Raw genomic sequence first — 72,089 nt, forward strand, 5'->3', positions numbered from 1 at the left:
ACGATGGCATTTTTCTTAAGATTCCCTTTTAAAAATATGATAGAAACTATGGACCCTACTGAAGGCTAACAATAGGTACTTAATACATGTTTGTGAGATTAAATTAAATTGTTTACATAGTGTTATGTCTGGTTTCTTCCCTTCACTGAATGTCTTGGCTAGTGTTCTTAACTTTGACACAATTATAGACCCGTTTGCTAGAAAAACAAGTTCAGGTTTCCTGTTTTATGGTAGATGTACCTGATAGCAATAACTTAATTAAGCATACCCTGAGAATGACCCTGTATGGCAGACCCACCTGAATGTGTGCTTGGAGTTCGGAGCTAAAGAATATGGGAGTGGCCAATACGGAGATTGATTCCTTATCTATGAGAAACATCTAAACCCATAGCCTGTCCTGTGGATTGTGGGCCATACAGGGGATCAAGGCCTGTTGTTTTGGGTTAAATGGGGTTTGCCAGGTAAGGCTTGTTAGGGGGAGGTGGTTAAGTGAAAATGCTATATAAATATAACTGCATGCCTTTTGCAAGTGGTTGCAGTTCTCCTGATCAGCCAACCACCACTGAACTCTCTCCCCTGTATGTAATTTCCCCAGTAAAATTCCATGACTCATTTGCTGATCCTGGGTCCCTACTTGAATCTGGTGCCATCCCCATTGGAGTAAATAGGGGTTTGGCACAACACCTATTTAGGGTAAAAAGACCTATTGTACTGAACTTACCTTTCTCCCAATCTTTTACTGAATTAATAGAAAAGATGTTAAAATAAGAATTAAATCATAACAGTGCTAGAGAGAACATCAGCAGCTCAGATATTTTGAGAAATTCTTCAAAGATAAGCAGATGTGATCAAACCAATGAAGAAGTGAAAACAGAGGAGTTGAAGTCACTAGAGAGGAATGTGGTTCTTCCCAAGGGAGCCCTGGGGAAGCTAGGAACTTGGCTCATCCATACAACATTAGGGAACTATGGAATACTTGTCAGGGTAATGCATTAAAGGGTGCATTCCCTATCAGCTGGTCATCCCCCACCTTCCTCCATAGACACAGGGTGGCCTCCTTCAAGATAAAATCTGGAGGAGTGCTCTCTGTGGAAAGGGTGCTGTTTTAGGGGGAGGCCTCCTAGTATGGCTGCTGTGCCTTGAAGGGGAAGCAGAGCAGACATTGTGGGACTCATATCACAGACGTGGAAGGGAAATTTTAAAAGGTTACAATCACTCTGCCCAGGAGATATTTACACAGAAACACTCACCTCAGCCATGAGTAAATTCCTTTTATTTTTTGATATGTTCCCAGCTGCCATACCACTTCCCTGCTCACAAACGCTACAGGGCACCTGCTGCTGTAGCTCCTGCCCTTAAACGGAACCTCAAACCTGCTCTTTCCAATCAAGTGAGAGTATCCACTTCAGACAATGGTCTTGTGCCTCCTTTAGACTAACACTTCCACAGATAACTGTACACTTTGGGCAAAATATAGAATACAGCTAGTTGAAAGTTGTTGAAAGCAATTGAAAGAAGGGGCAAGGAGTCAACATTTGAAAAAAGGGAATGGCGCTAGGTGAGTATTTATTTATTTATTTATTTATTATTATTTTTTAATGGCTTTTGGCCTGATGGCAGGCTCATCTGTGTCATGCAGGGGTAAAGGGTGGGAGTGGATGGCTAAAAACCCAGGTAAAAAAAAAAAAATCCATCATCCTGCTGGCTTGAAACACCAGAGGAGAGAGTTTGGGGGCATTCATCACCTCTGAAAAATGAGAAGGAAATTCCCCAAAATTGAAAGCCAAAGAAGGGGAACCCCATACTGTGTATATAAATTCTGCCCAAATGCTGTGGCTGACCTCCACACTTTGAACTAACCATACACAGGGAAGATTTCAAGAAGCCTAAATGAAGACTAAAAGAATTGGACTGAGATTTGAGTTACTGCTCATTACAGTTTTTCAGCCAATTTAACTGCCTGCTTAAAAAAAATAGTTTTTAGAGGAACATAGTAGAACAGCATCCAGAGTCTTTACAACATGTTATTCCAATGTCTAAGACACAATCCAAAATTGGTCTACATAAAAGGAAACAGGAAAACAGAACCCATGTAGGAAAAGACAACAAAGACTGGTCCTGAAATGACTAAGATATTGCAATTGGCATGTGAGAATTTTAAAGCAGCTATTCAAGAAGAACTTTTCTTGGGGAAACACATACATGGCTAAAACGAAAACCAACGCTAACCATTTCTATTAATCCTCCAAGCTCTTCATTTGTGGATTATGACTTACAAGAATTTGAGAAAAAACCATAGCATTAAACAAGGTCTAAGATTAATAAACCCAAACGACTGAGCCCAGAGAAAACAGATAATTTAGGGAGCAGAGGAGAACTTGAAAAAATTATTAGTATCCTTAAAGATTTTCAAGAGGAGATTGCACTGATAAAATAATGAGGCTGTCAGGTGTGGTGGCATGTGCCTGTAATCTCAGCTGTTTGGCATGAGAATCCTCAGCTGAGGCATGAGGATCCCTTGAGCCCAGGAGTTTGAGGCTGCAGTGAGCTGTGATTGTGCCATTGCACTCCAGCTGGGGCAACAGAGTGAGACCCCATTTCTGAAAACAGACAAACAAAAAACAGCTACTGTGAAAAAAAGAACAATCAGTAAATACCAAAGAAAAGAATACTTGGAAGTAAAACAGGAATAATGGATTTGCTGAAGACCAAGTTGATGTTCTGGAAAACGAAATTTACTAGAATGTAGAGAAATAAAATAAATGGTGGAAAACATGAGAGAAAAGTCGAGGCACGGAGGATAGACCCAAGAAATTCAAGTTCCAGAACACAATTTTTCTTAGTTGGAGAAAGACAAATGTCTTTAGATGGAAAAAAATCGTGTCAGCCATACAGAATTAGACAGAAAACAAACAGAAACCCAAAATACCCATGCCTAAACACAACCTGGTGAAATTTCAGAACTCTAAGCTAAAGAGAATATCTTAAAAGAATTAGGAAAAGCAAAACAGATTACTTACATTGGAATGAGAATCAGACTGATAGACTTCTCATCAGCAATCCTGTATGCTGGAAGACAGCAGAATACTGCCTTCAACGTTTTGGTAGAAAATGATTTTCAACCTGAATATACCCAGCCAACTAATAGGTAAGTGTGAGGGCACACTGTAGACATGTTTAGATATGTTAGGATCAGAATGCTTACTGTTCATGCATCTTTTAAAAAAATTGCTTCAGGGAAATAAAAAAAGAATACAAGAAAGAGGACACCATGGGTTGTAAAAGAAGGGAAAGATGTGAAAATTTCAGAAAATAGAAGTATGTTTTATAAAATTAATGCCTCTCCTTAGAAGAAATAAAACCAGGTATTGTTGACAGGATTGCCACTAGTGATTGAAACTGGTTAGGAAGACCTTTCACTTTGCATTTTATACTCTTCTGAATTATTGTATTATCTGCATTTATTTTTGTTTTGAATACATATTACCTGCAGTCTTTTTTTTTTTTTTTGAGACAGAATCTCGCTGTCACCCAGGCCGGAGTGCAGCTGCGCAACTTTGGCTCACTGCAACCTCTGCCTCCCGGATTCAAGCAATTCTCATGCCTCAACCTCCCGAGTAGCTGGCGTTATAGGCGGGCGCCACCATGCCTGGATAATTTTTGTATTTTTAGTAGAGATGGGGTTTCACCATGTTGGCCAGGCTGGTCTCTAACTCCTAACCTCAAGTGATCCGCCCACCATGGCCTCCCAAAATGCTGGGATTACAGGTGTGAGCCACTGCGCCTAGTAGCAATCAAAATTGTAATTTCACTTTTAAAATCTAACCACCCCCAACCCCCAACAAATCTAGTAGTCCTTATTTTCTAAGCGTGTTAACAAATTCCTTCTGAAGACATTTCATAAGAAGAGGAGCTAGTCTGTTTAGTTTATGATAGTTTTGGAAAAGGTTTGGGCTGCTACTAAGATAAATTTAGAAATAAAAGCATTTCAGAAAAATCTTTCAATTCAACCGTACACAAAAATGGTAAGATGTAGACACATAATAAAAATGATTTTTATTTCTTCACGATAATCTGAAAGTGGATTTTATGAATTATAACAAAGAACACATTCTCTCTGCTTCAAAAAGATTGTCATCTAATGATCAAAAGCAGAACTGTCCGATATGGTAGCCACTAGCCATACATGGCTATTGAGACTTGAAATGTGGATAGTCTGCATTGAGATGTGCTGCAAGGGTAAAATGCACATGAGATTTTAAATACTTAATATAAAAAAACATAAAATATCTCATTAACACTTTTTAATTACACATTGAAGTGATACTTTGGATGCATTGGGTTAATCCAATTTTATTATTATAATTAATTTAATCTTTGCAGTTTTACCTTTTAAAAATGTGGCTAGTAGAAAATTTAAAATTACATTTGTGGCTTTTATTTGTGGCCCTCATTCTACTTCTGTTAGACAGCCCTGGTCTAAAACACCAAAATGTTGCACACATCCATTATTGCTCAAATGAGATTTTCGAAAAGAGAGTTTTTAAAAAAGAAAATGAGGGGTGGAGCCAAGATGGCCAAATAGGAACAGCTCCAGTCTACAGCTCCCAGCGTGGGCGATGCAGAAGATGGGTGATTTCTGCATTTCCAACTGGGGTACCGGGTTCGTCTCACAGGGGAGTGCTGGACAGTGGGTGCAGCGCACCGTGTGTGAACCGAAGCAGGGCGAGGCATCGCCTCACCTGGGAAGCGCAAGGGGTCAGGGAATTGCCTTTCCTAGTCAAAGAAAGAAAATGATAACACTCTGGCATTCATTTACTAAGAAACCTCCCTGGCAATGGAGAAAGAATCAATGCTAACATATTAGAACAAGATAGAAAGGAAGTTGGGAGAGTAGGAAGCATGACTGAATTCAGGGAGAAGAAATACCAGTTCTAAAATAAGAAAAGATTTGTTGGTTGAATGACTTCCAGTAAAATGTTTGCCTCTAATGCTTGTACTCTTCTAAAGGCACAAATTATTCTTTTTATGATCATATTTTCTTAATGTAATGCCATTCTAGCTGGGGATAGCCCATCTACAACTCTTCCTTAGTACTTTCCTGTGTATATATTGCTGACTGTTTTTATGCTAGGGAATGTTCCTCCATTGATGTGATAATTACTGCCTTATTCTCATCCTGTTCAAAGCATCTGTAGTGGTTCAAATGAGAAATACATTTCGAAGAAGAGGTGACCTCAGCTCTAGCGATTGTCTTTCAAGCTGCATTTATTATCAGGGCAACTGGACTGATTATCCCTGACCCATCTGAAAAAGTCACTTTTATCATCAGAAAGAATTTACATTCTCTCTTGTTGAAGTGATTCAATTCGCTTATTTCCTGAGAAAGATTACAGTACATTCGTGCTCTCTGCTTTATCACTATACAGCATTTGTCAGTTGTGATTTTTTATTCTGCTATGAAGGATGAAATACAATTACAGTGTTTATCAACAAAGTAGCTCTGTGGAAAGTAGAAAAAACAAACGGAGTTGGGATTGAGAGTTTTCTTTACAATAATCAAAAGCGATGACAGAAGGAAGAGAAATGAGGATGTCAAAAAATCCCTCAGAACCAACAGAAAATAGAGGTCCTTTTAGTCACTGGCAGTGTTACAGGACCTCACCACTTACCAGGGGTTTCTGCACTGTAGTCCCTTGTGCAATCGCCAGAAATATGTACAGGAAAGGGGTCCCGATCCAGGCCCCAAGAGAGGGTTCTTGGATCTTGCACAAGAAAGAATTCAGGGCGAGTCTGCAGTGCAAAGTAAAAGCAAGTTTATAAAGAAATTAAAGTAGTGAAAGTACAGCTACTCCATTGACAGAGTAGGACGTTCCCAAAAGTAAGAGGAGGAATGCATTTACCCTCTATAGTGCTAAATGCTCTATAGCGATAAAGCAGGTACAATGCTTGTATATATAGGGAGATGAGCTCTGCTACAAGGGTTTGTGATAAAGGATTGATTTCTTAATTACTATATTTTGCAAGAATTAATATTACTATCTTTAAAGCAAAATTAGAAATGCCTTTGTTTTCCAGATATAGGGATATCTGGACACTCCCAAGTCTGGGTCTGTTTAGTAAGCATTATTAATTTGTTCCCTTAACCATAAACATCTAGAGGCTAGGAATACCTAACTTTCTAGAAACACAGCCCAGCAAGTCCCAGCCTCATTTTGCTAGCCCTCACTCAAAATGGAGTTGCTCTGGTTCACACGTCTCTGACAGCAGGATTAAAAGATAATATGGGCCAGGTGTGGTGGCTCATGCCTGTAATCCCAACACTTTGGGAGGCTGAGGCGGGCAGATCACTTGAAGCCAGGAGTTTGAGACCAGCCTGGCCAACATGGTGAAACCTCATCTCTACTAAAAATACAAAAATTTGCTGGGCGTGGTGACGCAGGCCTGTGATCCCAGCTATTCAGGAGGCTGAGGCAGGAGAATTGCTTGAACCCAGGAGGCAGAGATCATGCCACTGCGCTCCAGCCTGGGCAACAGAGCAAGACTCTTTCTCTCAAAAAAAAAAAAAAAAGATATGGAAAAAGTGTTGTGAAAGTTCTTACTTTTACATTCTACCAACCCTGTATAAGGTCGGTGTTGGAGTCAAGCAATTAATAATCACAATTGGGATGGACAATTTAGCATCTAGGTCAGTGATTAGCAAATAATAGTTTTCTCATCCATGTTTGTTGAATTAGCATAAGATATTGTGGCTTATGTACTGATATGGCTGGCTACTTTATCAAGGCAGTAATTTGTCCTTTATTCTTGCTGCTGTAGATATTTTTCCCTTTCCCAAGCTAAGAAGGTAGCCACATCTTGTGTTTTTTGTTTTCGTTTTTATCTAGGTGGTTTTTGTATTGCATCAGGAAGCAGACATTGCCAAGCAAGAGAAGACAACTCCTTCTTAGCCTTTTGTTTGCAATAACCTTGGCTCAGTGAGAGTTATGTAGAAAGTAAGTGCATGAAACTTAACAGGTAGAAGCTGTGGGACCCAAGGGGAGAGGAAGATTCCTGAGACTAACAGATGGAGTCGGGTTCTGGGAGGTGGTGGGGGCGATTCTGTGCTGAGCAAAAGCATCACCCCAGGATTGCACAGTCTCAGGCTGGTGGACTCCAAGAATATAGGTCCTGGGAGCAATGGCACAGATATCCCCTGCCTACCATCGGAAGATCATGTGGGCAGGGATGGTGAACTTAACAGAGACCAGCATGGACAGCGGTCTAGAGGACTCTTCTCAGACTCCTCCCACCAGCTATTCTCTGGGACCTGAGTAGGTAGAGAACCCTACTGAGGAGTGAGATTCAATGTCCCACCAACTGGATGGCTGGGGGTTCAGGGCAGATTAAAATTGTTTAGCATAAATTTTCAGCTTGCCACAATACTACCGTCCTTGACAGTGCTTGCTTGGTCAATGCTCATCTAGAGCATAAAATGAAAAATGATTCACAGTATATGAGAGCTAGCTGTGACTTCTATGTTCATCTAATTCAGATTCTTCATTTTTAGGTTAGAAGACCAAGGTAAAAGATATAAAAGAACTAGGCCGGGTGTGATGGCTCATGCCTGTAATCTCAGTGTTTTGGAAGGCCAAGGTAGGAGGATTGCTTGAAGCTAGGAGTTCAAGACCATCCTGAGCAACATAGCGAGATCCTGTCTCTACAAAAAATAAAAGAATTAGCTGGGTGTGATGGTGTGCACCTGTGGTCCTGGCTACTTGGGAGACTGAGGTGGGAGGATTGCTTGAGTCCAGGAGTTAGAGGTTGCAGTGAGCTATGACCATGCCACTATATTCAAGCCTGGGTGACGCAGTGAGACCATGTGTCTGGGGAAAAAAAAAAGATATAAAAAAACTTGTTCTAAGTCATGAGCCCAAAGCCAGTGCAGGGCTGAGACAGTGGGCTGTCAATCCTCAGTTGAGCTATGACTAGCCCTTATGAAAGTAAGATCTTACAATTTTAAATGCAATAAAAATGGAAACTTAAAAAATACCCAGATCTGATACTTGGAGGTATCTGATAGTGGCTATGTGTATTTTCCAGTTAATCCCCACTATAGCAATTGTGAGCAGATGACCCGAGTCATACATAAAGTGGGGGATATTATAGTTTCTGAGAATTAAATACCTCTTCTGTAGACATTTTAAATATGGATATGTGTATATATGTGTGTTAATATACAGACACACAAACAGAAATCTTTCTGCTATCAAACACTGGGCAGAAATTTCTTTTCAGTTGTGTGTGTGTGTGTGCATGCATGTGCACGTGTGTGTGTGTGTATGTGTATTAAACCTACTTAATAGCTAAATAAAAAGTTTATTTATAATTTATGATTGGGTCTTCTTTCATAAGAATCGACCTGTATAATAATACTTCTAGTCTAACTTCCCCCAATATCCAGTATTTTTCTAATCTATGTCTTTGTCCACCTTCTCACCCTTCACTCTTTGCAGGTAAAAGGCTGATTGGAGTTTGGCTTCTTATTTCTCTCTGGACAACTGTGGCGGAGAATACAACCATCCTATGCATAACAGCCTCTTTCTAGCTGAACAAGCAGCCTGCACTACCATTCCATTATGAGAAGACCTAGGTAGCCTGAGTGTTCATCCAGCAGCAGTCTGTGGGTCACTGTGAGTTCAGACCCTGCTCTAGGCACATTCAAAAGGCAGGGTGTGAGGACGGCAATGCCCACATGGCAAAAGCCTGTCCTTTAGATGCGGCACCACTGAGAGATGCTGTGTCACAGGAGGTTGGCCTGGCTTATCCAGCTGCCTGTTCAGATGTTCCCATAGGATTCTCTCTGCCGGCAGAGTCCACGGCGAATGTGGATAAACAGCAGTACCATTAGGACAGCAGATATCAGGCAAAAGGCAACAGCAAAGATGACCTTTAGAACTGTGGGAAAATAGGAAAAGTATTAATGTAAAATTAATGCATTAGGAAAATATGAAGATCACATGTGAGTGTTGCTTTCTGCCTTAATTGCAAATTTCAGAGGAGTTGCTAAAGAGGCCTTGAACTCAGCATTGTGTGTGTGGTTAAAAAGAGCACAGGACTAGGAGTCAGGGGATGACCTAAGTTCCAGTTCCAGCATAACCTTTGACCCTTCAGATTCAGCTCCCCACTGAAAAGGGAGGGTAATTAGCTGGAGTATTTCTAAGTCTTCTTATAGCACTAACTTTATGCATTTTTTATAGTTAAATTACCAATTGTCCATGGTCTCAGGGTCAAAGGAAATTCTGAATGCTCAACTGCAATCAATTGGATCTAAAACAAATGAAATCCTTCGATTTTTAAATTTGATTTTTAGGTAAATATTTGTTAGAGAGGAGATCTTGTGCACATTTTGTCTATGGCAAACATTTCCAGCATAACTGTGTACTATTTCTAATATGTACCTTTATTTACACATATTCCTTTGATAGCTGACCAGTAAAAGCAGATATTTGGGGCCATTTCGTAATGAGATGCTAATTCATTATTTCATCTAGAAAGTTACTCTCCTACACACGCACCCTAGTCCACTATAGTATACACATCATAAATACCAGTTTGTACCATCTCTAAATGTATGTCTTTTCATTGTAAAAATATAGGGTTTCTTGTTGGCTTAGGCAATGGGAGAGCAAACATCCCTCTGATCCCATCAGCTCTTTCTACAGAACCCTAGTGCACCATAGAACACAGGTGAAAATCACTGATTTCACCTGACATTATCATTAAGAGAATGAGGAAAATAAGAAGCAGAGCAATTAGATAATCTGGTTATGGTTAAGCAGATAATCGTATTGGGGTTGGGATCTTATCAGTCTCATGATTTTAAAAACCATCTATTCAGTAATTACTTCCAAATATAAATCTCCAGCTCTGACATCTGTCTTAAGCGCAAGACTCATATATCCAATTGTATACTTGATATGTTTCTTTAGATATCTAATAGGCATTTCAATCTCAAGTTCAAAACTGAACTCTTGATCTCCCCATCCTCATTCCCCACACCAAATCTGCTCTTCCCAGAGCCTTCCCTCTTCTCAGTTGTTGGAAACTCCCTTCTTCTGTTGGCTTAGGATAAAACTCTTGGAGTCTTCTTTAACTCCTTTATTTTTCTCACAGCTTACACTATCAGGAAATCCTATTGGTCCTACTGAAAAATATATCCCAACACTGACTTCTTTTCTTCTCTGCCACCACCCTGCTTTGAACCACCATCGTCTTTTGCCAGGATCACTATAATGGCCTCTTATTTGTTCCCTTGTTTCTACCTATCCTTTCTCCTTTGTAATTTTTTTTTTTTTTTGAGACAGAGTTTCACTCTGTAACGCAAGCTAGAGTGCAGTGGCATGATCTTGGCTCATGCAGCCTCGACTGCCCAGGCTCAAGTGATCCTCTCACCTCACCCTCCCTAGTAACTGGGAATACAGGCATGCACCCCCATGCCTAGCTAATTTTTGTATTATTTGTAGAGATGGGGTTTCGTCATGTTGCCCAGGCTGGTCTTGAACTCTTAAGCTCAAATGATCCATCTGCCTCGGCTTCCTAAAGTGCTGGGATTACAGACGTGAGCCACCACACCTGGCCACAAGGCCACAATCCTTTTTTTTTTGGGAGGTGGAGTCTTGCTCTGTTGCCCAAGCTGGAGTGCAGTGGCACCATCTCGGCTCACTGCAACCTCTGCCTTCCAGGTTCAAGGTTCTCCTGCCTCAGCCTCCCAGTAGCTGGGATTACAGGTGCCTGCTACAATGCCTGGCTAATTTTTTTTTCTATTTTTAGTAGAGACGGGGTTTCACCAGGTTGGCCAGGCTGACCATGAACTCCTGACTTCAGGTGATCCACCCACCACCACCTGCACCTCCCAAAGTGCTGGGATTACAGGCATAAGCCACCGTGCCCAGACCACGATCCATTTTTAACACAGCAGTCAAATGACTTAAAGTCAAATCATGCCACTTCTCTCCTTAAAACAAAGTCTGCAATGAATGCTCATCTCAATTGGAATAAAAGCTACAGTTCTAATGATGATAGTTTATGAGGATCCACATCATCTGTCTCCTATGAGTCCCCTCACATTTCTTCTCCTATCACCTTCCCTTCACTCACTCACTTCTGGCCTCATAAACTTTATGCTGTTCTTCAGACATGCCAAGCAGGCCTGCCTTAGTGACTTTGCTATACCTGTTATCACGGCCTGAATGCTCTCCCACACATCCCTTGCTTTCTTTGCCTAAATCTCATCTCCATGGGACCTTCCCATTTAAAAGTGCATCTTGTACATCCTCCTTCACTTCACCCCAAATTGGCCATTGTGATCCTCATCTTCCAAAACACTTATTATGGTTATTATTTGTTATCTATCCCTCTCTCCCTCTAGTAGAATACAAGCTTCACAAAGGCAGGAACTTTTGTCTTTTTTGTTCATGAATGTATCTCAAGCACTGAGAACAGTATCTGGCACATAACAAGTACTAATAAATGTTTGTAGAAAAAAATTAATGACTTAGAACTTATAAGTTCCCAACTCTTAGTCCAGTATTTTCTGATGATGCCAGGATACTTCTTAGCATCATGAAAAGGTGATTTTAAGTTATACCCTGAGAGACAGTCTCATTAGAACTGCAGATAGATTTAATATAAGTTTAAGGGAACTAAATGAAATTGAAGAGGGAAAGAAAGGACTCATTGGAAATGAGGAAGGCAGATACTAGTGATCCTTAAAAATCTATTTTCATGGCTGACTCTGTATTTAGAAATTTATTTTCAGTTATTTTTATGGGCTGTGTTGTCATAGCAGTCTGATGGAACATGCTTTTCTGCTCTTTATCCTTCCTTCTTTCCTCTCTAGATATGTGGTGAGCACACATGTACCAGGTAGGCTGTACTGGATGCTGAGGTTCCATAATCTCTGCCCTTGAGGAGCTCAGTGTCTAGCAGGAGAACCAGAAAGGTAATTACAAGATACTGCGATAACTACTAAAATGGAGGTGCAAAAGAAATACTGTTGAAACAAAGAGAAAGTTGCAGTCAACAGAGTATATTCTATTTGAAAGAGAAAGAGTTTGGAAAGTCTTCTGAGAATTGAGCTGGCCTGCAAGGTGAGTAAGACTTTGCCACGAGACAGAAAGAGTTTCACAAGGGCATGTTTAGGACATAACGAGGAGTTACACGTGACTGGAATACAGGCTTCAGGGAGGTGAAACCACATGTGTAAATGGGGGGCCAGTTTTTTTTTTGTTTTTGATTTTGTTTTTTGAGATAAGGTCTCACTCTATTGCTATGGCTGGAGTCCAGTGGTGCAATCACTGCTCACTGCAGCCTCAACCTTCTAAGCCTAGGGTGATCCTCCCACCTCAGCCTCCCGGGGGAAGCTGGGACCACAGATGCGTGCCACCATGCTCGGCTAATTTTTTTTTTTGTACTTTTTGTAGAGATAGAGCCTCACTATATTAGCTGGGCAGGTCCTAAACTCTTGGGCTCAAGCGATTCTCCCACCTCAGCCTCTCAAGTTGCTGGGATTACAGGCATGAACCACTGTGCCTGGCCAGGGGCCAGTTTTTAGAGTGCTTGGTTTGACGTGGGGCAAATGGAAGTCATCAGCAATTATTACATATGGAAGAGATACAACCCACTCTGTGTTTATTTTATTTTTATTTATTTATTTATTTTTTGAGATGGAGTTTCACTTCATTGCCTAGGCTAGGGTGCAGTGGCACGATCTCGGTTCACTGCAACCTCCGCCTCCCAGGTTCAAGCAATTCTCCTGTCTCAGCCTCCTGAGTGGCTGGGACTACAGGCGCTTGCCAGCATGCCTGGCCAATTTTTGTATTTTTAATAGAGACGGGATTTCACCTTATTGGTCAGCCTGGTCTTGAACTCCTGACCTCAGGTGATTCACCCCTTTGGCCTCCCAAAGTGCTGTGATTATAGGCGTGAGCCACCATGCCTGGCCAACTACTCTGTGTTTAAGAAAAACAAAAAATGTGGAAAAGATAGGGTCGTGGAGATACATTAGGCTTGATAGAGAACTATTGAAAATACCTTTAATATGACACTCAGGGCTTAGAACCGCAATTGTGGCCCTGGGAATGAAGAGGAGGGAATTCAAGAGATGCAGTAGAATTAACAGGCTTTAGTAACAGGCTACATATACTGGTAAGGGAGGAGTTGTGGTCAAGGCAATCTCGTGGCTTCTTGTTTGAGTGACTGAGAAGATAAATTGAGATTGGGACCACAAAAAAGAATTGGTTTGGAGTAAAGAAGATAATTTATTTTGTCTCCAGTGTGGGATTGAGACAGGTTATTATCCTGATAGAGACTATCAGTAGGCAGCTTGACAAAACAGGTCAAGAATTCTACAGTTAGATGTGGAAATAAGGTTCGTAGACCTAGAAGACAGAGGCCTGGGTATACTGGCTCATACTGAATGTGGAATGAGGAACCCGAGAACAAAGAAAAGACTCAGGTGAGCGCGTGTGCCTTCTCTCCCTGTGATATTTATTTATTTATTTTTAAATGATATGCTCCTTTGTACTGTAAAATATTTCAGGAGTTTAGCAGAGCATTGTCCTAGACACTGAGAAAAGACAGCATAATCAATTATATCTTACTACAAAGAGATCTAGTACAGGTAATGACTGAAAAGAGTCTTCCTAAAGCAAGAAGCCAGTTACAGCATCTGTCCTCTGCCTAAAACCTTCCCATGAGCACAATAGCTCAACTTGACCTATGGAGCGCTTAGTGCTTGCCTCTGCAGCCTCAGCTCTCCACACATTCACTAGACTTTTTCCAGTTCCCAAAGTGCTCTATGCTGCCTTTAGCCTCTTGGCCTTTATGCATTCTCCTCTTTTGTCTGTAACATCCTCCTCTCTCCTCACCTTCATTCACCTGCTTAGTACCATTTCTCCTTCAGGTTTCAGTCTGAACATCACTCCTCCAAGAAGCCTTCTCTGACCCATTAGGCTAATTGCCTCTGCTGTGTTTTCTCCTGTATGCCCTTCATCGTAGAATTCACCATACTTTGCTGTTAGGGCTGATTTAATTATTTATTTCCTTGTCCACCCCTCCTTTCTCCATAAGGTCTGCAAGCCATATGGGGACAGTCTTCTTGTCTGCTGCTGTTTACTTAGCAAGCTTAATGCTTGATACATAGGAAAATACTGAGTACATAAGAGGTACTCAGTAAATCTATTGCTTATTAAATAATCATATATCTTGACCCCCCAATCCTATTTTTGGAAATTGGTCTAAGAAAGTAGTCTATAAGACACTGTGGAATGAAAAGTGAGTATGATATGGTAGAAATAGGATGTTGGAAAGTGTTAGGCTTGAATCCTGATCCTATTACTTGTGGCATGTTATCTTCTGAGGTTCAGTTTTCTTCTCTGTAAATTGGGGATACTAATAGCTGCTTCACAATGAAAGAAAGGCCACTGAATTAGACACTGATGGCTTTCAAAAGAGAAGTTAAAAACAAAAGAGATGACAGAAGGGTGGACATAATTTTACAGAATAGTTAAGACGTAAGATGGATGTGAGAAAATAGTACAAGAACATGTAAATCATTAGTTCACGAAAATTGAGATTGAAGAGAGTGAGGTGGAATAAGCACTTGACAGTGTTTTGATGAGAGGATATTGGGCATTTTCATAGTATAAGGGAAGGAGCCAGCGCAGAGGAAGAAAGTGAAGTTAGCCAAGAGATTCCCTGGGGTCCTGAGGAGACTGTGGAGATGGGCTCACACTCACAATGAGGTCAGCCCACGCAGGGAGGAACGTGGTTTCCTGAGGGACAGCAGCAAAGGAAGGTTAAAGCTACTGAGATATTTTTGAGATTGTGAGAGTAGAACTTAAAGGACTTATCAATAGATTATCTTGCTTATAAGAATAAAGAAAACAAAATGGAATCAGACATTTGGGACAAACAGGCCTTCCTGCAGGGAGTAGGAAAAGTGTTCAGTAGGGGTGAATACATTTACCAAGAAACATTGAGAGACTCAGTTGAGGATGGAATGGAATGTCTACATTCATCGTTTGAAATAGTGACAATAGGCTTGGACTTTTGCTTGCTTCAGCTCTACTTACAGATCAGAATGAAAAAACCATGTGACTGGCTTGATCTAGAGGCTTAGATATTGGCATGGTGAGCAGTGTATGGGACAGGTCATTGTTATAGCTGTCAGAATTGCCTAGGTTTAGGGCAGGAGTGGAGTGAGGATTGAATCGGAGCATACCAAAGCAAGTTGCCAATGTCTTTAGCAAATGATGAGATATATTCCAAGAAACTGAAGATAATGGCAACAAGAATGAGGGAACAGGTGTTTTAATCAGATATCAGAGGGAGGAGCAGTGCTGGATATCATTGAACAAGGGATATCATTGAACAAGGGATATCACTGAACAAGGGATATCATTGAACAAGGGCTTTTAATAGCAATGGAGGAACATGAGAATCGCAGAACAACTATGCTGAAAACAGAAGTCAAATACTACAGACATGTTGGCACATACAAATGTGTATATGGCCAATGATTGGGTCTCTACAGTATAGTCACTTTTGAGGCTCATTCATAGCTTCTCTCTAATTTACAAATAAACTGAGTTCCAGGTTTCTGATATCTGAGCTCAGCCACAAGGAAGTCATGCTAGGTATGCAGGGCTGGACATGTATTCAGTTAGCAAATATTGATTGAAGGCACAAGGTTCTAGGCGTTGTCTACTGGCTGAAGACTCAAAGAGGAAACATGTATGGATCCTGCCTTTAAGAAGCTCAAGGTTGAATCTTGGGCATGTGTATTTGTGCTGTAGATTCTCAGCTTTACAAAGATAACGAGAGAAAACTGGGACTTCTCACCAGCAAGTCTCCTTCTTGTGAAATAATTAGAGTTGAACATTGAGATGGGAGTGGGAGAGCACTAGTGAAGGAAGTCTGAATGTTTTAGTAAGATGTTGGAATTAAAGAAGCAGTCTGACAAATTTTATTATTTTCAAGCAATGTGCTATGGCCTTAGACTTGTGAATTTTCCAGCAAAGACTCTGGTGAATTTAATTGATACGATCTGGAATCTGGTTAAGTGAGCCTACTGGCACTAGCTAAATACACTGCTTATAGTTATGGATAGAATTTCATGGGTGGAACCCCCTACTCTAAGGAGTAGGGTTGCAAAGTATCTTGTACATATAGGACATATCCTATATTTAATGATTTTGTCCTGCTTCCTGTATCGTCTTTTTCAGAACATCCTAAGTGTCCTGTATTGTTTTTTTTTCCAATGAATTACAAAAATTTGGCAGTTACAGCCATTTGTCAAATTTGTCTAGGCATCCTGTACTTTTATTTGCTAGATTTGGTGGCCAAACTAATGAGCCACTCAACCCCTACAATCTCCCATGTTTCAGCCTTCTCTGTAGTATCTCTCTTCTAAGGTGAGTGGCCATCCAGCCTAACGGGCACTTCTTACCTCAGGAGTTTCCCAACACTGAACGAAAATCTGTCTCCCTGAAATTTTTACCTGCTGCCCCTCGCATCCCTCTTTAAGATCATACTGAATAAATCTAATCCTTTTCTTTACAGAAGTTCAAATATCAAACTCACTGTATTAGAGGCCATCTTATGTCACAGCCTCTTAACAAACTTTCTATGAGCCCAAACCAGTGGTGTGCTGATAGGATTTGTAGCATTTAATTTCTTTGGTGAAAATACTCCTGCCACACTGGAGCTGCCCAGGTGAAGTGGTTGAACTGAGAGTTGGGAACTGATGTACACATTCCACTCTTGAGATCTGTATGAGAGGGCTGCAGCACATCAACCCTTACATTTTTCTTTTATTAACATTTTTTGCTGCTTAATCATATTTCACTCTACCTGCATATTGTTATTTGTGTTTTGAGGGAAAGAATTCTGCAAACATACCACAGGTAGATTTGACAAGAGGAGGTGAGAGACTATGGAGAATGAAGGAGAAGGTAGGGTAAAAAATAACTCCTAAGTTACTGGGTATTGCTGCTCATCAAGATAGACAAGAGTAGGGTCAGGGGAAAAGGTAACAAATTTATTTATTTATTTAGACAGAGTCTCGCTCTGTCGCCCAGGCTGGAGTGCAGTGGCGTGATCTCGGCTCACTGCAAGTTCTGCCTCCCGGGTTCACGCCATTCTGCTGCCTCAGCCTCCTGAGTAGCTGGGACTACAGGTGCCCGCCACCATGCCCGGCTTTTTGTATTTTTAGTAGAGATGGGGTTTCACCGTGTTAGCCAGGATGGTCTCAATCTCCTGACCTCGTGATCCGCCCACCTCGGCCTCCCAAAGTGCTGGGATTACAGGCCTGAGCCACCACGCCCGGCCTCAAACTGATTTTACATGGTACAGTTGCTACCTTCTGCAGAAAGCCTCTCCTGACCTTCCTTACTTCCCCCACTCCAAATCTGGGTAACTCTTGTTCCCACAGTAATCTGTGTAGTCATAAGACATAGCCCTGGTTTTTCTGTGTTGTGCAGTATGTATCTCTTTACTTCCCTAGTATATTGTGCACTTCCTGAGGGTGTTTCCTCAGCAAATTCCATCTTAAATAGATGAGGCAGAGCCATCCACAGCTTCACCTTTATCTGAAGTGGTAAAGTCCAAACTATATTTTCAATGTAAAACGTTCATTTAAGCCAGTCAAATCATTTTACTTTATATCAATATTTTCCATCTTGTTACACTAAAACAAAAACCCCAAACCCAAAGGGAGCTCCTGAAATCTGCCTAGAGGAATTTTATTCTAATTAAACACACACACATACATTTTTCAAAGTTCATTATAAAAGCAATGCTTTTGAACTTCCTAATAATGACTTTATTCACTGTTATACATTTGGCTCACTGCTAGAAGACAGTTACAAGCATAGGAAATGGACCCAAGGACAAACATTTACTTGGGAAAGAAATAAGACAAAGAAGCATATCAATTGATGTCTTTGTCAGTCATTCTGTGACCAACCAGGAGCGGGGATGGCTTTGCTCTGGATTCTGGCATCCAGTAGAAACCATCTCTAGATACCATCTCATCTTTATCCATAATGGTAATAGAGCACAGTGTTCTCTAGACATGTTGATCTGCCACATGGCAAAGCTATAACATGATTTCTTCTTGCAAAGTGGGCAGTTTCAGCGGGACCTTAAGTTTGCTTAGGTTTTCTGAAGATACTGGCATTAAAGACTTACACATTCCTTTTGTCCTCCTAACGCATTTCGTAACCAGACTCTCGACATTCCAATAAGTTTTGAACTTGCAGGCACTTAGAATATAATTACATTTCTAATTTTGTTTCAGTTTGATATGTGTCACTTCCTTCCTTCCTTTTTTTGGTAGAGACAGTGTCTCACTATGTTGACCAGGCTGGTCTTGAACACACCAGGCCTAATGTGATCCTCCTGCCTCAGCCTTCCAAAATGCAGGGATTACAGGTGTGAGCCACTGTGCCTGGCCTATACTTCCTTTCTTAAATCAACTTTATTTTTATTTATTTTTATTTATTTATTTATTTATTGAGACAGGGTCTCGCTCTCTTGCCCAGGCTGGAGTACAGTAGTGCACTCTTGGCTCACTGTAGCCTTGACCTCTGGGGCTCAAGTGATCCTCCTGCCTTAGCCCCACAAGTAGTGGGACTATAGGCACACACCAGCATGCCCATCTAATTTTTTGTATTTTATGTAGAGACAAGGTTTCACCACGTTGCCCAGGCTGATCTTGACCTCCTGAGCTCAAGTGATCCGCCCACCTCGGACTCCCAAAATGCTGGGATTATAGGTGTAAACCACCATGCCTGGCCTTAAATCAACTTTAGACTCAACATCTCTTATCACTGGAGCTTCTAGAGAAACTCCATCAAGTGGTGCTCTATTTCCTGATGTGTTGTGCCCAAATAGCTTGTTCTCATCAGATGACTTATTTGCTATGATGTATATACTTCAAGAGCTGCTATATGTATTACATACATCAAATCTTTCTGTAAAGTTTGATTTTTGTTTCTTTAAAAGGAACATAAATGTCCCAGGACCAAGGGACACAAAGAGGTTTTTAATTTTTAGTTCTGTAGCTTCATATATTTTAACAGAAATATAAAAACAGATAGTAGCAGTTTTCCAGTGGAGAAAACTTTCCAGATGTCTCCACTGTATCTCCTTTCTTTACCTCTCCTTGAGAGAAGGCTGGAACTGATAGATAAATTGGTTTTTTGCCCATCAGCCTATTCACCTCTTTCCTTCCTTGTTCCCACCCTAGACTGTGGGGTTTTTTTTTTGAAATCTGTTCCATTTCAGACATTTAAAGAACAGCCTTATCTAATCCTGCTCAAGCAAAATCTCAGAATCCTTAAATACAAAAGGTCCTGTGTGGCCAGTCATATAGTTCATGGCAACTCTATGAACTTTGACCTAAGTTTTATCTCTGATTATATTTTGGCACTGCTGCCCCTTTACATTAACACTGAAAAACAAAAGAAAACTTAGCTAAGTTTTATGGCAAGTGGGGGCAGGGTCAGGTGAAGAGGTAGGAATTGCCTGAGGTCGGGGGTCCCTAAAACATACAATAATCATCCAAAGCCCATTTTCCTCAAAGCTGGGGGATAATGGCCAAAGTATGTTCTCAAAGCATCATCTGCCCTGAGAAAGGGCAGCTACTCTTTCTGCAGAGATCTCTGTGCACACTAATCTGTACTGTCCTCAGTACCTTGATGGCTGTTTGTGGTCATACACTCCGTGGACCAGTCTTGAGGGATCACAGGACCAACCAGCTCAGCAAACCTCTCCAGAGGACAGCTGGGGCTGCAGCCAGGTAGCACGAGGGGATACGGCTCGTGCTGCGTCTCATTCCGATAGTACATCTCCACAAAGTACTCCCTGGCAGACAAAGGCAGAGGAGAGAGCTCTGTTAGTTCTGTGTTGTTGAACTGCCACTGAATTTCTTTCCACCTGGACTATTACATGCCAGCTGAGGGACTAATGGAAAAACTTACGGGGAGATTTTAGCCAACTTAAGTGTGTAAATGGGGAGACTGGGGCAGGAGGGACAGATTTGCAGGGTGGAAATGGGAGGGCTGGTTTGTTAGATGAACAGGGACATAGGAGGTAGGCACCAGGATGCTAAATCAGAGGAGGTGGTAAGAAGTGATGGTTGCAGGGAGCTGGGTGGGACTTTGAGCCTTTGGATAAGAAGTGGGAGGCAGGTGGGGGTGTTGGGTTTTCCTTCTCCTCCTCCCTTCTTTTTAGGCTTCTCATTTGCTGCCCCCCCCTTTTTTTTCTGTTTTCCTACTTGAATATTTCTTTCAGTCCTCTTTCTGAATGTATCTCCCCTCTCCTTAACTAGGCCATAAACATGGAACTGAATAATATATAACATATGTGCTTGAATATACAGCAAGACTTTATCAGAAAATTATCCCTCAGAAAAAAGATGTGGGTATGTGTTCCAGTCCTTCCACTGTGTCACGTTAAGGAGAGCTCTCTCAATGCTTTATCTCAAAAAAACAATGTACTATTTGGGAAGGTCCAATGGTGTAAACTGACCTCAGTTAAACCAGCATGAGTTGCTTATGGAAGCCATTTGCTAGTCAAGGAGGCAGGAGGGGAACTCAAGTAGGATTTAGTGATCCTTCTTTTGGTGGTAACCTTACAGTGACTACTTTTGGATGTCATTATAAACAAGCCTGTGAAAACATCACTTTAAAAAGCCATATAAACATAGTAACTGCAAATATTCACTTATAAGATGTCTATAAGGCCAGGTGCGGTGACTCACGCCTGTAATCCCAGCACTTTGGGAGGCCGAGGCAGGTGGATCACGAGGTCAGGAGATGAAGACCATCCTGGCTAACGCAGTGAAATACCCCATCTCTACTAAAAATACAAAAATTAGCTGGGTGTGGTGGCGCATGCCTATAGTCCCAGCTACTCGGGAGGCTGAGGCAGGAGAATCACTTGAACCTGGGAGGTGGAGATTGCAGTTAGCTGAGATCACGCCACTACACTCTAGCCTGGGCAACAGAGCAAGACTCCATCTCAAAAATAAAATAAAATAAAATAAAATAAAATAAAATAAAATAAAATAAAATAAGATGTCTATAAAACTTACAAAAACCTCCCTAATATGTACTATGAATGGATACTTATATCTTGGAATAACCGTTTCAGTAACAGCATCTTCTGTCTTAAGACGATATGGCCTAGATGACTAATACTCCATCAAACTCCATTATTCTCTTTCCATAGAATTGAATTATGGCTCAGAAGTGACCACATTGCCAAGACTCCCTTGTACCTAGGTAGGACCAAGTCACTAATTTAGCCAGTAGAAAGTGAGAAGAAATGATATGTGTCCCTTTTAAAAGGCTGACGTGGTTGATAAGCAGGTTGCTGCCTCTACCCTTTCATTCCTTTCTACAAGCTGCCTGCAAGTGAGCACAGCACTCTTGAAACCGTAGGTCCAAAGAGGGAACCCTGGGTGCCTGAATCACCACGTGTGAATCACATCTATTAATGTACACCTGCAGTGTACTGTTAGATATTGGGTTAAGAATTCAAAAATCTGAGGTTCATCTATATAGAAGACAAAATTGTCTTTATTAGTGAATATATCTGGGAAACAATTTTAAAAGACTCAAAATTGGCTTTAGTGGTGAAGACACAAGCCAAAGATGCATACAAAGAGTTTAGATAAGATCATTTTATAAAATGTAAAAGTGAAACAAAGCAATATTAACTTAATGAATTATTTTATATAGTCTATGATTTTAAATCTCTGTATCTAACCCAAAATTAAATCTTTAAAGTATATTTTTAGCTACCTTTTCTACAACATGAACAGTTTAAGTATTTAAGATGGTTGAAAATCTAAAATATTCTCTCTTTCTGTCTCTCTCCATATCTTCTCATAAGAAAATGTGAGATCACTTCACAGTCAGGATCACCTAATAAGCAGGCTTAGACAGAATTTGTTAACTCGAAGCCTCCTTGTTCCTAATTTAAAAGCAATCACGTTTAACCTTTGATATTTCCCTGGAGTGCCAATAAACAAAAATCCTAATATAACAACAAATTGGACTTGACCTTTACGTGGCCCTTGGTTAATTTTTTCTGTATGTCACTGCCTTTCAGTTGAAAAAATACTCCATACTTGATTCGTAATATAGATTTAACTCAGGGTGGTAAAAGAAGGCAATTCAGTGGGAGAAAATGCTTCTGTGCACCAAGAAAGCAGGCTCTGGACCACTGGGGTCCAGAAACCAGAGAACAGGGAGGTACGAGTAGAGTCAGTAACTTCTCTTGTCTTATCCCAAAGGAGATGGTGCCTGTCCCTGAAACTGATCCTGGAATTTGGTTGGATTTACTAACTCTGTGCCCAGAGCTGGCCTTCTGATGGGCAGACTTGTGCCGGGCTTGTTATCAAGAGAGGGTTTTATGTCTCTAGTCCTTTCATTCCCATTTTCTGCTCTATTTGGCCAGTCTCCATTTTGTGGGTCTTATCTCTCCACTCTGACTCTAGATATTTGAGAGCAAGGTTAACTAAGACCACATTTTAGTTCTAGTTCATTGTGCCTGACACCCAGTTAGAGGTTCAATAATGAATGTATCTACCCATCCCTAACTGTGCAGAACTCACTTCTTTGTAAGCAGTGAAGATACTGGTTGAGAATGAAGTCTCTGTGCTGTTATTTTCTTACTCTACAAATTCAGAGGCCAGAAAGCTACATCCAAGACTACAAAATTTGCAAGATGAAATATAGGGCCCATTGTTTAAACATTATTACAATTTAAAGATGGCCACAGCAGATCATTAAAACAAGCATGGGCTCTTTTGAGCCAGGTCCCCATGTAACTGCACAATCAGGTTGGTGTGCAGCTATTGTGAATGCCTTGAGGGAAGGGCAAATTAGATCTCCCTGACTAATCCTGAAACAAACTCTGGGGTCACTGCCTTAACTCAGCCCTTTCCTTGCTCTTATTTCACTAATAATATCCCATGAAGTATGGTGACTTGTTCCAAACACCTCCTTCTTCTCCTCCCAATGAGAATGTCATTGTCACAGCAGATAAATATTTTGGTATGACCTTGGCTGTGATAATCAATTCTTCCCCAGTTTTTCCAGGACGTTCCTGGTTTTAACAATGAAATTCACACGTTCTGAGAACACCAGATTTCATGGGTCAATTCTAGTGAACTGGGACATTTGGCTACGCTAACTTTGACCCTTCTAATAGGTTCAAGCTAAGCCATGGTCACCTGGGGAGGGCCACACCAGGTCACAAAGAGGTAGACACCAGTTAGAAATTGTACTTTAAGAATCTTGACTTGTGGATATGAATCATCAGAAGCTGAATGAATATGTTTGAATTCTTTAATTGAAAAAATATTATTATATAACCATCAAGAAATTTTTCTCTTGACAAGTATATATACAATACATACCTACTTCTTAGAGTACCTTAATTTTTTTAAAAATGTAATTTCTGTTACATAGGCTATTTCCCAATTTTTTCATCTACTGTGTATATTATTTTCCAATAAAAGTCTTCATGAAAAAGAAAAAAGAGACATAACTAGCAAAGATCTTGTTACCACCATTCTTCCCTCTGAATATAAAACCAAATCAAAGACAAACAGGCACACAACCCTTAACCCAAAATAATAATAATGAAACCCAAGGTCCAGTGATACGGGTTTTGAAAAACAGTCACTTACCCCTTCTCAAAGTACAATTCCACCAGGTGGCAAGAAGCGTAGGGAGGAAGGAGTCCGTTGTAAACATCTAGCGCCATCTGTAGGCCACTCACAGTAGTGTCATGCTACAGAGATTGAAATCAATTTTATCGCCTGTTCAGATTCACGTTCAATAGGTATGAAGCACTTGTAGAGAACCATGATGGCTTCTGATTCAATTAAATTTCCCATGCGCCCACAATGACTTAATAAGTAGAGAAGGAAAGATTTTGGTTGAGCATTAGCGGTGTGCTAGGCAGTATGATTTAGATATGTATCATCATTTCCATTTAAAAAATGAAGAAATTGGCGTGGCTCATGCCTATAATCCCAGCACTTTGGGAGCCCGAGGCAGGCGGATCACTTGAGGTCAGGAGTTCGAGAACAGCATGACCAACATGGTGAAACCCCATCTCTACTAAAAAAAAAAAAAAAAAGCTGGGTGGGGTGGCATGGGCCTGTAAACCCAGCTACTTGGGAGGCTGAGGCAGGAGAATTGCTTGAACCCAGGAGGCAGAGGTTGCAGTGAGCCAAGATCACGCCACTGCACTCAGAAGGCGACAGAATGGGACTCCATCTCGATAAAATAAAATAATTTTAAAAATAATAATAAAAGACGAAGAAATTGAGACCCAGGGAAATTAAGCAACTTGCTTAATGTCATATAACTCCAAATGGAAGAAAGTAAATTTGAATCAAGTCTCCTTAAGTGCTGTGCCTTTTTGAAATATTTTGAAACACATTAATGCTAGATTATATTTTTCTATAGATTAGCATCATCTGTGATTTAAAGTTGTGGAAGAATATATGAGGTTTAAATGTTTAGGGAAGATAAAATGCAAGGAAGTATAGGGTGCAGTTTAAAAATAATTGTAAAGCTAAATGTTTACCCCAGAGTGGCTGGAAGGTATAGGGGAGTGGTTTTCAACCCCCTTTCTGCCACTGATTAGCTATGTAATCTTAGGCAGTCCTCAACTTCCATATCTACAAAACTGGGATAACATTTGGCTGCCTAAACTGTATGGCAGCGTGCACATATTCAAAAGGGGTTAGAAGTAATCTAATAGAGAAAAAAAAGGAGCTACGGATATGTCATGCTGGAAGTCACACCACAAGTTAAAACTAGAAATCAGATTAGACACTACAAAAATTGGCAGAAATGAGTAATTTCAGGCCTATCTCTCTCCAGGAAGCACTCTGCTCCTGCCCAGGGCTACCTCCCTAGTCTATACCATTTAGGGCTCCTGATAATAAACAAACTTCCTGGTATCTTCAGTCACCTCTTTCACCTTCTTGCATGAATGAAAACATGACTTTCTTTCTCCAGCCACAGCTGAGAACCTTTTTGTCATGGAGACGTGAGTAAAAGGAGTCAGCGTGCTATGTCCTGTTTCCCTGCTCATCCCAGACTCCATGGGCAGCTATTTGAATGTATAATACAATTGCAGAATTTTCCCCCAACACTGTGTCTCTCCCTGGCTTCTCAGACTGTTCTCTGCCTGGCTTCTCCAAGATGAAAGCCTCTTCTAAGATCTCTTGTTCTCTTTTCTTTCTACTCCCAAATGTAGCTCCAACTTTGAGTTGCAGTCCTTCTTCCCTTTCCTCCTTCTATTCTCTTTGCCGTCTGAAGTTTTCTGCTGGGATGCCCCTGTGGCATTTCAAACCCATTGTCTAATCAGTACAGTTACCTGGCCCAAGACCACCTCCTTCCTGCCACTGGGAACTGCAAACTTGACTTCATCTGGGGCTTCACCTTCCACATCATTGGCTTCCACCCACTTCCGATTCATCACTGAGAATGCACACTCAGCTATTCTTGTAACCTGGCGCACTTCTTTTCCTCTCCTGCCGCTGCCCTAATTTTAGGCCATATCCCCATTTTTCTAGACTATCACAAAAGCTTTCTACACCATATCCTGTTCCCAACATCCAGTTATTCTATAAAATAATTAATTTCCAAAATGGTGCTCCTATCCTGTCACCCCTGCCCTGCCTTCCCTGAGCAAACACTGACAGGGGGGTTCTCCCTTGCTTCCTTGCTTCTTTCTGCAATTAAACAAAGAAGCAGCAGGACAAGATGGCCCTTCAGCTGCCATCTAGCATAAACTTCTGACACTCCGTATCAGGGCTGTCTAAAAAACCTTCGGTGGTGATGGAAATGTTGTATACCTGTGCTCTCCAATTCAGTAGCCACTGGCTATATATGGCTATTGAACACCTGAAATGTGGCTAATACAACTGAGGGACTTAATTTTTCATTCTACTTAATCATAATTAATTTAAATGTGAGCAGCTACTTGTGGCTACTAGGTTCCATATTGAGCAGCACGGTTAACATCCACTAATTTGGTACCACCTTTTCCACACAACATACCTGGCCTTCCACCTTTGTCCTAATAATTTACTTTATTTGTCTTACACACTAGTGAGGAGCATTTACTAATCCCTTTCCTCTTGATGTGTTGGATGTGCTGCCTTGTCTAGGAAGCCTTTCTGCTTCTCTTCTCCACCCTCTTGGAACAGAAGGGGTGGCTAGCTTTTCTGAGGTGCCAAAGCACTTGCCTGCATGGCATTTCCATCCCATTTTGTATAGTGTTTATGTTTGTCTTCTTGTTAGTTTAGACTATAAATCCCTTAAAGGACAGAACGATGCATTTAATTCTAAAAGCTTTGTGCAAGTGCCTACCATGTATAAGGAGAAGGGGAAATGAAGATAAAAAAAGGATGAGATCCTGTGCTTCAAGAGATCACACACTTGAACAAATATGTTAAATGAAGATGAAAATACTTACCGCAGAATACATGATAAGTTTTTTGTAGCTTGGCATCTGAGTTGCTGTCTTCATGTGATTGAGGATTTCATTGACCAGGACACCTTAAAGGAGATGAATCAATAACCAAACTGAACCAAACATAAGCTTCTATTCATAGTTGCGGACTCTCCCTGCCGTGACTTAAGAAGAGGGGTGATGATCTAACTTTATTGAGCATCTGCTCTGTGCTAGGTAATGTGATTTACATACTTTTTTTGTTTTTAACTGAATCCTACATCTCAACCCTCATTTTTAGGTAAGGAATCTTAAGTCCAGAGATACTGACTCACAGAGCCAGGTAAGGAAAGCTGGATTGGCACACTAGGACTCTACCACACCGGGTTTTGTTAAAGCTCAGGTTAGGAGGCTGATAAGCTTGGAAGGAACTTCAGACAGCTTTTTCAGATCATAAAAGATAATTCTTAGCCCATGTTCTTCTCCAGAGCTGACCTGAAATGACAGCACAGCAGGTACTCCTCTGTTTTCACCCCTCTTGCTTCTACTCTCTGGCAGTCAGACTTGTGGGAGGCCATGGGAGAAAGCAGCTCTCTGGATGTCTGTACAGATCATGGACTATTCTCTGTGGACCATTTCTCCAGGTTACCCTAGGTGTCACTACTTGGGGGACAGCCAGCATCTTTAGCTTTCATCTGAGTTTCTGTCTGTCTTCAGTAGAGGAAACTTTTGCTCTTCACACTTCACATCTGAACACCTAACTGCTGTTGCTCCTGAGGTGGTAAAAGGCAGATACAGAGCTTGCAGTATTTATCCTATTTCTAGGCACTGAGGGCTGTGGGGTACCTTGTGGTGCCAAAACAAATCCTGTTTTAAGGACATGTTGCTTCAGAGATGTCTGTAACTATCTGGTGTCTCTGTTGGTCTCTTTACCCTGCATGTGCTCTCCTGGCTGAGAATGACCAGTAGGGTGTGTGTGTGTGTGTGTGTGTGTGTGTGAGTTGTAATGAGCAGAGCATTGATATTAACAGATTGACTATAATCTCAGGTTCTGTAGTCCACTCAACAAACACATACTGGGCAGCTATGATGCGCCAGACACTGTGCTAGGAGAATCAGACCTGGTCCTTGCCCTCCAAAAACTCATAAAATAGTAAGAAGACAGGTCTGTACACCAGGAAGCATAAAAAAGGGTTAATTAAGGTGGTAGGTATCTGCTCTTTTTATAAGAGGCTGGAAATTCCTTGAGGATGAACAGGATAATCTGAATGTACATGTCTAACAGGTCTAAATCCCTCCATGTCAGAGAGGGTTGCCCTGTGGAATGCATTAGGGACTTTAGCTTGATTAACATGCCATGTTGGTGCTAAAATCTGTGGCCAAGCTTTTGGGAGCCATGACAGCCACCTGAAATCAGCAACTTGCCCTTTGTCAACAAGTGCCTTTTGGTCAGGCTGCAGTTTTGGTCATGAATATATCAGTTCTTGGTTCTGGTATGATTACACCCTTATCCCAGGAGTGATTAGGGGTGACTATCATGATTATCCTCAGGCTCTGGCATATCAATATTCTGTTTTGTAGGGGAAACTGAGGCTCGGAGAGGCTCAGCAACTTAATCAGATTATACAACTTGCAAGCAGAGAAGGAGGGCTATAAATCTAGCATGTCCTGTGTCAAAACCTTTATTTGTAATCATTAGACCACGCTATAGTGGAAAGCTAGCTTCAAAGTTATCTGTTGTATCCTTTATTAAATCTTCATAAACTAGACAAAATATCATTGATCTGAAGGCATAAACTTTGCTTGCTTCATTTCTAGTCTACAGCAGAGGTTGGCAAACTTTTCTGTAAAAGTCCAGAGAGTAAATACTTAGGCTTTGTGGGTTATAAAATCTGTTGCAACTACTCAACTCTGCGGTGGTAGCATGAAAGCAGCAATAGACAATGCATAAATGAATCAGTGTGGCTGTATTTCAATAAAACTTTATTTACAAAACCAGGTAGTGGGCTGGATTAGGCATACAGGCAACCTCTGGCCTAGAGCAAGAAGAGCTCTCTTTTCACTGATATGACCAGCCATATGGTCCTAACTTTGCCCCAGGGATTTTTTTGGTTGTGTGTGTGTGTGCGCGCGCGCGTGTGTGTGTCTTACTGAACAGTGTCACCCCTGAAGTTAAATGACGAAATAAAAATTCTAGGCTGGGCACAGTAGTTCATGCCTATAATCCCAGAACTTTGGGAGGCCAAGGTGGAGGATCGCTTGAGCCCAGGAGTTCAAGACTAGCCTGGGCAACATAAGGAGACTCTGTCTTTGCAAAAAATTAAAAAAAAATTTAGCTGGGCATGGTGGTGCATGCCTGTAGTCCCAGCTACTTGGGAGTCTGAAGTGGCAGGATCGCTTGAGCCTGGGAGGTCAAGGCTACAGTGAGCCGTGATCATGCTGCTGCACTCCAGCCTGGAGGACAGAGTGAGACCCTGTCTCAAAAACAAACACAGAAACAAAAAATACAAAGAAACAAAAACAAAACAAACTAACAAAAAAACTAGCAAAGGTCAGAAGATGGCCCTGATGTTTCCACATTACTCTTTGTCACCTAGACAATGTGTGTTTTCTGTGCAGGAATGTGTTCAGCTGTTTCATCATTCAATAAACATGTAGTTGACAAATCTCTCTTGCCCAGCCAGATCTGAATAATAATAGTCTGAGCTTTTGTTTTGGCAGAACCACACAGGAGAAATTTTCCTGCTTAACAATGGCGCTGGACTTTTTCCAGAAAGCAGGACAGCTGGTTTCATACAAGTGCCAGCCTTTAGAATCCAAGATCAGAGAACATCTCAGAGAAGGACTCTTATAGACAGAGTCTAGTTTAATCTCCTCATAGGTAATGAAACAGAGATCCAGAGAGGGGAAGTGGCTTCTCCCGAATGTAATCTTCTAGTAGGCAAGGGACATAAAAGAGGAAACATGAGGAAAGTGGAGCAACTCCATTTCTTATTCATATATACACATCCCTACATCTACTATTAGACTACTGTCAATTTCCGTTTGGTATAAAGCATGTTGGGATTTTATTCAAATGCAGATCCTGATTCAACTTGTTTGGGAGTGGCGCCTGTGTTTCTAGGCAGGTGGTAGTTGATGCCAATGCTGAAAAGTAGACTGCACTTTGAGTCGTGAGCGACTAGATGCCTGAATCCACCATAACTAGGTTGGGGGAAATAAATCAAGAGTCCCACTTCCACCATTTGATGGGGCTTGCGACTGAGTCACACTGCTGGCACCTGGTGGGCCAGAAATGAGGCTGAGTGCTTATGTGGCTTCCAAGGCACCCTCTACATCTTTTGTTGTTAAGCACTTAAGATTGAGCTTCTTCCTGGGTTCTGCCCATACACACAGTCTGTATCCTGCCTGGTAATTTTTTCCAGCACTCCAGGTTCCATCTAAGACTCCTCTCTGGAGACTCTCCCTTCCTCAAGGCTGGATCTTGTTGCTCATGTGTTTAATGTGAAGTAAGGACTTGCATATTTCTACCAAATCTGTCTCTGTGCCAGGCAGTCAGGATTTCTGTAATAGCAGGTCCACAACATCCTCATGTCATTAATGGCCACTGTCCTAAATTTTTTGCCCCAACCTACTTTATTCATCTCACATGAATTTGCTCCTGACCATCCTGGTTTCATACCTCATTCCCCTGGTTACAGCTTGCCTCACTCTTTATACCTGGTGTGCAGCCCCGCTTTTCTAGCTATAGTTGATTCCTTTTCTGGTCAGTGATTTGCATTTTTTCCCTAGTTAAGTAGCCTCAGTGAACAACCTCCCAGTCTGGTCCAGCCCTAATATGCTTTGCCTCTATGCATTCTGTTGGGATTTTGATGCACTTGTCCTGATGCTGTGGTGAATAGTGTCTGTCAATGGCTGGAATCATGATGTGATTGTATTAATCTTAAAATGTAGTTTTAATACCTACGATAACCACATCTGAGTTTGACACCCCATTTGGTATCTTGGCCTGCCCATCCAGTTTCTCTCAAAGGCCCCAACATCTCTGTCCTTGTCTTTGCTAGTCCTGACTTTTTTCTTCCATCCACTTATCCTGATTACAAGAATCCAGCATCCTCTTGCCTGGGTCTGCCTTCATATGGCAGGGTGTCCTGTGCTACGAAGAGCCAGTTCTAACCAAGAAGAGGCATCACTGATAAATAAATCTCAACAGCTTTCAATGTCAATGAAAAATTTCAAGCTGTGTTATAAACTTGTCAATTGCAACATATTTTAACAGTGCATAATTGGTCTGAAAAATATAACAATTAGCCTGAAAAATATATTTTGTCAGCTTTCACAATGACTACCACTCAGGGTTTCAGGAAAACAGGCCACTTTTGTCATACCTCCCACTTGAAAAATTCATCACATAGGCCACAAGACACAATTCATTTTCATGTGGCTCAGACACAGATCCTTGATTTTTGATCTGGAGGGGATGGAAAGGGTCATTTAGCTTTAGCTTTCATTTTCCAGATAGAAAACTAAGGGCCTGAGTAATAGTTATGATTATACTAACATATGACATTTATTGACAGAGTATTATGTACCAGGTACTGTTTGTTCTAAGCCCTTTGAATGCGTACATTCATTTTAATACTCACTGTCTATGAAGTAGAAATCATTAATATCCCCATTTTGCAGAATGGAAGCTGGTGCAAGAGTGATTAAGTGAACTGAGATCACACAGTTGATTAGTGGAGAGAACGACTCACACCCGGATCGTTCAACCACAAATCCAATATACTCCTCTCATTTTTTAATACTTACCCCCTTGGAGCCTAGATTTCTCTTTCTGCTTGTGAATTCCATAGAGGGACAGGAGGGACAATTCTGACAATTCTCTCAACTTAGTCATGGTGTCCTCAGTGGCCCAGGAGGGTAAAGTGAAATTGTGAACACTCTGTAGCAAAGAAAAATGCATGTGTATTTATATGACTGTCCTCTTTGTTGACTTATCCTTTTTCACCTCACAAGAACTAGTAGGGCCAGACTTTCTTGTCCTGCCATTTCTTTCTAAGAGAACTTCATATTGTGATAAGTAGTGGTATTGACTTTCAGAAGAGAAGCTTATATAAATGAATTTACCCATCGCTACCCAGTCCATAGCTTTTGGTTTAACTCTGGATCAGTGGGTGGCTCATATTTTGCAGAGTAAGGGTGCAGTAGGGAAATAATACCTCATTATTTTATGAAAGGGTTAGAAATCTTTCTATGAACCTGACAGAGTTAAATGATGTTTCCTTAAAAGCTGAATGGGCTGCCTGAGAGGCCAGTTAGGAAAGGCAATATATTTCTGGAGCCTTCAGTGATATGTTCTCCCCTACCCCCATCAAGTTCTAGTTTGCTGACTTTTTTTTTTTTTCTTTTCAGAGACAGGGTCTTGCTCTGTCACCAAGGCTGGAATGCAGTGGCCATCACAGCTCACTGTAACCTCAAACTCCAGGGCTCAAGCAATCCTCTCACCTCAGCCTCCTGAGTAGTTGGGACTACAGGTGCATGCCACCACACGTGGCGCTTTTTTTTTTTTTTTTTTTTTGAGACAGAGTCTTGCTCTGTCACCCAGCCTGGAGTGCAGTGGCATGATTTTGGCTCACCGCAACCTCCATTTCCTGGGTTCAAGCGATTCTCTTGCCTCAGCCTCCCAAGTAGCTGGGATTACAGGCATGCGCCACCACACCCAGCTAATTTTTGTATTTTTAGTAGAGATGAGATTTTGCCATGTTGGCCAGGCTGGTCTCGAACTCCTGAGCTCAGGCAATCTGCCCACCTCAGCCCAAAGTGCTGGGATTATAGGCATGAACCACTGCACCTGGCCACACGTGGCTAATTTTTAAAAGTGTTTTGTAGAGATAGGGCCTCGTTATGCTGTCCAAGCTCATCTTGAACTTCTAGCCTCAAATGATCCTCCCATCTCAGCCTCCCAGAAGTGCTGGGATTACAGGCAGGAGCCACCACCCCTGGCTGTAGTTCACTGACTCTTGAGGAAAGCCTGCACCTTGCACACAGTAGATACTTGGTAAATATGTGTTAAATGAATGAATAAGTAGAAGCAGGGCAGGTAGAGACCTTGTGCCAATATTTATTACCCGTTAGGAAGAGTTGATTAGGAGTCCCCCAGTTTCAAAGGCAGGATTAAGAGAGAGAGAAAGTGAGTTCGTGAAAGAGGACACCAAAGTGGAGTGACCTACAGAGGAAATAAGTGAGAGAGATTTGGAAAAGATATCACATGACATGACCACATTTTGGAATAGCTCAGATCAAACTGTAGTACGGAAGAAAAAAAAAATCAAGCCTGGAATGAAAATTGGGGCTCTTGTTTTCACTGAAGAGTCTTTTACAAGGCTAATGAATTTTCACTGAAACAGATGCTGATGATAAAGTGAAAATACTGGGGAAGTAGCATGTGATTGGGTCAATTAACTCTAGGATGGATGGCGGCAAACTGTGTCATCTGTTATTAAGGTAGAACTACGAAAGTAATTGCTACCCTCCAGACTCTCACGATGACCTCAAACTTAGAAGTCAATATGAATTAGGTGGGTGGTCAGAATCTTGCCCCGTGTTTAGTGAGCTAGTTGGGAAAACAGGAATAGCGAGTACTCCTTTTGGCCAGAAGGTGGAGCATGGTGAGTGAGAAACACCATGTAACCTTGAAAAGCAATCATAATTTATCTGGCCACAAAGGATATATCAAATGCATCGCAAAGCAAGAAAGAGGTTCTTTCTTGATAAGCAAATATAAATAGCCTGGCTTATATTTTGCTTGTTTATTTCTACATTCGGAAATCAGGTAATTTTTCCCTCTTTCTTTATAACAACATTGTTTTTTCATTAAGACCCAGGACAGGAACCCAGCATTTTTGAGTGGCTGCAAAATAAATAAGATCCTACTGAATCCAAGGGGGGAAAAAAACTAAAGTGGAAACTCATAGAAGAAAAGCAATTTTGCTTGTAATTTTCTAAAGGTCAAAAACATAAATAATAATAGAGAGAAAAGAGAAGTCAGCATTTTCAAGTTAATATAAGGAAGTTGTGAATTATGTTTCAATGTCAAAAGAAGTATAAGTAACACATTCATAAAGAAGTGAAAGAAAAGATATTCATCTATTTCAAAATAAGCCTAAGTCATAAAATCAGATTGCAAGTTAACTTGTGATTTTTTTTCTTTTACCTCACAATATAAAGGGTCATAGACTTTACTCCAAATTCCAAAAAGGTCCTGGCCATGGAGTCCTGAAAGTTTTCCCAAGGTAGCTATAAAATCCTGAAACACAAACAGAGAAAGAAAAATTCCTACACAGGTTTCTCAGCTTCAGCACTATTGATATTTTGGGCTGGACAATTCTTTGTTGTGGGGAGCTGTCCTGTGCATTATAGGATGTTTCACAGTATCCTGGCCTCTGCCCAATAGATGCCAGTAGCATTCCTAATCTCCTACTTGTATAACCCAGAATGTCTCCAGACATTGCCAAATGTTCGTTGCGAGGCAAATGTGCCCCTGTTGAGAACCGCTGTTCTTCAAAGAAAAATGCACCAGTAATACTGGTTACGATAATGCCATTCCAAAGAATTTTACAAACACGAATTGATTATTCCTTATTATTACATTTAAAATGTAGATAGATGTTGGCTGACTGCCACATGTTCCTGGTTTGTGCTGGAATTGGATTGAAGCGTACCGCCTCAGATTCTTTTTAGAAGTGGGTAAAGTATAACTCACGCGTAAATATGTCCCAGGTGAGAAAGGAAAGCATATTTCAGGCCAAAGCATCCAGGAAAATGCAACAGAAATAGGACTTGATCTTTGGCTATACATAATAAAACTTGGATGGAATGCAAATCTTTGGCTAGGTTCTGTATGTTTCTTGGATTGTCGCAATAATGAGACCCAAAGTTCAGCTATCTGACTGCTGAAATTGGCAGCCATTTCTGGGAAGCCTTTTGGAAGATACTGTCTGTCTGATGGGTGAAATTTCTAGGGAACTACAATTTGCCAATATTAACCCCAATAGATTTTCATAAAATAAATAGAAATTATTGTTAAAGAGCTCCTACTGCCGTCTTCTCAAACATAAAAGCTCCAGGGCCGCCAGATGGCTATCATAGAGGAATTCTACCAAGCTTTTCAAGAGTAAACTATTCTAATGCTATTTTAACTGTTCTGGAGCATAGAAGATGAAAGAAAACTTTCAAGAACTTCTTATGAATTAAGTGTAACACTGATACTGACAAAGATTGCCCCCAAAATAAAACGATTAGTTCAATGCCACTTGTAAATATCAATGTGAAAAGTGTAAGTAAAATAATAGGAAGTAATTCAATGTCACATAAAAGGAAATGGGTTTGATTTGAGAAATGTAAAGATTGTTCAACATTGGTAAATCTATGAATGTAATCAATCATTGTAATTAATCCAAGGAGAAAAATAATTTGATTATATTAAAAAAGTTAAAACAATCATTCAGGAGATTAAACAACTAATATTGATTTAAACAAATGCACTCAAGAAAATAAGAAAGGTGGATATTTCCTTAATTTGATAAAAATATGTCTATTTTGGTTCAAAAGCCTGTATGCTTATTAGGAAAACTCCGCTAAAATCAGAAATAAGACAAGAATACCCACTACCAACACTGCATATAACATTATACTGTAAGTAGTGGCCAGTGCAAATAGGCAAAAGGAAGAAATCAGAGGTGCACATTTTTGAAAACTGGAGATACTGTAAACCTGAAACAAACTTAACAAAAAATGTAAAGACCCTATATGAAGAAAACCCTAAAATAATCTTTAAGATAAAACAAGTAGGAACATGTACCATATTCTTAGAAAGAAAGATTTGACAGTGAAAAGTTGCAAATTCCCCCTAAGTTAAATAAATTTAATATGATCCTAATGAAAATACTAAAAGTTAAAAAATACTTTGGAACTAGACAAGCTGACACTAAAGTTCACAAAGAAAATTAAAATATAGCCATGGAAACTCAGAAAAAGCAATGAGGGATGACTAGCCCTTTAGATATTAAAGCATATTATAAAGTCTTAATAGTTAAAACCCAAGTTTTGGCTAATAAAAAATTAAACAGAATAAAAATTACATAAATAGACCCCACGCCTATGGGAATTTTAATATATAATAGCTTAAATAAGTAGAAAAAAATGAACTATTCAATAAATAATGATGGGGCAATTAGATAATCTTCCAGGAAAAAACTTAAACAGGATACATACTTCATACCTCCTACCAGTATGAACTGTAAATGAATTCAATATATAAATGAGAAATGAAGCTAGAGTGGAATTAGAAGAAAGCATTACAGACTTCCTTTATAACCTAGGAGTGGGGAAAGCTTTTCTAAACATGACTCAAAATATAGAAGCCATATAAGAATATATCGATACAGAACCTGCATGGCAAGAACACGGTAAGCAGTTAATAGACAAACTTTTTTTAAAGAATGCCATTCATTGTCTGTGATATTGTGAAATATGTATTTGGTCGTTCTTTTTTTTTTTTTTTGAGATGGAATTTCATTCTTGTTGCCCAGGTTGGAATGCAGTGGCGCCATCTCGGCTCACTGCAACCTCCGCCTCCTGGGTTCAAGTGATTCTCTTGCCTCAGCCTCCCGAGTAGCTGGGATTATAGGTGCCTGCCACCACGCCTGGCTAATTTTTTGTATTTTTAGTAGAGACAGGGTTTCACTAAGTTGGCCAGGCTGGTCTCAAACTCCTGACCTCAGGTGATCCACCCACCTTGGCCTCCCAAAGTGTTGGGATTACAAGTGTAAGCCACCGTGCCCGGCCTTATATTTGGTCTTCATCTCCATTTTCTGCCATAGAATTCCTAAAATCCTTGGAGTCTCCAAAGTATGTCTTTTTGCATGCTAATGATTGATTGATGGCTGGCAGTCCCTGGCCAGCTTCAGGATGGGGGCTGGTCACCAGAAAGCCAAGGCAGGATTAGAGCACTGGGACTTTCAGCCCTACTTCAGAACCTCTGGGGAGGGGAGGGAGTTAAAATTTAAGTTGATAGCCAATAGCCTATGGCTTAATCAATCATGCCTATGCAATGAAATCTCCATAAAAAGCCCAAAAGGAGAGGGTTCAGAGAGCCTTCAGACAGCTGAACATATAGAGGTTCCTGGAATGTGGTGGTCCTGAAGAAGGTAGGCAAGCTCCTTGACCTTTTCCTTATATCTTTTGTAATATCCTTTGTAATAACCAGTAACTGTTTCCCTGAGTTCTGTGAGCTGCCCCTGCAAACTGATCGAACCCAAAGAGGAAGTTGTGGGAACTCCAACTTAAAGCCAGTCTGTCAGAAGTTTGTAGGTCTGGACTTTCATCTATGTCTGAGGTGGCGGGTTGGGGGCGGCCAGTTTTGGGGCCTGAGTCCTCAACCTGTAGGATCTGATGCTATCTCCAGATAGATGGTGTCAAAACTGAATTGGAGGCCACCCAGCTGGTGTCCACTACAGAACGGGCTGCCTTTTCTTGCGGAGAGATCCCCCATATTTGGTCACAGAAGTCTTCTGTCTGTGTTGATTGGTGTTGTCAAGTGAGAAAAACAGGAAAAAGCACATTGAGTGTGTTTTTTTCACACACAAAATATCACAGACAGAAATGTTAAAATATACAGAAAAAAGCTTCTAAAAACTTACAGTAAAAGGAAAATCAATCATCCAAAAGAAAAATAGTCAAGGGATATTGATATAAAAGGAAATATAAATGGCATTTAACTGATGAGAACACATAGACACATAGAGGGGAACAAGACACACTGGGGCCTCTCGGGAGGTGAAGGGTGGGAGGAGGGAAAGGGTCAGGAAAAATAACCAATGAGTACTAGGCTTTATACCTGGGTGATGAAATCCTCTGTACAACAAACCCCCATGACACATGTTTACCTATATAACAAACCTGCACTTGTACCCCTGAACTTAAAATAAAAGTTAAAAAAGAAATATAACACCAAAACACAAACCAAAAAATGGCATTTAACTAGATGAAGATACCCAAACTCACTTATCACAAGAAAAAAAGGACTATAGCACGATGTTGTACAGTAGTTATAATAGTGAGTTTCCTTGTCTTATTCCTAATTTTAGAGGGGAAGGATGCTTCTAGTGATATTATTTTCCACTTACCAGACTGACAAATATCCCCAGAGTGGTCCACATACTGTTGGCAAAGTTGTGGAGAAATGGGCACTTGCATGCAGTGCTGATAGAAGTAGAAAGTAGTAAAACCTCTTTGGAGGGTAAATTAATAATATTTCAAATTAACCCAGAATGTCTACTTCTAGGATATTATCCCACAGGTATTCTTGTGAAACTATTTAGATGCACAAGGTATTCATACATGCTGTTTGTAAAAATGAAAGATTGAAAAATACCCATATTCCTATCAATAGGGGCTGGTTAAATAAATTATGACATAAATATAAATATCACACATCTGTTAAGAAAAAGGAAAAGAAAGAAAAGAAAAGGAGGAAACTCTTTACATACAGATATAGAAATATTTCCAATATATTTTCTTAAATGGAAAAAAAAAAACAAAACAAAACCAAGGTGCCCAACCCTATGTATACCATTTTCGTGTAACAAAAGGAGAAACTATCAGAATATATTTTTATGTTTGTATATGCATAAGGAAATTGGAAGACTGCACAAAATACTACATAAAATATGTAAAAGACTACATAAAATACATAAAAGACTACTAGAAAATAATGCTAGGGGTTACCTGTGGGGTCATGGAGACTTCCACTGTATTCCTTTTTATATTTTCTAATTTTTGGGCAGTATGAATGTATTATTCATTCAAAAGATTATCTAAAAAAGTACACAGCATTATATCTACCTTTTGTATTGTGCTGGAAATGGGTATTTTGCAAAATAGAAACAAAAAAAAGACTATCCTTTGTATATGAAGACAATAATCCCAGCCCCTCAGCCTGAATAAGGCAGGTGATTTTAGACTTGTATTTATTCTCATCCAGCCATTTACTCACACCTGGTTCCTCTCAGGGCCATGAGTAAAGGATTCAAAAGGACTGGCTTGTCTATTGGCTTGTGACCCCTGTACGGGGAAGGGAAGCAGGAGTGATGACCTCTCTCATTAAATATTCTAACCCATTGCTATAACCAGCCACTGACAGATGCATTTGTCCCATCTTTTTAAGAAGCCAAAGCTTCATCTTGTGTCTTGGCCCTCACACTCAAGTACCGCTAACAAACTAACAAGTACCACTAAACAAAACTAGCTTTTAACCTTATAAGGGTGCAGCCTCTTCTGGAATTCCTCTGATTTCAAAGTCTCACTCTCAAGTTCTTGAAAACGAGGGCAGTTCCTGAAAGGCAGGTATAGCAACTGAGGATAAGAGAAAAATCATAAAACTGTTATGAGTCAGAAGAACTTTGCTAAGTATGCTGCAGCAATATTTTAAGCCTCATTAGGTTCAAAGCAACCTTAATAAAAGATTCAAATGTGTTTTGAGCTGAGTGGAAATTCCAAAATTGGGGAGAAAGAATCAAATGATCTACGGGTCTTAAAATGGTAGGATATGGATTCAGAATTGAAAATCCTTTTTTTCTTTCATAAACTTGCCGTAATATCACTGTGCTGTTGGTGGTAAATATTTACACTTGTCGATCTTCCATGTGAATAACTGTTATCTTGCTTCCTTCCCAATCCCTTTCATTTCTTGCAGTAGGTGCACATCTGTACACACACACACACACACACACACACACACACACACCCCAACGCATGTATGTATGGAGAAAGGAATTTGATTCTGGAAAAAATCTTAAGTCAATTAACCACTCATTAACTTCAGTTTTTGCAAATTTGCAGACTGTTAAGAGTATATATTAAATACTTAGAAAAATATACTTCAAAAACCTGTTGCGAGGACAAAGTGATCTTCCTAAAGTTAATTAAATTTTGACAGTGTTTTGTAATTTTAACTGTAAGCCACAGGTTTGTGGCTCTCAAGTTTATTTTGTTGCCCTTACTTTCCATCTGTGACTAGTCCTGTACTTCTAGCCCTTGGTAGAAATAACTAATTTGGATGTTTTTCTTTTTCCTCAAATTTAACATGTACAAGGCTAAACTTGTACATGTTACAAGGGCCTTCTTGCTGTCCCTGAAGGCACAGGCTTAGGATCTCTGCGTAAAACTGTTCCCTGCCTTTAACACTCCCCGACTGACTTCTACTCCTCTTCTAGCCATCCTTCCCCAGCCTCTATCATATTAAAATGAATTCAACTTCATTTTTAACCATTCCCTCTTTGTAATTTTCCCTGCTTTTGCTAGTGGCAGAATTTATCAACCTACTTCATAGTCACTTTTGTTTCTCTATTTTCAAAACATATCCCCTTCTATTCCAAAATAGACCTCTTTTCTTTATCTTCATAGTCCCCTACCAGTCTTAGCCACCATAACTTGTGTTTCAACTACTGTGACAGCTTCCTATTTGGTAAATCAGTGTTCACTCTTTCAGCCATCCTAATTCATTCTCCACACAGCAGATACACTAATACCTTTTATTATTATTATTATTATTATTATTTTTTATTTTTTATTTTTTTGAGACAGAGTCTTGCTCTGTCACCCAGGCTGGAGTGCAGTGGCACGATCTCGGCTCACTGCAAGTTTCGCCTCCCGGGTTCACGCCATTCTCCTGCCTCAGCCTCCTGAGTAGCCGGGACTACAGGTGCCTGCCACCACGCCCGGCTAATTTTTTGTATTTTTAGTAGAGACGGGGTTTCACTGTGTTAGCCAGGATGGTCTTGATCTCCTGACCTCGTGATCCACCCGCCTCGGCCTCCCAAAGTGCTGGGATTACAGGCGTGAGCCACCGCGCCCGGCCTATTATTATTTTTTAAGCATGAATCTTTTGAAAGTATCGATCAGATGATGTCATTTTGTGGTTCATGACCTTCATTGGCTTTCCATTTTACCTAAAATAAAATCAAAACTCACCACCACACAGACTACATCGAGAGTTCGCATGAGTTGGTCCAGGAACTGCACTGCCCTCTTTTCCTATTACTGTCCCTTGTCATTCCTCTCCAGCAACACTGTGGGCCTTCTTGCTGTCCCGGAAGGCAATGGCTTAGGAGCTCTGCATAAAACTGTTTCCTGCCTTGAACACTCCCCAATTGACTTCTACCCCTCTTCTAGCCATCCTGTGCCAGTCTCTATCATATTAACCTGTTTCATTTCTTTCCAGGAACTCATCGTCATCTGACATTATTTTATTTACTTCTTTATCATCTATTTCCTATAAAATATAAACTTGATGAGAGCCAGGATTTGTTCACTGCTGCAATGTCAACGCCCAGCACAGGGCTTGGCATATTAGTAGCTACTCAGAAAACATTTATTTTAAAAGTTGCTTCCTGTCCATCATTTCTGATTCTGTGTGTCACCTTGTCTCACCTTGCTTCTCTTCCTCTAACATCTTTTACCATCTCATTTCAGGACTTGTTTCTTAATTCCAGAATTGCTTCAATAGTTATTCTCTGAGGCTCCAGTGTCTTTTCTGTCCAAGCTACTGTCAGGCAAGTGCCCAAAGGCACCACTCATCACATGTGCATAATACTGAAGAATGTATACAGGTTTCTTTTATGTCCATTGCTTTTAGTCTAAATTTGCATGCCTGGCTTTCAAATTGTTCCATAGGAGAAATTATATTGTTGAGAGAAAAAGCCCAAGACTGTTCATTAAAAGGCCTGGAATTTAATTAATTACTTCCTGTATGTTAGTTTTTTTCATCCACAAATTGAGTCAGGCTGAAAATAAATAGAATAATCGCCGAGACATCTGTTCAGAATTTTGCAGTTTATGGTGTTTTCCATTTTTTAACTAACTTGACTTTCACAAATCCCTAAGAAGAAGTTAGGTGGGTGCTATTTTCCCATTTTACAGAAAGGAAATTGAGGTTTATGGAGGTTATTCAAGGTCATATATCTGAAGTGGTAGTTGGCTCTCAGACGTAGGTTTTCCAACTTCAAATTCAGCCCTTCTTCTAACATCACACTGCCTTTCTTTCAACTCAAGATTCCTCCTGGCTATTAAATTTGGATTATCTAATCTGTGTCCAATATAATCAATTTTATTTTAATTCTCTTTCTAAATATGAACTCTGGGCACAGAAGAACTGGCATTCTACATATTCACTCATGGTCATGTTTTTGTGCTGCCTTCCTCTCCTTCCTCCCTCTCTTCTGAGGTCTGGTTCAAGTTCTCACTCTATGAAGACCTGAACGACTGCCCTGTGGTAACTGCACGTAAGTCTCATTCTGTGACTTCACCCAGCGTATGTGGCTTGTACTTGGAATTATTGCCCGCCATCTTATAATGTCTTCTACACATTTCACACATGCTAATTTGCTTTCATCAAATTATAAATTAGAAAAACTTGGCCTCCTATTTAAGCACAGCTAAATGCTGGGAATAAGCTAGTGTTGATTGGTTTCATTAGATTTCTTAGTTGATATGAGAGAATTTTTTTGACCTTAGTGAATCAGATAGATGGAAGCCATAGGTAGATAATGTTTCTTGCTTCTCTCTTTCTCTCCCTCACTCTCCCTGTTTCTTTCCTCCTCTTCTACTAGCACCTGCATTCTCTTTCTGTGTAACTTAATTACTATCATTCAGGATTAATGGTTAAATAGCTGTTGTGGTCTACATTTTGCTAAATTTTGGTGCTGCTATCCAGTCTTTCTTTTGTTTTGTTTTTTATTTATTTTTGAGATGGAGTTTCGCTCTTGTTGCCCAAGCTGGAGTGCAATGGTGCGATCTCCGCTCACTGCAACCTCCGCCTCCCAGGTTCAAGTGATTCTCCTGCCTCAGCCTCCCGAGTAGCTGGGATTACAGGCGTGTGCCACCATGCCAAGCTAATATTTGTATTTTTAGTAGAAACGGGGTTTCACCATGTTAGCCAGGCTGGTCTCGAACTCCTGAACTCAGGTGATCCGCCCGCCTCGGCCTCCCAAAGTGCTGGGATCACAGGCATGAGCCACCGCACCTGACCTCCAGTCTTTATCTCTGCAGAAAAGGCTGGTAAAGTGAGTTTTTTTCTTTTTGGAATAAAATATTCACAAATGCTTAAGAACACTGGTAATCACAATACTTCCCTTCTGATTCTGTGAAGGGAAAGAGATACAAATAAATCATCCTGTCTTTTCAAGAAACAGCAGAAAAATGATTGGAGTAGATTTAACTCCAGTGACACAGCATTTGGGAAAAATCCTTAAGTCCCTAGATGCAGCAATTAAGTCAAATTTCTAGGGGTACTGGCAGGACAAAGAGGAGAGTAACCTACCCCAGAGGTCACTGGGCAAAAGTCTGGGTCCAGCAGTCAGGCTAAGCTTCAGCCATAAAGAGAGGCGATGGTCATGCCTATGATGGGACTGCAGGGAAATTAGGAAGGGATTCTTTGTCCCAAACTGTTTCTTTCATATAGCCGTAAGTTTCACACCTGGAAGATTAGTTAGATTTATCTATTACTACTTTAAAAATACCCATTCCTCTGAAAAGATTAAAGAAAGCTTGGTCGGTCCCACCGTGTAAACATGTTTGAGAGTTTCTCTCAAACAGCCCCATTCAGGCAGCTTAGTTTATAGTACTGGTTCTCAAACTTGGCTCCCCACCGGAATCATCGAGGGAGATTATTTTTTAAACACTGATGCCTGGGTCCACCCTCAGACATTCCGATTTCTTACGGAGAGTGCCCTGGGCATCAGGATTTTTTTAAAAACCCCATGTGATTTTAATATGCAGCTAAGTCTGAGAATCGTCATTTTATAGGAAAGAAAATTGCTCTGGAATGAAATAGGCCTAGTTTTATCCCAGAGTGATGCTTGCCAGCAGTGTGGCTTTGGACCAATTTGTTTGTTATTTAACCTCTCCAAGCACTTACTTCCCTCACTGTAAAAGGAGAACAAGAATGTTGTCCATTCAGTGTTGTTATGAAAGGTAACACGATGATTCATATAAAATGTCGGGCAATAATTATGCACTGAAATCTTTCTTTTTTTCTCTACCTAGGAATGTAGATTTTCATGAGTGGAGGAGTGTTTGGCAGTATAAAGATCTTTGGATAATCTGGAGAGTGGAGAAACCTGTTTGGGGCACCAGAAGCCTGGGAATTAAGGCAGAACACTGGGGGACTCGTCTCTCTCTCTCTCTTTCTCTCTCTCTGTGTGTGTGTGTGTATGACGATGAGGGGGCAAATTGCCAAGAGTTGTAAGAGTGGCAAAACAAAGTGGATCATACAGATCCAAAGAGAAATTTGGTTCCTACTCTCTCTTAGCTAGGGTTTTCCATGTCCTCAATTGTCCTTTGTATCTTTATTTAAGAAAGAATTAAAACTGCACAGCTCAAGGAGTGTCCAGACTCCCAAATCCACAACTACTGAGTAGCCTGCCTTCCTCATTCTAGGTCCATCTGAAATCTCCTGGTTTTCCCAGTATACTGACCTGATCTTCAGAAAGAGGAACTGTGTGCACCGGGATGGGCTGCCAGAGTAGGGTAGGATTCCAGATGCTGACACCCTCTGGGGGAAACAGGGCTGCCAGGTTTGTCATAGCACTCATCAAAGTCCGGTCAATGTCTGTGCTTCGAATATAAACCTAGAGTAGGAAAATCAAAGCAGAAGCGAACATAAAGGGAACATGAGGTTTTTTTCTACAGAGCTGCCAAGGTATTAGAGAAAGGACAGGACACTCACAGTGAAATATTACAGACATTGTGGTAACATCAGAATCATAATACTTGTTAAGGAATGAGCAATATTATGATCATGGTACAAAGCAACCTGGTTGGCCAGTGGTTGAATTGACAAATGAGATCAATTAAGCAGTGGCTACTTGTCAAGCCAAAGTATTTATTCAGGTGTTCATAAAATCTTGAAATTACTCATATTCACAAATTTTTTGGAATAAAAAGTTACATAAAGAGGAATATATTTGTAAACAAGATCTCTGACTTGTATAAGTTCCTCAGAAAACAGGCAAAGCACTTTTATATATGCAGAATTATTTTAATTATTTCAAAGATCAAAGTTCCCACTCTTGGCTCCCCAACTTGCCTGTTCATGTTTATAGGACTCATTCAAGAATTTTCTATATCTCTTTCTTATATACTCTCCAAGTTCATAATGCTGCTCCATGCCCAGCTATGGGAAAAAAATAAAAGCAAAAATTAATGAAAGTAAGTTCTATGAATCACACTATCATAAAAATTTGTTGATTTTTTTTCATTATGTGTGTAGAATGAACAATGGTGTGGTTTAATAGTTCCACAACAATGACACATATTTAAATGAAAACAAAAGAGCTGTGCTCTTTAGTTACAGTTCCCTGACTCCCTGAGAAAACTCATTTATCTTCATTAGCACTTAACATAGAAACTTGCACATAGTAAGTGCTTAGTTGATAGTTGGGTGATTGATCTAAGTAAATGGTTCATCTCTGACGTAGTGGGATCCTTGTTGGTAGAGCATTCAAAGAGACCCACTTGGTGGGGATTTTGTGGAAGAAGCTCAACCATCTGATGAGATTAGACTCCATGAATCTGAAAGTCTCTTTCAACCTCTGTGGGCAATGGTTTACTATCTGCCTAGTTTATTAATTCCTGGTTCATAAAGAAATTAGAACATGTTACTGTAAGTGTGGTCTGTATTGGCTTCACTTAAGAGCATTATAGAAATCAAATTCTTGGGCCCCACCCTTGACCTACTGAACCAGAACCTTTGGGGGTGGAGCTCAAGAATATTTTTTAACCAACTTCTGATGGACAGTAATCACTGAGATGCACTGCATTAGCTCTGTGGTCCACAACCATTACTGTGCCTCAGAAACAAAATTATCCAGCGGTGCATGTTGAAATGCAGATTCCTCAGCATCTCCATCAGAGATTCCAGCTCATTAGTTCCTGAGTGGGGCCCTGACATCTGCATTTTAACAAGTTTCCCAAGTGATTCAGATGCAGATAGTAGAGCACCATGCTTTGGAAACACAGCACTCAAGTTTGTCTTTAATCCAGAGCCTTACTAGAGCTTTGGGAGCCAGAGAGGAGGTTGTTACGGTGGCTGCTGCTTGGTCCCACTTGTCATTTGCTTGTCACACTTGTCATTTGCTTGACCACCACTATAATCACTTCCCATCTAGGATGGGGACGAGGTGGGAAAGGAATAATATACCATGACCTGAGTAGCAGAGAAGCAGGTACTCTAGGTCTAATTGTGTTCTTACAGCTGACTTTTTAAATAGTCATCTGTATAAAGCAGTGATTTTCACACTTTAGCATGCACAGAATCACCTGGAGGACTCAATAAAACACAGACTTCTGGGCTTTAATTCCAAAGTTTGTGGTTCACTGGGTATTGGGTGAAGAATTTACATTACTGAGAAGTTCCCACGTGATGGTGATGCTGCTGGTCCAGGGACCACACTTTAAAAACCACTGATCTAGACAGCCATCATCTTATGATTATGCAGATTAAAAATGCCTAGACAAGGCAGATTAAAAGTACCTAGACACTGATCTAGACAGACATCATCTTATGATTATGTAGATTTAAAGTACCTAGACAAGGCTGGGTGTGGTGGCTCAGGCCTGAAATTCTAGCACTTTGGGAGGCCAAGGCGGGTGGATTGCCTGAGCTCAGGAGTTTGAGACTAGCCTGAGCAACATGGCGAAACCCCATCTCTACTAAAAATACAAAAAATTAGCCAGGCGTGGTGGTGCTCTCCTGTAGTTCCAGCTATTTGGGAGGCTGAGGCATGAGAATTGCTTGAACCCGGGAGGCAGAGGCTGCAGTGATCTGAGATTGAGCGACTGCACTCCAGCCCGCGGGGACAGAGCGAGACTCCATCTCAAAAGAAAAAAAAAAAAGTACCTAGACAAGGGTAGGAATCTGAGCCCTAGAACCTTGTCACTTCAAATGTGGTCCATGTACCAGTGCCACTGTCATCCTTGGGAGTATGTTAGACATGCAGAATTCCAGGTCCCACATCAGACCTGCTGAATTAGAATCTGCATTTTGACAAGATTCCCAAGTGATTCATTTGCACACGGAAGCTTGAGAAATACTGCCCTAATAGAATCTGATGGGTAATCAAGGTTCTTCAGAAGAAGAACTCAGATCCTGCAGCCTAGAAGAATCTTTTGGTCTTAATAGGAAAACATAGCAACAGCACAGGAGTCTATACAGAGCCATAGGTATTAACAAGAAAATCTGAATTTTTGTAGCCTCTCTTTCATTCAAAGGGACAGAAGATGGGTAGGCTATGGTGAGAAGAGCTCTGACCTGGGAGACGGAAGATGCTGGTCTCAAATAGCCTGCCTGGGTTTTCTCCTCTATGAAATATAGTCAGGGCAGAAATTCTCAGCCTTGGCTACACATTAGAGTGAACTGATCACCAAGGAGCTTCTAAAAATCCCAATGCCCAGGACACACACTAGACCAATTAAATAAGAACCTCCCAGGCAGACATCAATATATTTTTTAAACCTCTCCAGATAATCCCAATGTTTTGGCAGGATTAAGACCCATTAGTTTTTGAGACATTCTACTCTAAAGATTCTGTGACATTTTCTTAATTAATATATTTAAACAGATCAGGACAGAAGCAATTCACCTGGCCTTGTGGCTCCAAACAGAAGAGTCATCCAATCTTACAAGCAAAGGGAATAGGGCTTTGGAACAGTGACTAAAGATGGCTTTGCTCCCCAGTTCACCTTCTCCTTAGATGCTCTTTAGAAAGTAGGGCTCCCTGTGTTTAACTGACCACTTATAAGGAAGGTCGAATCCCAATATATCCAGCTGACAAGAAATCATATTCTGATATCAGCACTTTGGAGAATCATGTTTCCCAAAGCTCTTGATTCAGCTTATTGATTACAAGATTATTTTTCACTTCGTCATGTGAAGCCTAAGAAATTCAAAGCCTGGCTTATAATGACCACTTGGCTCTCTTCAGCATTTCTAAGCTCATATAGTCTTTGTTCATGTACATCTCTTACATTTAAATAAAGCCAGAAGGGCAAAAAATATCAAAACAGACAATTCTGTATACATTTCCCCTTGAAACTCATCAAGAATCTTTTTTTTTTTTTTGAGATGGAGTTTACTCTTGTTGCCCAGGCTGGAGTGCAATGGTGTGATCTCAGCTCACTGCAACCTCCACTTCCCAGGTTCAGGCGATTCTCCTACCTCAGACTCCCGAGTAGCTGGGATTACAGGTGCCCACCACCAATCCTGGCTAATTTTTGTTTTTTTAGTAGAGAGAGGGTTTCACCATGTTGGCCAGGCTGGTCTTGAACTCCTGACCTCAGGTGATCCGCCTGCCTTGGCCTCCCAAAGTGCTGGGATTACAGGCGTGAGCCACCACACCCAGCTTCATCAACAATCTTTAGCTAAAAGTCCAACCAACCTGGGTGAGTTGGCCAAATCCTTGTGGCCATGAGGATTCCTTTATGGGGTCAGTGGGAAAGGTGTCAATGGGACTTCGGTCTCCATGCCGAAACACCTGAAAATAGATGTGAGAGAGTGATGTTATAAACGTCACTTGGGTGTTTTGCTTCTGCTCATTATAATAGATTTTTTTTTTTTCTAAATCATTGGTTTTAACTTTGGCTTCCCATTGTAATCACCTAAGGAGTTTTAAAAGATTCTGAGGACTGGCTTTCAACTTTAGTCTGGGATGTAGCCAGGACATCAGGATTTAAAAAATCTCCCTAGGTAAAAGTTAAGAACCACTATTCTGAGCTCACTAACACTTTCACTGTGTTTCAGGTAATGTAAGAATCAAGATGATCAGCCATTAGAAGGCAGGTGACACATAATGGAGATCAGTTTGTACATAAGATAGGACAGAAAGGAACAGAAAGCTTACAAGAGTACTTTACTACAGACAAACTCTGATGACAAGTATCCTTCCCTTAATGATTACAGTAATAGTGGTATAACTTTTTTTTTTTTTTGAGACAGAGTCTTGCTGTGTTGCCCAGGCTGGAGTGCAGTGGCAAATCCCAGGTTCAAGCATTTCTCCCACCTCAGCCAGCTGAGTAGCTGGGACTACAGGCACGTGCCACCACACCCAGCTAATTTTTGTATTTTTAGTAGAGACGGAGTTTCACCATGTTGGCCAGGCTGGTCTCGAACTCCTGACCTCAGGTGATCCACTCGCCTCGGCCTTCCAAAGTGCTGGGATTACAGGTGTGAGCCACCGTGCCCAACCAGTATAACTTTTTTTTTTTTTTGAGACTGAGTCTCACTCTGTCGCCCAGGCTGGAGTGCAATGGCACCATCTCGGCTCACTGCAGCCTCCACCTCCCGGGTTCAAGCGATTCTCCTGCCTCGGCCTCCTGAGAAGCTGGGATTACAGGCACATGCCACCACATCCAGCTAATCTTTGTATTTTTAGTAGGGATGGGGTTTCACCATGTTGGCCAGGCTGGTCTTGAACTCCTGACCTAGTGATCCACCTGCCTTGGCCTCCTAAAGTGCTGGGATTACAGGCATGAGCCACCACACCTGGCAACATTTTATATATAATAAAAATAATAGATTTTTAACACCACATACAATTTGTGACCATTTTGAGCCAATGATTTGTTCATTTTGGAGATTAGGAGTAAAAGATTGCAGGTGGGGAGGTTAGGAAAGCTAATTCTCAATATTTTAATAACATACTTCTACATTTGTACCCATGTCATGCTATTGTGATTGCACATTTCTCTTTGGGAAGAGTAGTCTGGACTTTTGAAATCTTGGTGCTTTGATTCTAATATGCTTTCTCAGTATAATATCAAACCAAACACAAAGCTATCTTATGAACAAAAGATAAGGAAAGAAAACACTGAAGAACTACAAGATGAAGTCTACACTGATGTCGCAAATATTTTTAATATAGAGACAGCTGCGTAACACCTTGATTTATCTGTGGTTACCCGTACCTGTACTTATACTACCTGGCTAAAATGTTCCATTGAAAAGTAAGCCAAGAACCTGCTCTTTTGAAATTCTGTAAAACAGAATTCAAAAAACATTAAATAAGAAAACAGTCTCAGACTTTAGTCATTTTTGAGAAGGAATTCCAAGAAAGTGGGAGATGCTTGGTTTGTGTCTCTAATATCTGAAGAAAACAGATCTTTTGGCCCTTTAAACCAGTGACAAATTAAAACTTCGGTAGAACAGTCTACAGAAACAGGGGCAATGATGCAATAAATGTTAAGCAATCATTTTGGTCAGGTGAGAAATTACTTTCATGAATGATCCCCTGAAGGCAGGAAGGACAGCTGCATATTTTTTTGTGAGCACCTGCAGTTACTAGTCTCAGGGGGGACTTGGTCATGATCAGAAATGATTACAGTTAATCATTGATGCCTCTTTCCACAATCGAAGTACATTTTAGAGTTTTTATATCCCACGTAAATGTGTCTTTGAATAACTAAAGTTGTTACATGGTTTCAATAAATTACAAGCCCCACACTGTTTTAGTTTCTAGGGCTTCTCAACCTCAGCATTGTTGACATTTTGGGCTAGATAATTCTTTGTTGTGGGGGTTGTCCTGTGCATTGTAGAATGTCTAGCAGCATCCCTAGCCTTTACCCACCAGATGCCAGTAACATTCCCCAGCTGTGACAACTGAAAAAGGCACGTTTTCTGCCATAGGAGCAGAAAATCACCCCAAGTTGAGAGCCACTGGGTTAGCCAAAGAGAAGTCAGGTGAGAGACATTGTAATAAAATAATTTACGATGCTTCCCACCAACCTACAACCACACCTGTGCTCAAGTGATCCTCTAGCCCCACCTTCCCTAGTAGCTAGGAGGTCCTTCATGTCCGTAATGTGGAAGTTACCCATTCCAGTGTATAGATTATGTGCTGAGAATTTGGAGGCTGCTTCCATCAAGAATATCATATTATGACAGGCGCAGTGGCTCACGCCTGTAATCCCAGCCCTTTGGGAGGCCGAGGCTGGTGGATCACCTGAGGTCAAGAGTTCAAAACCAGCCTGGCCAACGCGGTGAAACCCTGTCTCTACTAAAAATACAAAAACTAGCTGGGCATGGTGGCACGCGCCTGTAATCCCAGCTACTTGGGAGGCTGAGACTGGAGAATCACTTGAACCCGGGAGGCGGAGGTTGCAGTGAGCTGAGAGCACGCCACTGCACTCCAGCCTGGGCGACAGAGTGAGACTCCTTCTCAAAAAAAAAAAAAAAAGAAAAAGAAAAAAAATCCAAGAATATTATATTACTTGATTAAGAATTCTACATGAAGAAAGTCAACCATGAAGAATGAGAAGAGTGTATACCTCGTAAGTCATCATCCCTTTCTTAACACCGGTGAAATGAGATGGAATTTTTCTCTTGGATCAGCTGAACTTGTGGGTTTCCTCTGGGTTAGGGGAGACAGGATGCTTTAAAATGACATTTTTCTATTTCTGGATGAAATAATATGATGCATGAAATAACTTAAAAAACTCAAGTGGGTGTGTGTGGGAAATGAGTGGCTATGTAGATGAAACAAGATTACATGGGTGATAGTTTTTGAAGCTGGTTGATGAGGACATCCAGATTCACCATACTTACTATTCTTTCTATATAAAGTTAAAAATGTCAGTTCTCTCAGTGTTTTCTACAGGACACTGGGGAAAAAAAGAGGTAGGTGAATGCTGTAATCAAAATTTTGAAAACACAGTTTGGAAAACACTAGATCTTTTCCTTGAAAGCCACAGTGCGTATTAGCATGTTAAAGACTGAGGATTACTGCATTAAAGAGACCTTTTAAACACAATTTAACCTAGTTCTATTCCCAAAGCTAACTTGACTATTGAAACTAATATTTTCCCCATGTACACCTGTTAACAACTTGTCAAATTAGCATTTCATGGGGCACAGGCACTTCAGTTAGTCTGAGAACAAGAACCAAGGACAGTTTCCTCCTCTTTCTGCCGAGAACAGCTTTTCAGAATTGGGGAAGATTTATTTTTCTCAGATCACAGAGGAAAGGCAAGGGAACCACCTGCTGATTCAGAGTCAAGCTAATCCAGCAAACCCTACAGGGGGATCTCAGACTAGCTCCATGTGCTGGGTTATATACACACAGCAGGAAAAGACCATGTCTAGTGATAAAGGGAAAGGCATCCAGGGTCAGAGAGCCTGGGTTCAAATTCTGTCTCCACCATTCCATCTGTGTGACTATGGGCAAGTTGCTTAATCTTTTTGTGCCTCAATTTCTTCATCTATAAAATAGGAATAATAAGTTTTACAAAACTTTATAGAATGGTTGCCAGATTTGGCAAATAAAAATACAGGATGCCCAAATATTGCATGGGACTAAACAATTATTTGCTATTTATCTGAAGTTCAAATTCAAATGGTCATCCCATATTTTATTTAACGACCTTACTTTAGAGGACTGTTGACAGGCTTATGTGATACAATTCATATTGAACACTCAGAACAGTGCCTTGTAAGCACTCAATTGCAGTAAGTGCTTGCAGTAAGCACTCAATTGACTATTGGTTATTATCATTAATATTACCACTTTAATCATGGGCATCTTTTAAAAAAATTCTGGTTCTCGTAATAATTTTCTAAGAGTTTTCTTATTTGTATAATTTAACCACTTATAGTCAAATACTCTCTTTAGTCAATAAAAATAAGAAACTGATGTTTACTGGCTTAAGTACTTAGATGGACGTTGTTTTATAAGGGCCAAGAAAGATGTATTAAGTGGCCCTTCATCTACCATTAATGGAAGGAAGCCATGGTAGGAAATAATAGTTAACACTGGCTTTGTGCAACGTTTGTTAATTTCTTTAGTTCTAAGAGAGCTAGATTTGTATTTTGGCTTTCCTCAGGAAAGAATTAACTTGTAGTCCCTGAATATAGGAAACCCACAATAATTTGGTAGTCAAAGGAAGTTAGCCTGGGCTAACTTGGGCAAAACATGGAGCAGGGAATACATCATGTACAGGGAACTTGGAGTAACTTGGATTTCTCAGAGGATTGCCACTCAACCAGCTTGTCACAGGTTTATAGTATTACAAGCATGGCAGATGCAGTACAATTTCTACAGTCCCTAAACTTGCTTCATGCACATGTTAGCAAGAAAACTACTGATAGAAGTACAAGCCTAGCTCACATGGGTTTCCCTAAAGAAGGCACACAGTATTGTATATTTTTTTCTGCACAGAAGTCTGACAACTGGTGAATCATTTGTGTAAATTGATAGTTTGTTTCACTGGGTTTTCTGTCATTGTTGACTCATGACCTAGTAAGGATTTACTGGACTATAAGAATCATGATTCAAATAAGCACATGGCTATCATATTTTCTGTAGAAAGTAAAGAGTTTTGAATATTCTATGCTGAAAAAAAAAAGCCTGAACTTTAATTTTTAAGGAAACTGACTTTCCTTCAAATTATAAAAATAATTTTTGAGTATACTTGACAGAAAGAAAATTTATCAACTTATCAGCCCACTTTCACTATCTCAAATAAAAAAATGTAGGGAAGAGAAAGAAAATGAGAGAGGAAAGGCAAGAAGCAGCTTAGAGGCAGAGAAAGTGAAACAGAAGGAAAAAAAGATACAGAAACAGAAAATCAGACTCTTAGGTAATGTGATGAATCCCCTTCACTTTGCAAACCCTCTTTCCATCTATTTTCAAACAATGTCAACAGTGTATTTTCTTTTGCTGACATTATGCATCAGCCACCCCCCACCTTTTTTCATAACTGGTCACATGTACCAATGATTTTAATTGTCAGCTAAATCTATATATCAGAAAATCATCCTAAAATTCCAAATTTAGATTCACTTTTATGCTTCAAGGCTGTTTACAAATATTTGTTCTAAGTTCCTGATAAACAAAGGTGAAGGGACTACTTAATTCAGAAAATGACTGTTTTTTGGCTTGCAAACAAATAATCATTAAATTGAATGAAGCCAGCTCTTGGTACATAAACAGTGCCAGCTGTGGCTTCTTCTGGACTGGTGTGGCTGTCAAAAGGAATCTGAATTCAAGGCATTTGTAAAGTAAATAGATAACATCAGCAAAAGCAAATAAAAAGCAACCCCTAAAAAACCAGCGACCAAAGAATATTTTTGTTAGGACAGGTTAGGTCTTCATTAAGAGGAACTTGCAAAACTTGATTATTAACTTTCTGAGTTTGAACAGAGCCTGGTCTCTGGGAAATAATCCAAGGGTAAGTTGAAACCTGACGCTTGCCTTATCAGACTTTGCTGGGAACACAGTTTTAAGGAAAAAGCAATGAGAGAAAAGTCTACTTACCAAAGTCACAAACTTCAACTCCTTGGCTAGTACACTTCGGTCTAGCCAGAAAAAAAGCATAAACAAGAAGCCAAGGCTAAGGCTTGCTGCCCTGGCCACGAGGAGGGGTGCAGCTCTCATGTTGAAGAGAGCTGTTTCTGGCAGGAGTTAGGAGGAACTGCTATCACTTCAAAAGCCTGTAGAGGGGAAGCTATTTAATTAAGGGATTGAAAGGGAAGGAGGAGCCACACTCATAAATAGTAAAGTTTCCAGGAAGCGTAGGGCAGGTTTGGTATGTAAATAATGCCATGTAAATTTTGAGCTGAGAGAGATCACAGTTTCCCCATTTAAGTCAGGACACCAAGGCCAAGAGTGGGGAAAGCTGTTGATCAAGGTCACAGAGCATGTTAGCAGACATTTCTATTCTTGTTTTCAGTTTACTTTTATCATTTTTTTTTTTTTTTTTTTTATTTTTTTTTTTTTGAGACGGAGTCTCGCTCTGTCACCCAGGCTGGAGCGCAGTGGCGCTATCTCGGCTCACTGCAAACTCCGCCTCCCAGGTTCAAGCAATTCTCCTGCTTCAGCCTCCTGAGTAGCTGGGATTATAGGCGTGCACCACCACACTCAGCTAATTTTTGTATTTTTAGTAGAGACGGGGTTTCACCATGTTGGTTAGGCTGGTCTCCAACTCCTAACCACATGATACACCTGCCTCGGCCTCCCAAAGTGCTGAGATTACAGGCATGAGCCACCGTGCCCTGCCAGTTTACTTTTATCTTTTCTTTAGATAGGGTATGATACAGCGTTGGCTTTGTGGCTGTCACTTGGGAAAGGAATCTACCCTGACTTTAGAAACCTTAGACCAGTGATTCTTAATCTGTTGGGAGTCCAAAGTTGTAGGACTGAAATCTGGAAGGAAATACAGGTGTTGACATATTTGGGGCCTATTTCCGTGCCAAACATGGCTACTTTTTCAAAAACTCTCATGTAGCCTATAGAGGTATTTTTAAATTAAAGAAGAAAAGTAAGAGCAAGTTTATTTTGAAAAATTTTAGGCTAGGTGTGGTGGCTCACGTCTGTAATCCCAGCACTTTGGGAGGCCGAGGCGGGCAGATCACTTGAGGTCAGGAGTTCGAGACCAGCCTGGCCAGCATGGTGAAACCCCATCTCTACTAAAAATACAACAAAAAAATTAGCTGGGCGTGGTGGCACATGCCTGTAGTCCCAGCTACCTGGGAGGCTGAGGCAGGAGAGTCACTTGAACCCAGGAGGTGGAGGTTGCAGTGAGCCGAGATTGTGCCACTGCACTCCAGCCTGGGTGACAGAGCAAGACGCCATCTCAAAACAAAACAAAATAAACAAATAAACAACAAACAAAAAAACAAAAGAAAAATTTTAGTCACACCTTAAGACAATTAGACATTACCTGTTGTATCTCAAAACTAGGATTGGTGGTCCCTTTCCAAATCTGACAGAGTTTTTTAAGAAAACAAAAAGCCCAAACCTACAATTCTATATTATTAGTCACCAACTTTGGCCATAAGCCTTACATTTTGAGTGAGTTACATCCTTGCCTCTCCAGCTATGATCTCATTGGGGACACTACAAAAGGCAATCCAGACTGATGGAACTTTGCTTTCCATTTTCCCCAACCTGTCAGTTCCATCGTAGGCTAGAACAATACAAACTTGAGGTGCACATTGAGATTTTGCAAGATTTGGAGGCAGAGCTGCCTGTCATGATATTTCTGTCCTAATGGCAGAGGGAGAACAATGGTTTACTCACAACCTGTTTCCTGGTACATTGCACTTAGCTGTGGCAGGAGGATTGTGTTCTTATGTGATCATAGGATGCCCTGGAATGTGGTATATGGGAGAACTGTTGCTTCTGGTAGTAGGAAACATGTGCAAATAGGCTGGGCACGGTGGCTCACGCCTATAAACCCAGCACTTTGGGAGGCTGAGGTGGGCAGATCACTTGAGGTCAGGAGTTCGAGACCAGCCTGGCCAATGTGGTGAAACCCCATATCTACTAAAAATACAAAAATTAGCCAGGCGTGGTGGTGGGTGCCTGTAATCCCAGCTACCTGGGAGGCTGGTGCAGGAGAATTACTTGAACCTGGGAGCTGAGGTTGCAGTGAGCTGAGATCACACCACTGCGCTCTAGCCTGGGCAATAGAGTGAGACTCTGTCTCAAAAAAAAAAATGTGCAAATAATAAATGCATGTGTGATTAGGATTAGACATTCAAGGGAACTTGCAACCTTCTCTTTGCCATCACATTCTCCACCTGCCAGTCTACACTGTCAATTTTAATGGGTAAGATTTTGAGGAAATGGGTGCAAGAAAAAGGAAATAAAAATTGGGAGGTTTTCCAGTCCAGGGCATACATGAAGTTGATACATTAATCCCTGCTGTGTGCACCAGGCAATCTGAGAAAGGAAGCTCCAGCACCTATGTACCATTCACAGGTAAATTTCTGAACCACATTTCTTAAATTGTGCCAGATGTCTGATTCTGTTGAATGCCTTATTTTGTCAGCTATCTGCCTGGGTCCTTGTTCTATCTCCTTCCTTGTCTCACCCTTGGACTGGTGCTTGGAACTATTTCAGCAATAGCCTTAGACCTTCCTGATAATGAAGACTGATTCTGTAATCTACCTATACCATGTTGCACTGGTTGGATAAACCCTCTTTCTGACCTAGACCCTAATTTTTTCTGTGGTAAATTAGGTTCCTTTTAGTTCTTCAAGTGAGAATGAAGTGAGAATGGCAACAACAACAAAGTTTTCTTTGAAAACCAGAAAAAGGCTGCTTGCATTGAATATATCTCAACTCAAACTTAATCCAAGTTGAATTAAATGGTTTATACTTCTATCTCAATCATCACCCTCACTTCCACTTTGATCATTGAGTTATAAGGGGAGGAGAAGTATTCAAAGTCATAAATGTAGAGTCTTGAAAAACCTGAACACCATGAAATGGAGTGTAAAAGATCCTCAACTCAGATGAAACCTGTTTTAGAATGTTCTGTGGCACCTTGAACTTTGAACTCAATAAGGTCTTTGCAAAGACATAAGGATCATCTGGGATAAATATATGGCTACAGTATGTATTAGTCCACTTTCATACTGCTGTGAAGAAATACCTAAGAGTGGGTAATTTATAAAGAAAAATAAATTTAATGGCCTCAAAGTTCCACATGGCTGGGGAGGCCTCACAATCATGGTGGAAGGTGAAGGAGAAGCAAAGCACATCTTACATGGCAGCAGGCAAGAGAGTGTGTGCAGGGAAACTGCCCTTTACAAAACCATCAGATTTCAAGAGACTTATTCACTATCACAAGAATAGAATAGGAAAAGCCCTCCTCCATGATTCAATTACTTCCCACCAGGTACCTTTCATGACATGTGGGGATTATGGGAGCTACAATTCAAGATGAGGTTTGTGTGGGGACACTGCCAAATCATATCATAGTAACATCAAAAGTGAGATTTGAAAAAACATTGGGAAGTCTTTATGTAAGAGTTTAGGGTGTCAATAATTTTCCATGATTAGTAGGACTTACTGACTGAATCACTTATGTTCTCTTGTTGTACTTCTTTCTCTATATGTCAAGTGCTCAACCTCTAATGAACTGTTCTAATGAACAGTTAGAAAGTTCCATAAGTGGAGCAGGTTAGGATTTTTGAAAATCAGACTCCCAGATAGATATTTGCATGTAGGAAGTTCATTAAAGAGTGCACTCAGGATTAACATCAGTGGGGGGTAGAGAAATAACCAAGGTTGGGCAGAGGGAGAAGTTGATTTGTAATGCAATATTGTTGAAGACCTCAGCTGTTCCTGTTACAAGTTCTGAAGATGGGAGGGCCTTTCAGAGTTGTCTTGAATTGAGGTGAGGAGCCAGGTCTTTTTTATTAGCCAGTCATTGGATGCAGTCTGCCCCTGGTAGGGAGTATGATGATGGATAAGGCAAAAGTGACTCTCTTCTGACAAAATAATTCCCAAAGGGGTTGCTAGCTGAGTGATGTCAAACAAATTTCCACGAGCTGGGAGCAATGAATCCTTGGGCAGTGTAACACAGAATCTATGATGATAAACACTTATAGGAAAAAAATTGTGATCCTTAGTAGATCACAGCCTATGAAAGCACTAAATGTGCCTCTGACCTTAAGAGTCTGAGTTAGGAGGTGAGATCCATCAGTAAGTATATGGCTGTTCACCAGCATCACAGGGAAGACTGTGTTTAACCTGTCTGGCTTCTTATGGCCTTCATAATTGTATTATTTGACTCTCAGGGCCTTATGAACTATTGGTACTCAATAATACTGATTGACCAACTGTCAATATAAATGCAAATGACTGCATCAGAGCCCTGTTACAATGTGAATTGCTTTGAGGCAAAATTTAATAAGATGGCTTTAGAATAAATGTTCTCCTCCTCTCAAACCATCATTTTGTGGGGGACGTTTTTGCCCTCGGCATAAAATGACTATTTTATTGTTTAGTATTTAGACATACATCCCCCATAAAACCAAAGACTATATATAAGAATGTCATCAACTAAGGTGTGTGTACCTAGGGGATTCATGCAATGTTCTAACACTTTAAAAAGTAAAGAAAGTGTTAAAACTTTTATTTCTGTTTTTTTTTTTACCTAAGAAAGAAAAAAAAAGATTTACAATGGAAATTTATTCACAACGGACTGTTTTAAAATGGGCTATTATTTGGCCATTAAAAAAAGATCCAGGTACTGATACCTGCTACAACATGGATGAACCTTTAAAATATTAGACTAATATTCCTTCTAAAATAGAACACATATTTGTATGATTCCACTTATATTAAATGTTCAGAATAGAAAAATCTTGGGAAACAGCCTAAGATTTTTTAAAGATTGCCTAGGACAGGGAGAAAAGGAGGTGGAGGGTGATGGCTGAGGGATATGGGGTCTCTGTTTGGGCTGCTAAAAATAGTCTAAAATTGATTGTAATGATACTTGCAGAACTCTGAATATACTAAAAACCATTGAATTGTACACTTTAAATGAATGAATTTTATGACATCTGAATTATGTCTCAATAAAGCTGTTATCTAAATAATTTACCACAAAATAAATATTCCAATATTTAATATAAGCATGGTAATAGAAGTATATCCTTAATAAATAAACACATATCTATTATATGTAATACTGATGGAGTGCATGGTTGAACCAGTTTAAACATTACTAAATAAAATTAATATTAATTATAAAATATAATTTATATATATAAACTTAGAGTATTAAAATTATCTATTGCTGTGAAACAAATGAACACAACATAGTGGCTTAAAACAACACACATTTCTTACCTTACCTTTTTCCTGAGTCGGGAGTCTAGGTATAACATAAAAGGCCTTTCTGCTCAGGATTTTTCACAAGGCTTCGATCAAGGTGTTAGCCAGGCCTGGGATCCTGTCCCAGCTCCTGTAGTTGTTGGCAGGAATCGGTTCCTTGCAAGCTGTTTGGGGGCCCCAGTTCCTAAATTGCTGGCTGCTGCATAGAAGCTGCCTTCAATTGCTTGCTACTTGGCCCCTCCAAGAGGGCTGTTTGAGTCATCACAACATGCAAGCTAAGGCAACAGAGAAACTTCAGAGATCATCTTTCCAGGACTTCATAAAATTTATCATGTGTAAGGATTACCCGAAGAGTTTAATAAAAAACAGACTTCTCCTGGGCCTCACTCCTGGAAATTCTGATTCAGTGGGTTCAGGTAAGATGAGGAATGGTGTCCCACTAATACTTAATGGTGCCTAAGGCAAAAGGCAAAAATCATTAAACCAATCCTGTCATTACATAAAGTTTTGATACGTTGTTTATTATGGATTGTTTAACATTAATTTTTATTTTTCAAAATTTTGCATTAAAATATTCCTTCTTTTGATTATAGGTTTTTGGTACACCTTAAGTTGTGCCCAAGGAGAATGCCTCACTCACCTCACTCTAATTCCCAGCTGTGACTCTAAGAATTGGAAGGCTGGAGATAACATACTTTTTCCTTTTGAGATGAAATGATCTAACTTTCTCTGATTCTCTCTACAAGGAAATGCAGGCTTGGGTGAGGTGAATCCAGCTTTGGCTGACTGTACTGAGGCACTCAGGACTGAATGGGGCTCAGGATTTTCTGTCTTTTAGACTGAACAGAGCTGACCTCCAGCTACTCCTTGGACTGTCATTACTTGCATAGAGCCAGCGCCCTCACGCTTCCTGTGTGTAACAAAGCTGCTTTTCTCACAGTCAGGAGGCAAACGTTGGCCTATTGCTATTTCACCTTTAATACAGGCTTACAGAATGAACTTACAAAAATATGATGTAATCTCATTTTGTATAAATGTGTATTGAAGAAAAGACAGAATAGAGATGGGCCAATATTTTTAATGGTGATTTTTTTGGGGGGTTGATGGGATTATAGCTGTTTTCATTTTCTTTCTTCTACTTTTCTCTCTACTTTCCAAATGTCTTATAATGAATACATATTTTAATTAAAATCAGAAAACAAATTGTAAAATATCTAGCATTAACTTCATGATAATTCTCATTTGAGTATCAGAGTTATAGAAGGTAGGCCTAGAAAGCAATTTGCTTCATAACACTGTTCACCTGTCTTCACATGGGCCAACTCCTAAGCCATTGAAGAGAGAACTTTTTCTATCTTCTGCTCCAGTTTCTAACCCTGTTCCTCTCCTCTTTTGTTTGATATGTCTTATATTAAACAGATAACTTCTTGTAGTAGTATGAAAGTACAAGAAAACACAATAACTATTTAGAAAGTCCTGTTTGTCCTTAGGAACTTCCTAAATCAAACCAGGTCAATGGCCTATTAAACATATTCCACCACACTTAGAATAAAATCCAAAGCCCTCCATGGTATATAAGCTCTGCTTATATCTGGCTCCTATGACCTCTCCAACTCACCTCCCATCAGGCTTCTTTTGCTCACTCCATTCTAGCCACACTGATCCCCTATGTCTCAAACGAGCCACATGTGCTTCCACTTGATGCACTTTGCATCGACAGTTCCCTCTGAGGGAATACTCTTCCCTCAGATGGGCTGATTCACTTCACCTCTTTGGATGGCTTTTCTTGAGCACCCCAGTTAAACGAGCAGCTTCCCCAGCAATCTCTATCATACTGCAGCAGGACAAGCCGCAGACAAAACCCCTCAGACACCGAGTTAAAGAAGGAAGGGCTTTATTCGGCTGGGAGCTTCAGCAAGACACACATCTCCAACAACCGAGCTCCCTGAGTGAGCAATTCCCGTCCCTTTTAAGGGCTTACAACTCTAAGGGGGTCCGTGTGAGAGGGTCGTGATCGATTGAGCAAGCAGGGGATACGCGACTGGGGGCTGCATGTGCCGGTAATTAGAATGGAACAGAACAGGACAGGGATTTTCACAGTGCCTTTCTATACAATGTCTGTAATCTATAGATAAGATAACCGGTTAGGTCAGGGGTCGATCTTTAACTGCCAGGCCCAGGGCCTGGCGCTGGGCTGTCTGCTTGTGGATTTCATTTCTGCCTTTTAGTTTTTACTTCTTCTTTCTTTGGAGGCAGAAATTGGGCATAAGACAATGTGAGGGGTGGTCTCCTCCCTTACTCCCCCCACTTTGAGACTCTCACTCAATGGTGGGAGTTCTCAATTTCATTCTCACTACCCATGTCTTCTTGCAAGACAGATCGATAGTGATTCATATAGTACACTTGTGCTGAAGCATTTTGGTGAACTAAGGTAGCGATGAAGCTTTTTATCATTTGAAGAAATGCAGGTAGCAAACAAGGGAGCAGTAAGAAGGTTTCTATTACTATTATAACTCTTATTATAAGAATTTTAAATCTTTTTAGTGCTGGGAACCATTTTCCAAACATGGCCCTAGGATCAAATCTATGCCACACTTGCATGGGCACATGTGCCAGTTTTATCATATTTCTAACTATGTCTTCAACTACTTGTCCTTAATCATCTATGTGTAGACAGCAATTAGTAAGGTTAAATTTTCTACAGACCCTTCCTTCAGCTGCTAGCAAATAGTCGAGAGCCAATTTATTTTGATAGATAGCATTTCTCATCTGAGTTTCTTGCCAGGCCAGAATAATCAAGGCTCTGCTGGTCTTATTAGTGATTATTTCTAAGACAGCTTGTAACTGTTTGATTCAGTTGAGCATATAAATATGGGTTCATGAGCCATCTTGTGCCCAAGTACCAGGCCAATAATATTGTATGATTCTCTCAGAAGGCCATTCATCATCTTTTTAATTTTTTATAGCTATGCTTCTCTTTTTGAGGGAAGCACAGACAGGGAAGCCCAGGAGTTTGTCTGTCTTTATGGGCAGTAGGAAGAAAGATGGTTTAATAGTGCCAATAACACAACTACCTGCCCACTGGCTGGGCAATTTGGCATAAGGTCTATGCCCACATATCCAGCATAATCCAGTGGGGGCTGTCTAACGGGTGGGTCCACACAGTTTTCAACTTTGGGAATTTACTAAATGGATTTTTCTTAGTGTGGTTTGAACTCTACTAGGTGGCTGTTTTTGTAGTATTATTATAATACAGTTTTTGTTCAAGACAGCTGAGTCTTCCCACAGGAAGGGTGAAGTTCTTCCTTACTCTTGCTATACAGTATTGTCTAATGATTGAAGCTTTTAGGACCTAGGAGTTATCGGGGTGATTGTTTTCAGCCAGGAATTCATCAGGAACTGGGTCTGTAGGTAATAATTCTCGGGCTTCCCATGGCCATTGATCTCCCATTACAGTTCCTCCACATACATAACATGAAGTGACATTGAGAGACTGGGCTATGTGCTTAGCTAATTGCAAAAACAAATTTCTTATTTTTCCTGGAATTTCTGGTACTGGCACATTTAGTTTATCATAGAAGGTTTGAAATATTGGCTCTGGAGAGTGTTTATAAATTTCTCCTCAAACCACGATATTTACTTGAGGATCCAGTCCAGCCCCATTGATTCCTAGGGTTACACGCTCCTCTTTTTTCCAGCGAGGATCAAGGGGGTTGGTTATTACTAGTTCTAAGGGGTTACACTGACCATTGGTACAGGAAGGGCCACTTTTCCCTTTCTGAAGGTGGACAGGATCCTTTTTAATTTTTATCCAAGTAGCCTAAATGACACAAGACCAGTATCCACATTCATTTCCACACAATTCTAGTTCATGAAATATGTACTTATTTTCTGCCATATAGCCTCTTTTCTAATTAACAGAACCACATCCTATTCCTAACTTATTACTATTAATGACAGCACAGGCATCAAACTTCAAGGTGACTTTTTTGGGCACCCCTTTTTCTTTTGTTTTGGCTAATGCTTTACTCGTATCATTCTTAGCCCCCACTAGTTCTTAGTCCTTAATCTTATTTCAAAAACTGTGGTCATGGGAGGCTCAGATGGGTCATAACACACATCAAGTTGGTCATTTCCTGGGCTACATACCTTGCATAGAATAGCATTATACGAACAAGTTTTTTTTGTTTTTTTTTTTAGAGTCCTGGTACACTTATAATAATCATAAAATAATAGGACTGTAGCAATTTTTTGTCCTACCTCAGTGACTTGATGTATACACTGGGAACACTCCTCAGTCTCAGGAAGGTCAGTTGAAGTCCTTACTGTACAAGTCCATATTTTAAGGACAATGAGTCCTGTGATGAGTTTTCTCGTGCTTCTGCTGTGCGTGGACCAGTCAGCTTCCGGGTGTGACTGCAGCAGGGCTTGTCGTCTTCTTCAGAGTCACTTTGCAGGGGTTGGCGAAGCTGTTCCCGTCCACGTACTGCTCACAGTCTACTGATGTTCAAGGATGGTCTTGGAGGTTGGGCCTGCTAGAATAAACTGAGTCCAACACCTCTAGACAGTTATGTTCAACTGGGCTCTCTGATACCGGGAGCAAGGTGGCAGGGTTTAGGGTGTTGCAAACTTCAGTGGTTATGTGGGGATTTTCACATAGCAAGCTTTGGTACTTGGTTAATCTAGCATTTGTTAACCAATGATGTCCTTTGGTAGTCATTAAAGTTACTACAGCATGGGGGACTTTTATATTCAGGTTTTGCCTAAGGGTTAGTTTATTGGCTTCTTGTGCTAACAGGGCCATTGCTGCCAGGGCCCTTAGACATGGGGGCTAGCCTTTGGAAACCCCATCTAGTTGTTTTGAGAGATAGGCCACTGGCCTTGGCCAGGCCCCCATAGTCTGGGTTAGAACTCTAACTGCCATTTTTTTTTTTCTCTTTTTGACACATAGAGTGTAAAGTGTTTTGTCAGGTAAGGTAGACCCACAGCTGGGGCCGACATGAAGTTTTCTTTTAACTTGTGAAAAGCTCATTTCTGTTGGTTGTAATAGATGTAGTTTATTCAATCTACGTTTTTATTAACTATCATCTACCAAAATATTGACTCAAATCTTGCAGCTATTTGATTTCAAGCTTTAAATTGATATGGTATTCACCATGGGACTCCAGTTTCATCTAAATAGACGTGAGAGTTGAAAGATCCATCAGGGGCTTCTCTCGCTTTATGATGTCTTATTTTTCCTCCCTCTGGTTTTTGAAATGCCAGGGTGAAAGGGTTAGCCAATTGGACTAAAGTATAAGTGCCACTCCTGTTATTTGGCAGAGTGCCCAGTAAAGGTCCACCACAATACCACCACACATCTGCTCGGGGATGAACAAGGGCTGACTGATTGATGAGCTCTTGAAACTTTTTAAGCTCACTGCATCCCTTCAGGTCTCCAAGGAATGCTAAGTTTCTTCCCTGTTGTGAGAGACACGAAGTGAACTTAGTGTTGGGAGATGGAGGCTGGATGGCCCTCAGCGGCTGACCCGCAGGGTGCCAGATTTTGGGACATAGCAGAGAGAGCTTGGCACGACTCATTACTCCAGGCTGTAGAATCCTGGAAAAGAGCTACTATGCAGCCGATGCCTGGTCGACTGGAGGACCACCTTAGTGGAAAGGGGACAATCTGGGCCTCTGGCTTGCCATGCGCATAAGCATAACAATTGCTTTTGTTTAACGTGCAGATGAAATATTTGATCCATTCCAACCAGGCATTTGCATCTTGGTATCCTGTTTTAATTGCCAAAGTTTGTTTTAAGTCTTTAACTTCTATGATCCTCTAGTAAAATGAATGTATTTTGGGAAATTACAAAAACTGGTTTGGGCAGTCCATCCTTGCTCTTTAGTGGTCCACAGAATGTTGGACCAACTATGGCATAAAAGCTCTACATTGGGGATCAAACTCCTTGTTGACACTGGAGTCTTTATCAAAATTTCCCTGGATTAAATCATCCTAATTTACTAATGCCCAATCTGAGGAGAGTCAGGAGGGACAGAGGTACTTTTCTGAAGTAGAGATCTTTCACTTGACAAATCCCCACAGGGTATAACAAGGCAAGCATTAAATGCAATAGTTGGAGGCAAAATTGACTTGGTTATGTTAATAACCAGATGGTCAGCAATAGAGCAAAGAAAGAAGAAAGAGTAATAGAATAGATGAAAGAGTTAAATTTTTCTTAGCTTTAGTTTGGTAGGGTTTTCCCCTGGGACTATGGCCCACGACTCTGGAGGGGGTGGTGCTTTGACTCGGGTGTGATGAGTTTATCCCTTTTCTGCTGTATGAACAGCAGTCTTGGTAGTTAGCAGCACAAAGTCGGTTCCTTCCTAGGCTGGCTCAAGTTTTTCTTCTTTCCTCCCTTTGATGAGAACGTCATCTTCAGGCTGGTGCTGGTTTACTGGAAATTCTAGGGGTGGTACCTGTGCTAAAAGACTTTTAGTTTTGAGGGAAAGGAAAGTGGAAGATAAACCAAGTATATAATTTCTAAGAAATTGACCTTTTGTTTTAAACGTGGGGACATTATAATGGACTTTATAGTCCTTGGTGCCTTTCTACTGAGAAATTTCCTTTAGCATCTATTTTTATTAGTTTTTAGACCAAAGAAAGTCAAACACCATTTTATATTTAATAATGTTTCTTGTATGATTTTTACACCACATAAGCTAAATTTCGCCTTTATATTAGTGTGTTATTAACGTTAAACTTAGTTTTAATAAAACTTTGTATATATATTTATTCAATTTTTAATGTCAGACCATAAGGTAAGATTTTTATAGACTCTTTTTAACCTTTTATAATCTTTGTTAAAGAGCAGGTTAGTGCTTTAAGAAAAACCTGTTGTGTTTTTACTTTAATGTCCAGTTCACAGAAAAACTGGATGATACCCATTTAACTTTAGCTAATATGTTTACACACAGAATTTTTATATATATATAAAATTAAAGTTTTAAAACTTGCTTAAATCTTCAAAACAAATTTTTTTAACCTTTTAATGCAGGTAAAAATTTATATTCTTATACTTCCTTATAATCCTTTTACCAAAGGTATATTTTACTTTCCTTATACATCTTGCACATAAACTGTTTTTTTCAACAGTTTTACATTCAGGAGGCCTAGTTACTTTTAAATTATACAAAATTTCTTGCATAAATTCTTTTTTTTATAACTTTTTTTCTCTTTCACGACTTTTGCAGACAATTCTTTGACATGCCTCAACTTTCTGACTTATTGTAAACCTTTCTTTCTTTAAACAGCCAGTTAATTTATTTCAGGACAAGAATTTACCATATAACACCCGTTTTACATAAGTTCTGTCCTCCCTTTTTTCCTGTTTTTTTTTTGAAGATGATAACCATTCTTTTCCAAAGCAAATTTCTTTTATGTCTGTGGACTAGACTGTCTAAGGCCACAAGATTAGAAGTTACTATAATACATGTTACACTGTTAACTTTTAGCAAACTTTACTTTTGTTGAAAACCTTCTAAGTTTGGGTTTTAATTTTCCTTTGCTGTTAATAAGACCTTGTTTTGTCCAAATTAACTTAGAATTTATATAGGCCGCTTTTTTTTTTCCCTTCAATTACCTGGGAGGAACCATCGATCATCCTTTCCTGAAGGGAGTTCCTCCTAGGTCTGGTGAGACCTTTGTATGGTAATTAAGATTTAGATCCCCTGTTAGGAAACCTGCTGGGTTAAGGGAATTTTCAGTGGTTAATGTTAAATCATCCTCTTTTTTTTTTTTTCCTTAGGATAATTCTGAATTGGTGAGGTGTGCTCACAATGAGGTTTCCTCTAAAAGTTATTTTTTTACTTTTTTCTGTTAGCAAAGCAGTTGCTGCTACAGATTGAATGCATTTGGGCCATCCACGGGTTACTGGGTTACGGATTTTTGATAGGAAGTCCTCAGCGCTTTTGGGATACACCCTTGTTTACACTGACAACAAAATGGTATTGGATTGTTATAGGGTTACAGAGAATTCCTTTAATTATCAATTATAGGTTTTAAATTTACCTTGGCTTTTAAAGGAATAGGGTACACTTTTTTTTTTCGTAACTACTTGTATATGTCTCTCTTCCTTTCTTTCTCTCTTTGATTTTCTGTCTCTTTTTCTCTTTGACTTTCCTTTTGCCTCTGTCTCTCTCTCTCTGCCTCTCTCTTTCTCTCTCTCTCTTTCCTTGAGTCCCTCTTTGTCTCTCTGTCTCTTCCTCTTTCTGTCTCTGCTGGTCTTTCCTTGCCTCTGCCAGCCGCTTATGCTGCTGTTAGACCACTGTGGTGGGGGGTTGGTCTAAAACCAGCTGTAACCAAGTGTCTATGTATGGGAACCGGTCTGGGTGCCCTGGCTTACAGGTTACCTTGTGCCATACCTTTGAAACAAGGCACCTGTCCAGCCTTCTTTCTGATGGCCAATCCACCTCTAACGCTGGCCAGTCTATTTCACACAAAGTTCTAAGTTTTTCTGGTGTCATAGTAAGGGAGGACACCACCCCTCATATTGCCTTATGCCCAGTTTCTGCCTCCAAAGAAAGAAGAAGTAAAAACTAAAAGGCAGAAATGAAATCCACAAGCAGAGAGCCCAGCACCACGCCCTGGGCCTGGTAGTTAAAGATCAACCCCTGACCTAACTGGTTATGTTATCTATAGATTCCAGACATCGTATGGAAGAGCATTGTAAAAGTCCCTGTCCTATTCTGTTTCATTCTGATTACCAGTGCATGCAGCCCCCAGTCACGTAACCCCTGCTTGCTCAATCGATCAAGACCCTCTCACGTGGACCCCCTTAGAGTTGTGAGCCCTTAAAAGGGACAGGAATTGGCTCTTGAGACAGGAGTCTTGCCGATGCTCCCAGCCAAATAAACCTCTTCCTTCTTTAACTCGGTGTCTGAGGAGTTTTGTCTGCAGCTCGTCCTGCTACATTTCTTGGTTCCCTGACCAGGAAGTGAGGTGATTGGTGGAAGGTCGAGGCAGCTCCTTAGGTAGCTTAAGCCTTCCCTGTGGAACATTGCTGTGGGGGACTCCGACCAGCTCGAGCGACACAGATCCTGAAAGCGCTCCCAGATAGGCATTTGCCCCGGTGGGACGCCTTGCCAGAGCAGCGCATGGCAGGCCCCCATGGAGGATCAATGCAGTGGCTGAACACTGGGAAGGAACCGGTACTTGGAATCTGGACATCTGAAACTTGGTAAGACTAGTCTTTGAAACTTGCCCACTCCATTTGAGTGGAAGCGTGGCCTGATCACCCACGGTGTGCCTTTATTGGCACTTTGGTTTGGTTTTGGTTTTGGTTTTGACTTGGTTTGAATTGCTTGACAGGATTGGTCTTGGGAACTTGCCCACTGCATTTGAGTGGAAGTGTGGCCTCATCACCCACGGCGTGCCTGTACTGGCACTTTGGTTTTTGTTTTTGACTTGACTTGGATTGCTTGATGCTTTGGTTTTGGTTTTGACCTGGCTTGAATTTCTGGACACTCTGAATTTGGTTTTGATTTTGGTTTGGTGTAAACCGCAAAACTGTGTGTGTGCCCTTTTTATCCATTATTTGTTTTGTGGTGTGTGTGTGGTATGAGTGTAGTGTTTTGTCTCAAAGAAGCATGGGTCAGGCACAAATAATCCCAGCCTACTAGGAACTATGTTGAAAAATTTCGAGAAAGGATTTAAGGGAGACTATGGAGTACTATGACGCCAGGAAAATTAAAACTTTCTGTAAAATAGACTGGCCAGCATTAGAGGTGGGTTGGCCATCAGAAGGAAGCCTGGACAGGTCCCTTGTTTCAAAGGTATGGCACAAGGTAACCTGTAAAGCCATGGCACCCAGACCGGTTCCCATACATAGATGCTTGGTTATAGCTGGTTTTAGATCTCTCCACAGTGGTTGAGAGAACTGCAGCATAAGTGAGGCAGACAGAGAGAGAGAGACAGAGAAGAGAGAGAGGAAGAGACAGAGGCAAAGGAAAGTCAAAGAGAGAGAGAGACAAAGTCAAATAGAGAAAGAAAGAGAGAAAGAGAGATACATACAAGTAGTTAAGAAAAAAAAACAGTGTACCCTATTCCTTTAAAAGCCAAGGTAAATTTAAAACCTGTAATTGATAATTGAAGGTATTCTCTGTAACCCTATAATGCTCCAATACCACTTTGTTGTCAGTGTAAACAAAGGCATATCCTGAAATCACTGAGGCCTTCCTATCAAAAATCCTTAACCCAGTAACCTGCAGATGGCCAAAATGCATTCAATCTGTAGCAGCAACTGCTTTGCTAACAGAAGAAAAGTAAAAAAAATAAATAAATAACTTTTAGAGGAAACCTCATTGTGAGCATGCCTCATTAGTTCAGTTCATAACTATCCTAAATCAAAAAAGCAAAAAAGTAGCTTACTAACTCAAAAATCTTAAAGTATGGGGCTATTCTGTTAGAAAAAGAAAGAAGAAAAAAAAGGGGGCAGGAATTTATATAAAAAGAGTATATATACAAGAGTAAATTCTTGTCCTGAAATAAATTAACTGGTTGTTTAAAGAAATAAATATTTGTAATAAGTCTGAAAGTTAAAGCATGTTGAAGAATTGTCTGCGAAAGTTGTGAAAGAGAAAAATGTTATAAAGAAAGAATTTATGCAAGAAATGTTGTATAATGTAAAAGTAACTAGGCCTCCTGAATGTAAAACTGAAAAAAAAAAACAAAAAAAAAAAACAGTTTATGTGCAAGGTGTACAAGAAAAAATATACCTTTGGTAAAATAATTATAAGAAAACAAATTTTTACCTACATTAAAAGGTTAAAAATATGTATATTTTGTTTTAAAGGTTTAATCAAGTTTTAAAATATTAATTGGAAAGAAAATTCTGTGTGTAAACATTGGCTAAAGTTAAAGAGGTATTATCCAGTTTTTCTATAAACGAGACATTAAAATAAAAGCATAGCAGGTTTTTCTTAATGCACCAACCTGCGCTTTAGCAAAAATTATAAAAGATTAAAAAGAGTCTATAAAATCTTACCTTATGGTCAAACATTAAAAATTGGATAAATATGTCTACAAGGTTTTATTAAAATTAGGTTTAACATTAATAACACACTAATATAAAGATAAAATTTAGCTTATCTGGTATAAAAATCATACAAAAAGCATTGTTAAATGTAAAATGGTATTTGCCTTTCTTTGGTTTAAAAACTAACAAAAATAGGGGCCAAAGGAAATTTATCAGTAAAAAGGCACTAAGGACTATAAAGTCCACTGCCAAGGTCCCCACATTTAAAACAAAAGGTCAATTTCTTAAAAATTATATACTTGGTTTATCTTCCACTTTCCTTTCCCTCAAAAACTAAAAGTCTTTTAGCACAGGTACCACCCCTAGAATTTCCAGTAAACCAGCACCAGCCTGAAGATCACATTCTCATCAAAGGGTGGAAAGAAGAAAAACTCGAGCCAGCCTGGGAAGGACCCTACCTTGTGCTGCTAACCACTAAGAGTGCTGCTCATACAGCAAAAAAGGATGGACTCATCACACCCGAGTCAAGAAAGTGCCACCCCCTCCAGAGTCATGGGCCATAGTCCCAGGGGAAAACCCTACCAAACTAAAGCTAAAAAGAATTTAACTCTTTTCATCTATTCTGTTACTTTTTCTTCTTTCCTCGTTCTATTGCTGACCATCTAGTTATTAACTTAACCAAGTCAATTTCGCCTCAAACTATTGCATTTAATGCTTGCCTTGTTATACCCTGTGGAGACTTGCCAAGTCAAAGACAGCTTTCTACTTCAGAAAAGTACTTCTGTCCATCCTGACTCTCCTCAGACTGGGCATTAGTAAACTAGGACCATTTAATCTGGGGAGATTTCAATAAAGACCCCAATGCCAACCAGGATTCTTGCCCCCTGATGTAAAGCTTTCATGCCATAGTTGGTCCAACATTCTGTGGGCCACTAAAGAGCAAGGATGGACTGCCCCAACTGTTTTTTGTAATTTCCTAAAATCATACATTCGTTTTACTAGAGGATCATAGAAGTTAAAGACTGAAAACAAACTTTAGCAATAAAGATAGGAAACCAAGATGCAAATGCCTGGTTAAAATGGATCAAATATTCCATCTGCATGTTAAACAAAAAACAATTGTTATACTTGTGCACATGGCAGGCCAGAGGCCCAAATTGTCCCCCTTCCACTAAGGTGGTCCTCCAGTCGACCAGGCGTAGGCTGCACAGCAGCTCTTTTCCAGGATGCTATAGCCTGGACTAATAAGTCATGCCAAGCTCTCTCTGCTATATCCCAAAGTCCGGCACCCTGCGGGTCAGCCCCCAAGGGCCATCCGGCTTCTGTCTCCCAACACTAATTTCACTTCGTGTCTCTCACGACGGGGAGGAAACTTAGCATTCCTTGGAGACCTGAATGGATGCGATGAACTTAAGAATATTCAAGAGCTTATCAATCAGTCAGCCCCGAGCGGATGTGTGGTGGTATTGTGGTGGACCTTTACTGGGCACTCTGCCGAATAACGGGAGTGGCACTTGGACTTTAGTCCAATTGGCTATCCCTTTCGCCCTGGCATTTTATCAACCAGAGGGAGAAAAAATAAGACATCTTAAAGTGAGAGAAGCCCCTTTTGGGTCTTTCAACTCTCACATCTATTTAGATGCAGTTGGAGCCCCACAAGGAATACCAGATCAATTTAAAGCTTGAGATCAAATAGCTACAGGATTTAAGCCAATATTTTAGTGGGTGACAGTTAATAAAAATGTAGATTAGATAAACTACATCTATTACAACCAACAGCAACAAGCTTTTCATGAGTTAAAAGAAAAACTCATGTCAGCCCCAGCCCTGGGGCTACCTGACCTGAAAAACCCTTTAC

General features: G+C 40.4%; 1 protein-coding gene across 2 annotated transcripts; it reads right to left on the reverse strand.

Moving 5' to 3' along the window:
- Positions 1 to 8,342: 8,342 nt before the first annotated feature.
- ACPP (acid phosphatase, prostate) lies at positions 8,343 to 54,071 on the reverse strand. Of its 2 annotated transcripts, XM_030816827.1 has the most exons (11): positions 53,901 to 54,070; positions 48,033 to 48,128; positions 44,684 to 44,770; positions 44,073 to 44,225; positions 38,854 to 38,952; positions 33,752 to 33,844; positions 31,348 to 31,480; positions 26,560 to 26,642; positions 23,750 to 23,853; positions 19,742 to 19,911; positions 8,343 to 8,937 (listed from the first exon to the last, which is right to left on the reverse strand). In XM_030816827.1, exons 1-11 carry the CDS (start codon positions 54,018 to 54,020, stop codon positions 8,819 to 8,821), a joined length of 1,257 nt encoding a protein of 418 aa, XP_030672687.1. In that variant the 5' UTR covers positions 54,021 to 54,070; the 3' UTR covers positions 8,343 to 8,818. The 2 variants fall into 2 exon arrangements, with proteins under 2 accessions (XP_030672687.1, XP_030672688.1); XM_030816828.1 differs by lacking the exons at positions 8,343 to 8,937; positions 38,854 to 38,952 and having other exon boundaries at positions 17,763 to 19,911; positions 53,901 to 54,071.
- Positions 54,072 to 72,089: the final 18,018 nt, after the last annotated feature.

Source organism: Nomascus leucogenys, chromosome 8, assembly GCF_006542625.1.
Source record: "Nomascus leucogenys isolate Asia chromosome 8, Asia_NLE_v1, whole genome shotgun sequence".
NCBI lineage: Eukaryota > Metazoa > Chordata > Mammalia > Primates > Hylobatidae > Nomascus > Nomascus leucogenys.

Coding starts and splice junctions, on each gene's coding strand:
- ACPP (XM_030816827.1), bottom strand. CDS start 54,020: ATGAGAGCTGCACCCCTCCTCGTGGCCAGGGCAGCAAGCCTTAGCCTT. Junction 48,129..53,900: donor AGTTGAAGTTTGTGACTTTG/GTAAGTAGACTT, acceptor ATCTATTTTCAG/GTGTTTCGGCATGGAGACCG. Junction 23,854..26,559: donor AACTTATCATGTATTCTGCG/GTAAGTATTTTC, acceptor CAATCTCTGTAG/CATGACACTACTGTGAGTGG.